At 53.0% G+C, this 60,948-nt stretch overlaps 1 protein-coding gene across 1 annotated transcript; it reads right to left on the bottom strand.

Annotated features, from left to right (window-relative positions):
• Positions 1 to 712: 712 nt before the first annotated feature.
• Positions 713 to 45,969, bottom strand: CAPN13 (calpain 13). Its single transcript, XM_056125781.1, has 20 exons — positions 45,784 to 45,969; positions 36,650 to 36,722; positions 34,570 to 34,685; positions 27,233 to 27,369; positions 25,886 to 26,060; positions 24,095 to 24,169; positions 20,319 to 20,404; positions 17,424 to 17,498; positions 16,208 to 16,353; positions 14,163 to 14,317; positions 10,994 to 11,196; positions 10,123 to 10,174; positions 9,713 to 9,769; positions 6,658 to 6,715; positions 6,491 to 6,549; positions 5,772 to 5,840; positions 4,524 to 4,599; positions 3,243 to 3,371; positions 1,286 to 1,341; positions 713 to 739 (listed from the first exon to the last, which is right to left on the bottom strand). Exons 1-20 carry the CDS (start codon positions 45,967 to 45,969, stop codon positions 713 to 715), a joined length of 2,010 nt encoding a protein of 669 aa, XP_055981756.1.
• Between the last annotated feature and the right edge of the window lie 14,979 nt (positions 45,970 to 60,948).

Below are 60,948 nucleotides of genomic sequence, written 5' to 3'. Positions count from 1 at the left end.
GTGTGAACGCACTGACAGGGTTTATCTCAAGACCAACCAAAAGGATAAAACACCCGGACAAAATTTAGAATATCTCCGTGTAGAGTGACCTGATGATTGCCGAAGGGGAAGGAGTGGCAGGGTGGCCCCTAGATCCCATGCCCAGTTAACGGGACAGGAGTTCCGGGCCTGGACACCCAGCACGGTAGCCTTAGTTTCAGTCCTGAGCTGTTTCTCCACGAAAGCTCACAAAAGCATTGAAGCTCTGCAGGGCACTGGATGTCAGCTGAAATTATTATGGTAACAAGTTGGCATTTCCTGCCTATTATCAAACCATTATAGGATACCAACTTTCACTTGTATGTCTCTAAAGATTAATTTAAAAAAAAAAAAAACGACTCCTGTTTCCTCCTAACTTTGGTGAATGCTCTTGGGTCTGCATAGCTTTGCTGGGTGGCAAAGCCCAACTCTCAGGGCCCCCAGCTCCCACCCTGAGCACCCACGGATGAAGGCTTTGTGATCTCCAGGATGTCACCCGACTTAGGGAGAGCTTGGTGTTCAGTTCCTGGAGCTCGAGAACCAGCCCAGAGGAGGTGATGGTTCTAGAGCTGCCATGTGGACTTTGGGATCAGCTCCTGCCCTCGTTCAGTTTGGGGCTGTGACTCTCCCCTGGGCAGGGAGACTCCTCCCCTTCGTGTCTCACCTGGACTCTGGGATCAGCTTCTGTCCATGCTCAGCTGTACATGACCAGGTTCAACCACTGCAGAACAAGCATCCTTATCAAAACCAATCTTACAATATTTTGCTTCCTACAGAGCAGGACAAAGGGTACCCATTGCCCTTGGAAGAGCTCATCCACATTTTACAGCTAATTCTCTACCAAGTGGAGGTCTCAGCTTCCTGGCAACCTGGCTTCTGCTGTTCCCTGATGAGCCTGACTGGGAGAGGGGCAGCTGAGGTCGACCAGATGACCAGGCAGCTCTTTCAAGAACTCAAAGGGAGTGAGTTTCCTTAAGATGGCAGGCATAGCAGGGTGTGCTCCAGTCCCCACTTGGATTTATGACTCCCATAGAATCCTCTGCTTTATTATCAAGCCATTGGGAAAAAAAAGAATAAAATCTGCTTTCTAAGATCCTGAGGCTGCCTTGGACACCGGCCCTGAAGGCAATCAATGGGCTCACGGAGGCAGCAGTGTGGCTGGCCTCTGACGGGACCTTCTTTTCAATGTCCTTAGGGAGAAAGAGGCTCCCGGCATCAGGAGAGGACAGATGGTTTGGTGTTTCTCTGGGAAGGGGGCCCATCTCACCAGCATCTCTGTCAGGTACACTCCTTTCCCATCCTTGGAGAGCTTCTGGAAAGCCTCTAGGGTAAGGAAGAGGAGAGAAGTCAGAGGAGGCAGGCTGGGTCTGGGGAGCAAAAACCCATGGGTACAAGGCTCTCACCCTCCGGAGTTGGTCCTACCTCCCACTTCCCCAACCATCAACTGGGGGTGCAGCTCTTCAAACCCACTCTGCCTGTAGCAACACTCCTAAGAGCCCAGACACAGACTCAACCTCACCGGGGGCAGAGGACTGGGGATGGAGGCTGGGATGAGTTGACTCTAGGGGGCGGAAGATGACATCGCGCCTCTGGGACTCACAGGGCTGACCCTGGAGGTGACTGTGTTCAGTGGAGAAAATCAGGAAGTGAGAGATAGTTACCGCTGGTTTCACTTGGAAGTGGAAACAAGACAAACAAAAGAGGGAACTCCAGTGAAATAGACTCTGGAAACTAGGATGGTTTTGTGGGGGCAGGAAGGGTTGTAGGAGGGGGGTCACTGTGCTGAAGTCTGGTCCTGGAACTCTGCTGGGGTGTGGTGAAGTCTGAGCACAGATGTAGTGAAGCCATGGCTGGAAATCCTAAGATTGTCAACGATCGGAAATCAACTAAACAAGTGGGTGTCCAGCTCCTTATCCTGTCCCGACCCTCAGCTTTCAGGAGCTTCCATCCCTTTGCACTTGACTGTGGTCATGGCCACACATGTCCCTGCAGTGTCTGACATTGCAGAGTTGCAAAGTTAGGGAACCCCTCTTTTCCAGCTGAGGATGTGGTGCGTGCCTCAGTTTCCCCTTCTCCTCAAGACTCCGTGCTCTCTGCTGTGATTCGTTGCTGGGCTTGGCGCTAAAGGGCTTACAGAGGATGCCTCATGGTAGAGTAGAGCAGAGATGAGACGGGTATGACCCCCCATGTCTCCCTCCATCGTGACATGTCCATTTTGAGCTATGTGAGACTGCGGGTTCCCCTATGATTTCTCTGTGGGGGGGTGTTGCTGCTGAAAGGTGACTAGACCTCTAATCCTCAGAGTCATTTTTTGCAGCCTTGGGTGAGACCCCTCCTCCCCACCTGCCCTATCTACTGTCACTAGGGCACAGTTCTTTCTGCAGAGACCCAAATCATTATTATTCCTTGCATGACTAATGAGTAGGTCCTGCCAGAACCAGGCCCGAAGGGGGCCCATTTGTGGAGCAGGCAAGATAAGATCTGTCCCTGCATAGCAAATAAGACCTGTCCCTGCATGGTGACCCAGTAGGGAGTGTCTGGGTGCATTTTACAAGCACCAGGTATCTGGCCTTGAGTCTCAACCAACCCCCCAAGAATTGTCACCTATGTTTAGCGAGTCATTCCTAACTGCAGCATCTAGCCCTGATTGGAATTGGGCCAGGGCAAACCAGAGGTGGAAAGGTGATAGGCCAGTAATGCTAAACTTCATGTGATTGGACCATCCCCTACAGCCAAGACCCCCTATAAAATCCTTGTGTATTTGGCAAGAAAGTGAGCGGCCATCAGCTACTCCCAGAGTGGTTTCTCCGCGTGCCCGTCATCCTTCTCCCCGCATCTGCCTGGACCTGGTGTGCAACGTGTCCAGGCATGTTGGGGAGAAACTGTTCCCCAACACCCAGGGGTTTAAATTTGTCTAGTGCCGGGGAGTTAGCTCAAGGGTCTGGAGCGAAGGCAGAGTGACCCGCCTGCACAAGCCAGGAGCGGGTCTGGGTCCAAGCAGATAAACAAAATCAGCCTCCACCAGGGCGTGCAGGTGGGAACGTGCGGGGAGAAGGCAGAGAGGGAGGGCTGGGTCCCCTCCCAAAGCGCAACCGCCACTCACAGCCTCTCGGGGACCTCAGGGGACCCCGATGCTGAGACCCTGAACCCCACTGACATTGCAGAGTCCTCTGCGGTGCCTCAATGATTGTGATGGCTTCCAGAACATCCCAGAGGTCACTTACTTGCCATGGCCTCAAGTCGCATCAGGAAGCAGACCAGGCTGGGGAAGGTGACCGTGCCGGAGCTGTCCCCATAGCGCAGTGTCATGAGCTCCAGCAGGTCACTGTGCATTGAGACGCCTGCGAGGAATTCTGGGCCCCGGACCCGCGTGTGAGCGTCAGGTCTGGAGGGGCCCATGCCCGAGGGGCCGTGTCCAGGGGGCTCGTCGCCCTTCCTCTTGCTGATGGGAGCGCCCCAGACAGCGTTTGCCCACCCTGGGGAGCCCCTGAACCTTCCCAGTTGCCAGAACTCCGTGTGGGCTGGGGGAGTGTCCTGGCCTCCCTGCCGGGTCCTGACTCGTCTCTGGGGGTCTCTTGGCAACCTGCCACGTGGGAGTCTCTGGGTGGGGGCTGCCCTCAGGAGAAAGCTGGGTCCAAAGTCGGGCAGGGTGGGGCGCGCAGCCCGCTTTGTGTTTATCCTCCCCACGTCCAGTGATGAGCCCAGAGGCACCAACGCAGGGGAGGGGCCAGGGCACAGCCCACAGCAGAGACACTCTGGCTTCCCTCCCAGTAAGCTTCACGGATGGTGGCCAGCAGGCCCGCCAGGGTCACCCCCAGGCCACACTCCTCCTGACTTAGATCCTCTCCACCCCCCGCTCCCCAGAACAGTGCCACCTGGTCCCCGCTGCATTGAGTTCCGATTTTTCTCTTCCTGTTTCTAGGGGCTTTAATGTTTGCCCTTCTGACAGGTTCTCTGACCAGGAGCAATGGCCCCCAGGGAAACCAGGAAGAACTGAATGTTCTCCAGCCCTACCCCGGCTATCCTGAGCCAGAAATGTCTGGACTCGCTCCTGCACCCTGCACCTTCCCCCGGCACACACACCCCCACCAGCCTGACCCCCAGCACACACCCCTGCACCAACCTCCAGCACACACACACACACACACAAACACACACACACACACACACCAGCCTGACCCCCAGCACACACTCCTGCACCAGCCTAACCCTCAGCATACACCCCTGCACCCCTGTGACCTCCAGCACACACACACCCCTGCACCAGCCTGACCCTCAGCACACATCCCTGCCCCAGCCTGACCCCAGCACACACCCCTGAACCACCATGACCCCCAGCACACACCCCTGCACCAACCTCCAGCACACACACCCCTGCACCAGCCTGACCTCCAGCTCGCACCGCTGTACCGGCCTAACCCCTGGCATGCACCCTGGAGCCCTCATTCTTGGGGCATCACCCCCCACTGCTGCCCCAACCCTCTGGGCCCCAGACCCCGCCTTACCTGTGCTCTTTATGGCCCTCCCCAAGTCTGAGCTCAGGAAGACGCCAGAGTTCCTCTGAAAGTTCTGGAAGACGCTCTGATACGTGAAAGGAAGCAAAGAGCCCTTGAGTCCCGGAGGAGGGTGGGGGAGGCCCAGGAAGCCCCTCTCCAGCTGGCGGTGGTCCCACTGACACTCCGGGGGCGGGGGGCTCTGTGAGGGGCTTCTCCTGCCTCTGCGCAGGGGGCCTCTCTCTGACCTGCTCTCCCCCACAGCCCCTCTCTGAGCCCTGATGGAGCCCCGTGATGGTCACCTGCCCGGATCCCCACCCTGCTGGCCTTCACCCCTTTGGACTCTCCCCTCTGGGTAGCTCTGGGCATATCTTGTGCCTCCCCCACCCCTTCTCCCGGCCTCAGTTTGCTTATCTGCGGAGCAGGGCTGAGTACAGCCCTGTACCTCGTAGCTTGTTTGCAAGCAGCCAATAAGTTAATGCTGTGAAGTGCTCCGTCAGGGAGCACCTAGTGTCAACAGTGCTCTGGTGTGGCCACAGGGAGACCCACCTTTCACCTTGCCCCCCCGCCCCCGGCCCACAGAGCTGGGATCTGAACGTGGGACGTGTGGAATGGGGTGGGAAGGACCAGCCTGATATGGTTTGGGGGAGAAGCATGGTCTGGGGTGCCCTCGGGTTCACCCTCATGCCTCCCCCCTACAAGTCCCCAGCCCTGGCATGTGTGTGCCTCAGTTTGGCGCCTACTGGGGCTGGGTCGCCCTGGAAGGCCAGAGGAATGGATTCTCTCCCCGAGGAGGAGGAGGAGAGCACTTCCCAGAGTGGCCCCCAGTCTAAGGGAGGGGTGGGTGTGAGTCTCACGGGTCCTGCAAGACCCCTGATTCCCGGCAGCCCGGCAGGAACGCTCTCTGCTTTCCAGGAGGCCCTGGCAAGACCCCCCTCTCAACCCCCCCAAGCGGAGCGCCCCCTGCTGGCCTCAGGCTGAGTGGGTACCTGCAAGCCCAACCCGCAGGAAGTGGGGAGCCTTGCAGGGGAGGGAGGGAGAGGGTGCGGGAAGCGCTCAGCGCCCGCCCAGCTAAGAGTCCCTGGGGCGTCTGTCCCTGACCACCGCTTCCTGCTGGTGGACAGGGAGGGCGTGAGGATGAGGGTGAGGGAGAGGGCCGCAGAGAGATGAGAGAGCAGGGGGGAGGCAGGAGAGGCTCCTCCAACACCCTCTGACTGGCCTGGCGGGAGGCCAGAGAGGCCAGGGGCCATGTCCGTATACCTGGCAGTGGACCAACCGGCTCCACAGTCTGGAAAATTCCTCGGGGTCGAGCCGGCCGTTGACTTTCACCTGGTGGGCAGTTAAGAGTGACCGAGGCAGTGTTGCGTGGGGTCCCCTGGCTGCTGGCTGCATTGGGGGGGGGTGGGCTCCATGCCAGCTAGTGGGGCGATGCTTGGGGTCCCTGCGGTTTGCTCACAGGGCAGTGGACAGCCGGAGATGGGCATGGTGTGACCTGTCCCCGGGGGAGGGAGAGAGTGCAATGGGAGGGGCGGGAGGGGCAGGTGGCCCTTGGGTCAGTGCCTGTGAGTGGGCCAGGTATGGGGACAGCCCCAGAGGCCGGCAGGTGGCCTTTCTTCTGGGCCTAGGGCAGCGAGGGCCCCCGGAGAACCAGAAAGGAGGAGCTGGTCTCTGAGGAAGGGGGAGGCTGGGGGAGGCTGGGGAGGGGACCGGCAGGGGGGCCTCCCCTTCCTGAGCTGGGCAGCCCTGCCCCTCCGGGATTCTGGCACCATAGGTGGCCTCCAGGGGGCGCTACTGTGCTCACTACTGGGAGTTAGTGCCCAACCCCTAGCACCTGGCTGTTGGGGGGTGGGGGGTGGGGCACAGGATCAGGGAGAGGAAATACTGTGGGTGACAAAAGCCCGAGACCTCCGAGATCCCGGGGGCTGCCTGCGTCAGGGTGTCAGAGCAGTGACAGAGATGGGGGCCACTGGAAAGGATACGTCCATCAGGGCCACAATGCCCCGGCACTGGTCCAGAGAGAACAGGTCCCCTGAGATCCCTGGGGGAGACACGGGGTGCTGAGGTGCTGGGGGCAGTCAGCAGTGGGGGGATCGAGGGGAGGGGGTGCAGGGCTAAGGTGCGGGGCTGGCCCTGGGTCCGAGCTCACCTCTCAGGAGCTCGTGGTTCAGAAGTTTCTGCAGCTCTGTGGGCTCCATGTCTAGTCCCTGCCCAGAAAGAAGCGAGAGGAGTGGCCTCAGGGTCCGGTGCCCGGGCACCCTGGACTCCGAGCCCCGAGCAGCTGCCACCACGCATGTCATCTTGTCTGGGCTGAATGTCGGGCCCCGGGGACTGCGTGTGCCCTCCTCGGGGGGCTACAGTGCCAGAGGAGGTGGGAAGTCATAGGGGGCCACATGGAGGGGCCAGAGGGGACCCGGTGGTGCTGGGAGATGCTTCTCTGACTGGGCTTCAGGTCCTGCTCCCAGGACGGGGACAGCCTGTCAGGGACACGGGGCGGCTGGGGTCACGCCCTCATGAGAGGTCCTGGATACAAGCTTGTGTGCGTCAGTGGCTCCTCTGGTCGGTCTGGGAGGCTGGGGTCTCACGAGAGCCCCCCAGCCGGAAGGGACAGTGGGGGACCAGGGAGAAGGCATTTCTTGGGGGTCCATTTGGTGACTGGCGGGGAGCCTGGGGACCCCCCCACAGTGCCCCCGTGGTATCGGGGTCCTGCAGAAGGGCGATACTCCCCCTCCCCCCATGAGGCCCCCTCCAGGGAATCCCAGAGTTTGCAGCGTCCCAGCTAGCCTGGGGCATGAATCCTGTGCCCGGCCTGAGAGAGCCCGGACAGGACCAACACACATGGGGTCAAGGAGCTCATGCGCCCAGAGGAAGAGCAGATGCCGGGTTGCAGGTTTGAACCCTCGACGCCTCGCATGCCCTGAGCTCTGCTGTCTGGGGCCCAGCAGCTGGGCGCCACCTGGCCAGCCCCACCCAGAGCCCACGTGCCCGAGTCAGAGGGTGGATCCCAGCGAGTGAGGAGCAAGCGCCAGAGCACAAAGCTCAGCCGGTGACCAAGAGTGAGTGTGAGCACTCCCATATGACGGGAGCACTAGGGAGCACCCCGTTCAATGGGCGCGTCAGGGAGCACCCAATCTGACGGGAGTGACAGGGGAGCAACCCACCTGATGGGAGCACCCCACCTGAGGGAACACCAAGGAGCACCCCATCTGACGGGAGCACCAGGGGAGCAACCCATCTGACGGGAGCACAAGGGAGTACCCCATTTGATGGGAGCACCCCATCTGATAGGAGCACCCCATCTGACGGGAGCACCAGGGAGCACCCCGTCCAATGGGAGTGTCACGGAGCACCCCATCTGACGGGAGTGACAAGGGAGCAACCCACCTGATGGGAGCACCCCATCTGAGGGAGCACCCCACCTGAGGGAGCACCAGGGGAGAACCCCATCTGACGGGAACGCCAGGGAGCACTCTATCTAATGGGAATATCAGGGGAGCATCCCATCTGATGGGAACACCAGAGGAGCACCCCATCTGACAGGAGCATCAGGGCAGCACCCCATCTGATAGGAGCACTGGGGAGCACCGCATTCTATGGGAGCACGGGGGAGCACCCCATCTGATGGGAATACCAGGGGAGCAACCCACCTGATGGGAGCACCCCACTCGAGGGAGCACCCCACCTGAGGGAGCATCAGGGGAGCACCCCATCTGACGGGAGCACTACGGAGCATCCCCAACCAGGCACATGCAGCCATCGCCACCTCAGCAGTGACAAGGGCAGAGAAAGGTTACCCAGACCCACAGTGCCAGAAACCAAGAAGCTGAGCGGCACCAAGCAGGCACTGTCCATGTCTGTGAGGTGGGAGGAAGGAGAGCGGGTCGGCCCTTCCTCCAGGCTCCCTCCTGGGAGTGCTCCCTGCGGCCTATGTGGGGCCACGAGTCCCCAGAGGTGGCAGGAGTAAACACTGTTCACAGGGCTCAGGAAAGGGCCCCCGAGGAAAGGCAGGACCCTCTTATGATTATGGTTGGACAGGCTGTGGAAAGGTGTTGGCCACTAGGGCGTCAGCCGAGGGACGTGAGGCAGGATCTGACTGAGTGCTTCGTCCCAACCACTCTCCGTGGCGTCAGGCAGTGCCTGGGTCTTCCTCTGGTCCCTCCAAGGCTGCCCATGTTAGTGGCCACCTCTGGGGCACGTTTGGTTGTGGTTTGGGGACGTCCTAATTAGGGACCATGTGACTCCCACTTCAGGCGGCCGGGGCCTTCACGTCACAGGGACACGTGCCACCCGCCTGGGAGGAAGCCCGATCTCAGTCCTCCTTCCGGCCCGCTGACCCCTCTCAGCAGCGGCAGCCCTGCCTGGGGACCCTAATCGTCTGATCCCTTAAAAGTTGATGCATGACTGTTTCTCTGCCACAGGGCTGGGGACAAGACAGGTCTCAGATGTCCCCTCATTTTCACAGACCAGGGATCATCATCTCAGCGGCAAGCGCCAGCTGGGGGTGTGCGTGGGGCTGGCATGGATTTAAGGGGGTCCCTGCAGAGTGCTCCATGCTGGTCCCCTCCCGACACCCTCCCTTCACTCCTCATTTGTTTATTTGTTTTCATTCTTGCACGGGCTGCCTGAGTCATCCGCCACTGGGCTGCGTGCTGGCAGCCTGGTGCTCTGGGCGTCTGGCTTCCTTCCTTCCTTCCTGTCCTTGGCCAGCCGAGCGTGACCATCTCTAGCCCCCTCTGGTCCCCACTCCGCAGCTATTAGCAGTGAAAGGCGCGTCGTGCGTGGCCCTTGGCAGCCGTCTGCACCTTGACAAGTCAAGGAGTTCTTTCGAACGGTTTATCAAGCCATTAAGAAGATCCCTCGCGCGCCCACGGTGCGCTCGGAAGGCGGCCAGCTCTCGGGGCATGCCGCCAAGGCTCGGGGGGGGGGGGGGCGGGGGCGGGGGGAATGGCAGGAGCGGGAGAAGAAGGAAGGATTACAAGGAGCACTGACTAATTGCTCATCTCCCACCCGGAGCGCATGAAGCGCCCTGCCCACCCCACCCCAACCCGCCATCCGCGGCTCCCTCTACGTTTGGCACGCCACCCCAAATTGTCACCCGCAACTCGCCGCTGTTTGATAAGCAGATCTGTAGAGAGGCTGATGCGGGAGCCCTGGAGGACACCCACTGCAGCCCCCCAGGTTGGGGGGCACCACTCGGGACACACCTGCGGGGAGTATTTGTAGAACATGACGAGCCGGGGGTCTTCTCCTGGGAGACTGGCCTGGTCAGAGAGAAAAGAGGCAGCGTCACAACTCTGGGGTGGTCCCGCGGCCATGGGACATCCTTTAGCATGGGGGGCGGGGGACCATTGACACCATCGTGGTGTCAGCCCTGGTTTCCGATGGGCAGATTCAGACGCTTCTCATGGGCTGCCCATGGCCTGTTGGCCTGGAAGATATGGCCCATGAGTGACATTGAAGTATCCAAATGGCGCCAGCCAAAGGTTCCCCGGCCCTGCTTAAAGGGAACGAGAGGGCCAGGGAAGGATTATGGTTGGGGACAGCCTGGCCTCCCCTGGGAACCGTCCTGACGCTTCCCAGAATCTTGGTTGTCTAAAGGACATATGTCACCAACGCTTGTCACACTTACCTTCATGGTTTTGAGGTTGAAGTTGGTGTCCAAGCTCCTAGAACATTAGGGACACAGTGTGATGGGGACGGCCGGGTCACTGGGCAAAGGAAATGAGCTTACAAATATCTGGGTGGATGCGCCCTCAGCAGAGCTTCTGGGAAGGGATGGGTCAGCCACGTGGTCTAGGATGCCCTTTAGCTGAGGGTCCCACTCACAGCCTGAGCCAACCGCTCTGCCAGGCAGCCGCCAAGCCTCATCACACATTCCTGCTCTGCTCTGGGCATGGGGGCCGCTGTGGGCAGCTCTGAGCTAGTCGGACCCATGCCCACATAGAGACAGACCACCATGACCATGAGACTTGCCCAGGAGGGGGCGAGGTCCCAGCAGGCTGTGTACGCCACCCCAACCTGGCCCCCGGTGGCACTGACGGTCCTGCACCATTGACTCTGTTCTCTGTGTCTCCCTGATGTCCCCCCCACCTGGCCACAGAGTGGGTGATGCCACATGCCATGAACCACCCCCTTGCAATTGTGGCTCCCATCCCTTCCTCCTTCCTGCTGCTGCACAGGTGTTTCCTTCCACCTGCATTGCCCGCCCCTTCAAACCGTTACCGTTTTCCATCATCAGGGAAAGGGCACTACCCCAAATAACCCTCTCCTACCCGCCCCTGCCCTCCTGCAGGCCTTGGGTTTGCACCTCGCCATGCCAGCTCCCAGGAGAGGCTTGGCTACTGGCCCGCGGGCCTCTGTTCCTCTTGTGGCGAGTTTCTCCAAAGCAGGGTCTGGACCGTGCCCCCTACTGGCCCAGAACCACGCCACGGATTCCACGGAAAATGTTAACAGACCAGAACCTTCCAGATGCCAGGAGTCTGTACCTGTTGCTCACTGGCATCTTCAGGAAGATTCGGGCCAGGAACTCTACCGGTTCCCTGCGTGCCGAGGCAGCCACCACGTACGTGCCGGGGCTGAGGTGGAAGCTCTTGGTGAGGTTGCACTTGGTTTTGGAGACGATGCCCTTGATGATGTTTCGGTACTGGGAGAAGAACGTCCGTGGCAGCTTCTCCTGGAAGTGCTGGAACTGGGGGGAGATCATCACGGTGAGAAAACTCCCCGCCCCGCCCTCAGCACCAGGAGGGATTCAGCCTCCTGTCTCTGCACACCCAGAGTGAATAGCAGCCCCTCCAGGGGAGACAGTGCTCCCCAAACTCTCAGAAAAGCGGCTGCATTTGGATGATCACGGGTCAAAGATGCCAAAGGGTCCAGGAACACGAAGATCGTGCTGAGCAGGGCTCCTGCACCCCTCCTGCACCCCCCCTCTTCTATTTCATCTTTCCAGCAGTGCCCTGAATTGCATCCTCATTGGAGAATAATAGGTCCTGATCATTTTCCTTTTATTTCAATATTTTCCTAGAGATAAAACAATAAATATAATGCAGTTCCTATTACCAGATGTCACATACATATTACATAACACCAAGCCCTGACTAAATAAATTTCCCCCAATACCGCCAAGCCTGGGGGTTCCATTTAGAATGGTTACACAGTGTGAAATGATTATTTGTGCTCTCGGGCCCTGGGGGGAACAGGGAGAAGGGAGAGTTTCTTTCTTTCCTTTTTTTTTTTTTCCGAGAGAAAGAGAGAATGGGGACAGGGCGGAGCTGAGGCTTTCCTGTTCCAAGTGTAGGACGGAGGCTGGGTGGAATCCGGAATGCAAGACCACTGGGACGGACATAGCATAACCCTCCTCCCTCTGGGGGCTGGGAGCCTGCCTTGCTGGGGTCCTTCTGGCCAAAGCAAGGATCAGATCAGTTTTGCTGCAGAGCGAACACCACGCTGGGTCACTCTGGGAGTGAGTGTGTGTGTGTACATATGTGTGCACGTGTGTGCATGTGTGTGCGTGTGTGCTCGCGTGATGCAGAGAGCCGGCTGTGCACACAGTCTCTGGGCCGAGGTCACCTCCATTTGGAAGACAAGGCTTCCTCCACTCTCCCGCCCTTACCTCTTCCTCCGTCGTTCAGTCTCAGCCCTGTCTGGGCTTCTGAGCAGACCCATTCCCTGGCGGCTGTCAGGGGCATGTGAGGGGAGGGATGGCGGGTCCTGGTCCTGAGCTTGGAGAATGAACTGCGAAACCCCTTGTCCTCCAGACCTGGGGCTCCCTTCCTGCCTCTGTCCTCACCTTCTCCAGCCCTGTGCGTGCGCCTTGAGTGTTTCCCTTGAAGCCCTTCTAGAAGCTTTGCTTCCTTGACAGGGCCCTGAGGACCAGGGAGAAGTGAGGTCCTCCGCCCAGGGCTGCAGGAGGCCAGGGCTGCAGGACGGGGTCAGCTTGCAGTCCGCCACCTGCCCGGCCACTGGAGAGGCTCTGCCTTCAGAAGGTCCCTCTGCCCTGGGTCTGGCTCTCGGGGCTCCCCTGCGTGGCCTGCAGGAGCTGGCGGGGACCTGCCAGCCCACAGTGTACCCCAGAAGCCATGGGCACAGCTGCGCCCCTTGCTGCCCCATCCTGCCAGCCCAGACACAGCACCCACTGGGCAGGTGGGTGCTGTGAGGCCCATAACCATGGATGGGTGAGGGCGCCCATGGTCACGGTTCCCAGCTCCCCTCCTGCCCTGGGCGTTAGGCCCCCCCGGCCAGCCGAGCCCCTCGCTCTCTTAGGGAGACCCGCGGTCTGGCCCACGACGAGAGGCTGCGGTGGCCCAGTGCGCCTTCTGCTCTGGGGGACTGACTCGGGCCTGGCGGTGAGGAAGGGAGGCTGGAGGTGCCCCCCGGAAGTACCCTGCCTGCCCTGGCCCTCTTCTCAAGCCAGAGGAAGCGACGCTGGCACCCCACCGGGACCCGGGCCTGAGGATGCCTGAAGGTCAGAGCCGAGAGCAGGCTGGGTCCGGCCTCTGTGGCAGACAGTGAAGCTGGGCCCGCGTGGCTGCCAGTTCGAGGCACCTGGCCTGACCGCACGGGCCGCTCTGAAGTGCAGCCACGGGAGAATGAGAGCCAGGGACCACGCAAGCCTGGGCAGAGCCTGGCACGAAGTAGCCCCACGGCCAGAGGGATCCGGAAGGACGCACCTGGGGGTCCACCTGCAGGGAGAGTGGAAAGGGCGGGGTCAGAAACTCAGGCGGCCCCTGGAGGGTCAGCACCCCGACTTCCTTCCCGCGGGACCTTCTGCTGCATCTGCACATAGAATGTATACAAGACCATTTCAGAGCTGGAGAGAGAGCACAGCAAGCCCCCCCCCCCCCAGACACACACACCAACACACACACACACACACACACACACACACACACCCCACAGGCACACATGAACATGCACGCACACACACACTTGCACACACACGCACAGACGTACACAATGCACACACATGCACACACATGCACCCACCCCCACACACACATGCACACACATGCACACACACACGTGCACACACGCATGAGCACGCACACACACTCGCACACACACACATGCACACAAAATACGCGCACACACAGATCCGCACGCACGCCAGGCCCTGGATTACGTGTACATCCTCTACACGTTAATTATAGGTAAATTCCAGTATTGACAGCTGATGCACATATAACGCATGTCAACAGTGGGGGTTGACATGCTACCTCTGGTCAAAGCACAAGGGCCAAGTGGCCTGGCTTTATTCCCGGGATGGTTTTAGCTTTAAAGGCTTCCCATAAATTAGCCCAGGACAGCCCACATCTCCTGCCTGGGCAGCGCTCAGGGTCCTGGAGACCCTGAAGCTGTTCCGACTGCCCCCGGATATGTGGGTTCGGCAGGTCTGGGTCAGGCTCCTTGACCCGGCTGCTTCCGGAGCAGGCACAGGCTGCAGTCTCGCGGGAAACGCTGACCGATGACGGCGGCACAGAGGGCGTCTGCGTGAAGCTGGATCCCGTCCCCATCGCACTGTGTCAGGGGCCCCCAACTGACAGCGTTGGACTCTGCCGCTCCTTGGCATTTGCTCCCCGAGGCTGTGCTCCCCTGATCCGCTCTCACTCTGGGGTCCGCGGTCCCCCCCCCAGGCAGGTACCGACGGGCAGAGAGCACCGGGGCTCTTACCTTGAAGACATCGAAGCTGAGCGGGAACTTATCATCTTCCTTGCTTATGTCCTGGGGCATGATAGTGAAGGACACGACAGTGTTTTCCCCCCGGATGCTGTCCGACACAGAGAAAAGGAACTGGGTGTCCCTCCAGAAGCCATCTGCAAGGGAGAGAACTGTCACTGTGCTCGGCCAGGCGCCCCGGGCTGGGTACCCCCGGGGCTACGTGAGGAATCACCTTCACACACCAAGGCCTGCATCCCAGTTCCCACTGCAGTGGGCAGCGGGGCACCAGTGACTCTTGGGCTAGAGCAATGACAGCAGGCAGGGCACATGCCACACTTATGGCTGACCCAGGTTTAATCCGCAGTGCCCGGATGCCCCCCTGAGCCCACCAGGACTGATCTCTGAGAGCAGAGCCAAGAGTAAGCCCTTGGCACAGCAGGTGAAGGCCCCCGAAGAAACAAGAAAGAAACAACAGCTTTTAGGGTTGTTCTTCCATCTCCTTCCTGCTTGGCAAAACTGTTTCTTAGATGCAAAGCTGACGGTTCTCTTCTTACCACCTGGAGAATGAAGGAGCCCCGAATGCAAGAGCTTATGCAAGAGGCACTGAGCCCGGAGCCTGGCTGAGGGGCTGTCACCAGCGGCCCTGCAGCTGAGGGGAAAGATGCAGAGACGGAGCTCAGAGTTCCTTCCCCGGGGTATCATCAGGCTGCAGCTGGGGAATCCCGGGATAGTGTTTTGGGGATGAAGATGAATCAAAGAATGGCAGGTGGGGGCCCACATAGCACAGACGGGCGGTCACGGTCTCGGGCTTTCCACGGATGAACGTGACGGTGGGGCCAAAGCAGAGCTGCACCTCCCAAGGAATTCCTGAAAATGGCCCCAAGGGGCCATTGAGGGAAGAGGGTCTGGGCACCCAGGCAGGCAGGAGAATCGGTCACTTTGGGGCTCCTCAGGATGGCCACAGCCCGCTGCAATGAGATCTTCTGACAAGCAGAGACGCTTGAAGGAGAAAAGGGAATCCTGGGGCCTGGGGTCATCCATGCCGACCACTGTCCACAGGATGTGTCCAGGAAAGGGAAGGCACACATACGAATACATATGTGCAGGCACACACACTCGTACAGACTCATGCACACTTACTAAGACCCTCTCCATACACTTTATATGCACACACATTTACACACACATGCAAACTCATGCACACGCATGCTCACATACCCATTTACATGCATGTATTTACATACAAGTGGGCTGGAGCGATAGCATAGTGGTAGGCCTTGTAAGTGGCCAACATGGTTAACCCGAGTTCAATTCCCCCACCCCTCTCGGCAAGCTACTGAGAGTGTCTTGCCTGCACGGCTTAGCCTGGAAAGCTCCCGTGATGTTTTCGATATGCCAAACACAGTAACAACTGTCACAATGGAGAGGTTACTGGGCCCGCTCACCTTACTGGGTCCGCTCGAGCAAGTTGATGAACAACGGGAGGACAGTGACAGTGATACGCACAAGCACACACTCACACACATATGCTCATAGGCCAACACTCATGGACATTATTCATTCACACACACTCACCCACATGCACAGACTCTCACAGACACACACCACATACCCACTTCCGTGCAACGGGACATAGGTCCATATTTTCACCCACACGCATGCCTCTACATGCACCTACGAAACTCAGCCATGTGTATACACACTGACTCACGCACAGGCATCACATGCCCTCACATCCTCCCACAGCTAGACGCCTACATACATGTAGACACCCACATGCACGCACGAGTTCAAGTGCGTATGAAGTTTCAGGGCCTCTGTCCCCAGTAGGGCTGTGCTCAGCTTGGGGTCCCATTCACCCAGGCTGTTGGGGCAAAGTGCTCTCTCTGCTGCTGGTCAGGAGCAGAGCCGTGGTCTCGGAGCTGAGGCTTCCCTTGGAGAGGCAACAGTGTGCCTTTCGGCTGACAAATCCCTCTCCCTCCTGCCTCTGGCTGATGGTCGTGAGTGGAGCGGCCCAAGCTGAGCCAGCTTTCACCAACGCCTACCTGCTGGGCTTCCTGGTATCACACGGCCCTTGAACATCTTCTGGGACCATCTCGCACAGACCATGTTGCCGTCTTCCACGCTGATGGGGACTTTGTTGCACATGTACAGGCAGGAGAAGTTGTCCTGGAAATCTTGAATCGACATCCTGGTGGGAAAAGAGATGTGTCGCCAGTGGCCCCTGGCCTTGTCCCCAGGCCGGAGCTGTCCCCACCTCCACCGGCATCCAACTACCATGTCCACCAAGGTCGCATTGTGCCACCTCACGGCCAGAGCCTCCTTGGCTCCTTCTCCCTGGGGATCTGGAGCTGGGAGGACAAGGGCGGCGTGAACGTCCAGTTCAGCCGGTCACCTAGCTGGGCCAGGCTCTGTGCTCCGGACCCTCCCCTTTCCCAGCCGCTGGGTCTAATTCCTGGCTGGGGTCTGCATCAGAACACAGTGGCTTCAACCCTGAACCCCCACCTCATCCTGGGATGAAGCTACATATACTAGAAATGTTTTCTTTCTTACACTCCTCCTTGGATCCTTGATCGCTTCTGCACAGCCTCCCTGGTACCCAGACCGCATTTTATTTAAAGGCGTCACAAAGGACACAGAGAGGCCCCAAGAGCTGTCTGCCTGCCTTGTCCTTTCCAACAGCGCCTAAGACCAACGATGGCATTTGGGACACCTAGTTCCAGCGGCTCCGTTATCCCCAGAACTCGTGAGTTGGCACCAAGCCTGGAATTGAGACCTGAGGTGGCTCTCCTCAGTGGGTCGCACAGAAGGCCCGGTGCCCCCGCCCCAGAGTCTTCAGAAAGCCGTTGCTGTCAGAGTTTCCACCTGTCACCCCTGTTTTCCAGCAACTTGGCTCTTCAGAGCTGAAACCCTTTTCCCACCCTCAGGGCACCCTCAAGCTTAGGTGCTCGGTGAAGAAAATAGACCCAGGTACATGGGGGTCTGCAGAGCACAGATGCCCCCATGGGTCTGTCTGAGAAGGGCGAGGGCCGGGGCGGTGCCCATCGGATTTAAATACCAAAATTCAGGACTGGAGAGATAGCACAGCAGGGAGGGCGTTTTTGCCTTGCACGTGGCCAACTCGGGTTCGATTCCCAGCATCCCATATGGCCCCCTGAGCACCGCCAGGAGTAACTCCTGAGTGCAGAGCCAGGAGGAACCCCTGTGCATCGCCGGGTGTGACCTCCCCCCAAATAAAATAAAATAAAATAAAATAAATACCAAAACTCGCCATCCTCTTTGTCCTGGTACAGCTGGTCTTTCCGCGGGTCGCGACTCTCCTGCCACTCCACAGACCTGAGCAGAGTCAGGGACGGGGAAAGAGCTTAGGGCTTTGCTTCCCTTCCCTCCCCCTTTATCTCTCAGTCCCGAGGTACAGTGGGGAGCCCCGGTCCAGCTTGGGGGGGTTGTGACCCATGATGCTCTAAGCTGATGGCTCCCACACTCTCCCTACCCACTTTATGTGGACGCTCCTTCACCCACCCCCGCCAGCCCCTACCGAAGCCCCAGCACAGGGCTAGCCCACCCCAGCCTGCCCCTCCTCCCACGTGGCTGTCAGAGGTCCTCTCCTGGTGCCCCTCTCCGAGCTCAGCCCTGATCTCTGCACCCCTCACCCCACCCGCCCATCTTCCATCCCTCCTGCATGCAGTTAAATGAAGAACTGCAGTGGACTGAAGGCGGTGCTGCGCTTCAGGGAAGTAGGGGGTCTCTGTGCGCTCTCCCGGGAAAACTCCAGAAACAGCTCTCGGACCTCTGCCTGGTCTCCAAGCCCAAGTCTGCTTCCCCAATAAGCAAACGAGACTCGTTTTCTTGGCGATGCCTCGCTCGGGGCTTTCACTGAGTTCTCTCATGGCTGTTGCAACACCTTTTCCTCATGGGACTCCGAAACTTGAGCTCTCATGTCTCCAAGAAGTCACCTTCTCCGGGAAGCCCGGCTGGTACCCTGCAGACTCTGGACCCCACAAATCTGGGTCCAGGGACCCTTGTGGGAACAACGCAGCTGCCCCCCACCCCGCCCTCAGCTCAGTCTTTGCGTCACCAGCTTCTTCACTGGCCACTGGCCTTCCTGAGCCCCATGTTCCGGCAGCAGGATCTAGCCCCAGGACCCCAAGAGTAGATCTTGGCCTCTTGGTGACCACTCCACAGATTTCTGCTTGGCTCTTGAACCATCCATGTTCTAGAACTTTCTCTAGCAGGATCTGGGGGGAAGCAAAGACTCTCCCTAGCGGAAACAGCTGCTGGCCTTCTCTCCACCCTCCTCCACCTGAAAGCCCGCTCCCAGGCCCACCATTGGGGGTCCCCACGGCAGCCCGGAAGCCTTGGGAGCTTGTTCTCGGGGAGCGAGGGGCAGGAAGGACCCCCTCTGAGTCTCCTGCGCCAGGAGGGACCACCCTTCCGACTGCCGGCTGCAGGCCCAGCCAGTCCGATGTGTTCGTGTAAAATGGCAATTTTATAATTAAGCGATAATTACATTTTCTGCAGCGGGTAAGGGAAAATAAATGTAGTGTGAATCAATATGCTATCGATTCGTGCCCGTTTGCCTGTAAGTGTGTGCGACAGAAATTTCAATTAGGCTTGAGCTGGGCCCGGCCGGATCCTGCTGGAGGAGAGCAGCCCTGCGGGATGCGGGGTCACGGGCTCCTGCTGGCACGGGGTGGCCTCCCTCACCTCCCAGGATGAGCGTCCATGGGGGACCAGCAGGTGCACCCGTCCCCTGCACCCGCCCCCCCCCGCTCGCTTCGGGAAAGCCCCAGAGCTTGGGGACCGCCTGTCTGCCAGCAACCTGCCTCGCTCTCTCCTGAGCCCGAGTCTGTCCTCCCTGCAGCCCTCCTCCTCCTCCTCCTCCCCTCTCCCATACCAGCTCTTCCTCCTCCTCCTCCTCCTCCCCCACCTCCTCCTCTTCCTCCTCCTCCTTCTCCTCCTTGTTCCTCCTCCTCCTCCTCTTCCTCGTCCTCCTCCCCTGCTCCTGTCTCAGTCCTCCTCCTCCCCTTTCCCATACCAGCTCCTCCTCCTCCTCCTCCCCTCCTCCTCTTCCTTCTTCTTCTCCTCCTCCTCCTCCTCCTTTTACTCCTTCTCCTCCTCCTCCTCCTTCACCTCCTCCCCCACCTCCTCCTCCTCTTCCTCCTCCTCTTCCTCATCGTCCTCCTCCTCCTCTTCCTCGTACTCCTCCCCTCCTCCTGTCCCAGCCCTCCTCCTCCCTCTCCCATACCAGCTCCTCCTCCTCCTCCTTCTCCTCCTCCTCCTCCTTCTCCTCCTCCTCCTTCTCCTTCTCCTCCTCCTTCTCCTTTTTCTCCTCTTCCTCCTTCCCCTCCTCCTCTGCCTTCTCCTATTCCTCCTCCTCCTCCTTCTCCTCCGCCTCCTTCTCCTCCGCCTCCTCCTTCTCCTCCTCCTCCTCCTCCTCCTCCTCCTCCTCCTCCTCCTCCTCTCTCCTGAACCAGTTCCTTCACCCCCTGCTCCTGTCTCAGCTCCTCCCGCTGCTCCCCTGCTCCCAAACTAGTTCCTCCTTCCCACGCCCTCTCCTGCACCAGCTGCCTACAAAGTCCCTGTCCCCCTGGTGTCCCAGGCAGGGCTCTGCTCCGATGTCCTTCCTGTCAGGCAGCCTTCCCATCCTGCCCCGCCTGCTGCCACACGGTCCTCTGCAGGTCCCAGAGGGGGTGCCGGGAGGGTTGGGGACCAGGGACCCATCCTGGCTGCAGGATGCAGGGAGCCAGCTCAGCCCTCACCCGCAGGGAGCCCCGAGTCCCCATGCAGCTGCTGTGAGGCGGTCACAGGTCTCGGAGCCCCCTTGGCCCCTCACTCCTCCCCGGAGCGAGAGGCTCATGCAGTGACCCCTGCGGGGCAGATCAGAGGGGCAGAAAGGATGGCTCTGGGGCACCTTGTTGCCCCCCACTGGATGAGTTTCTCCCGTTCTCTGCGACCCGGCGCCTGCCCGGTCTCCCCAACCAGGAATTCTGGGTCCGAGAACCCTGTCTTCGGCGGGAGGGTCCCCCTGGAAGAGCCAGGGGGCCCATCAGGCCCCACCCAAAGAAGAGCTCAGGGTGGGCACTGTCGGCTTGGGGACTGTGTCCCTTGACTGGGACAGGAGCTGGGCAGCGGGGACCCCACCCCCGGCCGTACCCGTCCTTCCAGGGCCCTTTCCACTCCGTGTTTCCCCAGGGGTTCCAAAGGCGGATCAGGTCCTCCCAGCCCCTCCGGTACTGGACCTAGGGGGAGAGAGCAGGCGGGGTCAGTCGGTCAGTCGTGGGCGATGGGGCAGGGGAGTTCGGGAGCTTGGGCCTCATTTGGCTGCCCGGAGCACTGAACGAGGAGCTGGAGGAGACGGAGGGGACTCTCCCGGAAGGAAGCTGACGGGGAGGGGAGTGTGGCCTGGCTCTGCCCGGCGTGGAGGGACAGGCCCGGCCCCTGGTTCTGTGACCTGGAGCCCAGTGGACAGAGGTTCCAGGCCGGCAAACAGCGCGGGACAAGGGGCAGCAGCCACAGACCAAAGCGTGTGGTCAGGTCTGGTCGCTCGCCATGGCTGCGTCCCTGCACGGGCCCTGGGAGCCGGGCTGGGGTGTCCACGCTGCCGTCCTGGGCAGGGGGCAGGAGAACAGCCCAGGGGCTCAAGACAACAGCATTTCCCAGCCTGCAGCCCCACTCATCCAGCCTCCACCTGTGACACAAACACACTTCCCTCCCTCCCTCCCTCCCTCCCTCCCTCCCTCCCTCCCTCCCTCCCTCCCTTCCTCCCTCCCTTCCTCCCTCCCTCCCTCCCTCCCTCCCTCCCTCCCTCCTTTCCTCCTTCCCTCCCTCCATCCTTCCCTCTCTCCCTCCCTTCCCTTCTCCCTCCCTCCCTCCTTCCTTTCTTCCTCCTCCCTCCCTCTCCCTCCCTTCCTCCCTTTCTCCCTCTCTCCCTCCCTCCCTTCCTTTCTCCCTCCCTCCCTCCCTCCCTCCCTTCCTTCCTTCCTTCCTTCCTTCCTCCCTTCCTTTCTCCCTCCCTCCCTTTCTCCCTCCCTCCTCCCTCCCCCCTCCCTCCCTCCCTCCCTCCCTCCCTCCTTCCTTTCTTCCTCCTCCCTCACTCTCCCTCCCTTCCTTCCTCCCTTTCTCCCTCTCTCCCTCCCTCCCTTCCTTTCTCCCTCCCTCCCTCCCTCCCTCCCTCCCTCCCTCCCTCCCTCCCTCCCTTCCTTCCTTCCTTCCTCCCTTCCTTCTTCCCTCCCTCCCTCCCTCCCTCCTCCCTCCCTTCCTTCCTTCCTTCCTCCCTTCCTTCTTCCCTCCCTCCCTCCCTCCCTCCCTCCCTCCCTCCCTCCCTCCTTTAGTCCTCCCTCCCTTTTTCCTTCCTCCCTCCCTTTCTCCCTCCCTCCCTTCTTCCTTTCTTCCCTCCCTCCCTCCCTCCCTCCCTCACTACCTCCTCCCTCCCCCCTCCCTCCCTCCCTCCTTCCTTTCTTCCTCCTCCCTCACTCTCCCTCCCTTCCTTCCTCCCTTTCTCCCTCTCTCCCTCCCTCCCTTCCTTTCTCCCTCCCTCCCTCCCTCCCTCCCTCCCCCCTCCCTCCCTCCCTCCTTCCTTTCTTCCTCCTCCCTCACTCTCCCTCCCTTCCTTCCTCCCTTTCTCCCTCTCTCCCTCCCTCCCTCCCTCCCTCCCTCCCTCCCTCCCTCCCTCCCTCCCTCCTTCCCTCCTTCCGTTAGTCCTCCCTCCCTTTTTCCTTCCTCCCTCCCTTTCTCCCTCCCTCCCTTCTTCCTTTCTTCCCTCCCTCCCTCCCCCCTCCCTCCCTCCCTCCCTCCCCCTGGCATCTCCTCACTCATGCCCAGGGACCCAAGGAGGCCCATTTGCTCCTTCCTGCCGCTGAGTCCCGAGGGCAAGCCTGTGGCACAGTCATGCCAGACCCCTGCCGTGGTGGCTGCCTGACCTTGGACATCCACAGAGGGAGGCGAGACTCGCAAAGGGAACAGAGTTAGAGCTGTCGCTGGTGCAGAACCAGAGGCGTAGGGAGCACAGGAAGGGCCCGTGTGGCGAGGCCTCCAGTGAAGGGGACTGGGAGGGCCGCTGTCCAGGGAAATCACCTAGCGCCGAGACAGGCTCCGAACCACGTGGCTCTAACCTCAGCCTCTGTGTCTGCAGCCCTGTCCCGGGAGAGGCACTCCCGTGGCCTCCAGGGCACAGGACCAGGGCAAAGGCTCTGACTCCAGACCCGGTAAAGGACACAGTTGCTCCAGGCCCAGCTCAGTCTGCCCGTGGCCATCACCTGGACCCTGTGGTCCCCTACAGGCCTTTGCCACAAAGGCAGGGCGTGGCTTCTCAGACGCTGCCCCGGTCTCTCGGGCACTGCAGGAAAAGGTGCGCTGACTTCTCATGTCCCTGGTTTCTGGAGCCCAGACACACAGGGCATGTCTGCAGTCATCCACCCGCCTCTGCCACAGCCCCTGGGCCAGGGGCATGAGGACAGGCCCCCGAGGGGCCCCGAGAACTCACTGAGCAGCCCCGGGGCCTCGGTGCAGCTCAGCACAGGGGAGAAAGTGGCCGCAGTGGAGCAGGCTAAATGAGGCATGCAGACCAGCTCTGGGAGGCGTTGGCCCCGCTAGGTGCAGAATAAAAGATGCCAATTCCATTTATCTTCCTGTCTGCCTTCCGCCCCGAGGGAGGAGGAGCAGATTAAAAAGCACATTTCAGTTAGGGGCTGGCTCAATCTTAGCCCTGCTCCTCGGAGTTCTGACCTCTTCTCTCAAGAGGACAAATCTGTCGCCAAGCCAAGCTCTGACGCGTTGTCCGGCGGTCACCCTTTCTTGTTTTCCTTTATTATCGGAGGCTGGTGATGCTTGGGACTTTGGTGACCCCGAACGTGCTCCTGGACCCTAGTACCACCACTTGGCAGTGCTTGTGGGGGTCACGCAGTGCCAGGGGTCAGGCCAGACCTCGCTCATGCAAGGCGTGTGCTGTGTGGACTACACTCCCGGCCCCACCCGGAGCCCACTCTCCCGTAGACAGCTGGTCACAGTCAAGGGTCCATCTGAGAATGGGCTGAGCCTCAGGATCTCTGCCCTGTTTTCCCTCCAGCTCCTTGTTAGGTCATACCCAGGGATGCTTCCTTATTCTCTCACTCTCATTCTCTCTCTCCTTCTCTCTCTCTCTCTCTCCCTCTCTCACTCACTCACACTCTTGGTCTCCCTTCTCTCGTTCCTTTTCCCTCTTACTCTCCTTTGTGCTCTCTCTCTTTCTCTCTCTCTCCTCTGCCCTTCCTCTCTCTCTTTCTCTCGTTCTCTCCTTTGCCGTCTCTGTGGATCCGAGAGTAACCACACACCTTCTCCCCTTCGGGCCTCCTCTCGGCACATGTCATGATGTCTTTCTGTCTGTCTGGGAGCTGAGGGGCCCGGGGCATGTCCCAGGGCTGAGAGGCAGAGGCCCCTTGTGTGACTGGCACACCTCACTAGAACCTCCCCGAGGGAGAAAGGAACCTGGTCCCGCCAGAGCTTCTCTGTGAGAGTGGTTCAGTGGGCCCTTCTGCCATGCCCCCAGGGCCAGCCCCCAGCTCTGCAAAGTCCCCACTCGACTTCCGTCATCCCGGGAGCACTAGCACAGAGATGGGCTCCAAACCAATCATGGCTCCGTCCACGATTAGCCTTTAGCGTCTCTCAGGAAATGTTTTCTTTGGGCCATGAGGAGACATAGCATGGCCGTCCCTGGCAGGCTCCACCTCAGGGCTCCCCATTGGCCCTGACCCTTCGCCAGAGTTGACAGAGTGGCCCTGAACACACACTTTGTTGACTCCCCAGGGCAGGAAGCACCTGGGGTGGGGCATTCTGGGCCTGAGGGCAGAGTCAGACCTTCTGGGTGGATGGACACAGCACCGAGGCCAGTAGGGCAGGAACCTTTGCTCTGTGGCCGGGCTAGGGTTGGGCCGCTGGTGACAGCGGGGACTCACCTGCTCAGCACCGGTCACAGTGTAGGCATGCTGGCTCACCAGGCCATTCTGCAGCTTTGTGGCCACTCCTGTGGGCTGGGGGGAGGGGGAGGGGACAGCATCAGTGGGGCAGCTGTGACGCCCACCCACCCACCCACAGTGGGGTGGTGCCTGGCACCCCCATACTCCCCCTGACTAGGAGCCCCACCCTCTTGACTCAACCTCCCCCTCTAGCTCCCTCCTCTTGTGAGTTGGGCGCCAGCCAACCCCTCACAAGAGGACCCGGGGCTTGGGGCGAGGGTTCCCCTGAGGGATGCAGGCCCCAGCGCCCGCAGATCTGCAGGATGGAGGAAGGGTTGTCTGAGAACAGGCGCAAATCTCAGAGGGTCAGAGGGGCAGCAAGGCCTTCCCAAGAGGGACCTGCTGGCCCCGGGACTGTTGCCCTGCGGGTGGGAAGTACCAGAGGGCAGCAGAGAAAGCCGGCCAGGATGGTGCCCAGCTCTGAGGGCTCAGCCAGCACCCAGCTGCGAGGCCTTCGGTTAGAGCCCAGCTGTGAGGGCCCTGGTCAGTGCCCGGCTGTGAGGGTTTTGGCCAGAACAGACTCTTTGTTTGGATCTCTCCAATTTTAAGGTTGCAAATATTTTATATATATTATATATAATATATATCAAGTGATATTATTTGGGCTGGAGCGATAGCACAGCGGGTAGGGCGTTCGCCTTACAAGCGGCCAACATGGCCGACCCGAGTTCGATTCCTCCGCCCCTCTCGGAGAGCCCGGCAAGCTACCGAGAGTATTCGATATGCCAGACACAGTAACAACAAAGTCTCCACTGGAGACGTTACTGGGCCCGCTCGAGCAAATCGACGATCAACGGGAGGGCCTTTACCTTTTATATATAATATATATCAAGTGATATTATTTGGGCTGGAACGATAGCACAGCAGTAGGATGTTTGCTTTGCACGCAGCCAGCCCGGCTGAGCCAGGTTCGATTCCTCTGCCCCTCTCGGAGAGCCTGGCAAGCTACTGAGAGTATCTCACCCTCACGGCAAAGTCTGGCAAGCTCCCCATGACATATTCGATATGCCAAACACAGTAACAGCAAGTCTCACAATGGAGACGTTACTGGACCTGCTCAAGCAAATTGATGAACAACGGGAGGACAGTGATAATATATAATACATTATATATATTGGGCTGGAGCGATAGCACAGAGGGTAGGGCATTTGCCTTGCACGCGGCCCACCTGGCTGACCCAGGTTCGATTCCTCTGCCCCTCTCGGAGAGCCCGGCAAGCTACCGAGAGTATCTTGCCTGCACGGCAGAGCCTAGCAAGCTCCCCATGATGTATTCGATATGCCAAACACAAGTAACAACAAATGTCACGATGGAGACGTTACTGGGCCCACTCGAGCAAATCAATGAACAATGGGAGTTGACAGTGACAGGCTATGTGACGATTAGCCTTTAGAGTCTCTCAGGACATGTTTTCTTTGGGCCGTGAGGAGACACAGTGTGGCCGTCCCTGGCAGGCACCACCTCAGGGCTCCCCATTGGCTCTGAGCCTTCACCAGAGTTGATAGAGTGGCCCTGACCACATACTTCGCTGACTCCCCTGCTCTGCCCCTGACTGCCCCTCCGACCTGTACACCCTGGCTGAGTCCTCCAGCAAGCCCCCCTTGACTAGCCTTCCAACCAGGCTCCCTGACTGGGTGCCCCCTGCCTAAGCCCTCTGACCGGTCCCTGACTGGCCCTCCCTGACTGTTCCCCACTGCCAACCACTCCCCCAGCTCAGGGGACCCCACTCACCCCCGCGGGCGTGGCGCACGTGATGAGGGAGCCGGCCTGGGCGGCTGCTTGCACCATGACCAGCATGTCGGCCGGGGAGGAGGTCACGTCGATGCTGGTGACCACGCCCCCTGTCAGGTCCACCAGCGCATCGGGGAGGTAGCCGTAGTGCAGGTTGAGGTAGGACCCGCGCAGCCTGGGAGGGGGACAGGCCGGGAGGGAGGGAGAGAGGGAAAGAGGGAGGCTGCCTATGGAGCCCTGCAGGAAGCCCTGATGGGTGCCCTCAGCCACCAGCTCCCGCTTCAGGCCCGTGCACCCCTGCTCTCTCTCTGCCATCGTTTCCTCACCAGGGGCAGGTGGGTGGAGGGGGCGCATGCAGGGTGGGAACCGCACAGGCCAGGCCACACCCCACACTCGGGGGTGGGGGGGCTTGATCTTGAGAGAGGCCAAGCTGCCCTTGGGGGGTTTCTGTCCGGCCCCTCCTGCACTCCAACTCCTTTCCCTGAAGAGGGCCAGGCTCTCAAGTCGCTTCGTTGCTGGAAAGAGTTCTCGGAGCTAGATTTCTTGGCATCATCTGTGGTGCTGGTGACTGACCTGGGGCCAGCCACGTGCATGGCAAGGACTTTCAGCCCTGTCCTGTCCCTGTGGTCCTCTAGCCCACGTTTAAATGCCTGGTCACCGTCACTTCCCGAAGCTCCCAGTCATGCCACTCTCCCAGCATGCTTCAGCCTCCCTGGACTTTGCTTGACTCATTCCCCCAGTTGGGGAAGCTCCGTCCTGCCCATCCTCCAAGGCCTCACTGGGGTCCCTTCCTGGTGACATCCTGCTGACCTCCCTGCGATTGCGTCCTCCACTCTGCCTGCCTCATCCCCGCACTCCCTGGGCTTGAGCTGGGAATTCTATTTTTATTTATTTATTTATTTATTTATTTATTTATTTTGTCTTTTGGGTCACACCTGGTGATGCTCAGGGGTCACTCCTGGCTCTGCACTCAGGAATTACTTCTGGTGATGCTTGGGGGACCATATGGCATGCCGGGGGTTGAACCTGGGTTGGTCGCATGCAAGGCAAATGCCCTACCTGCTGTGCTATCTCTCTGGCCCCAGAATTCTGTTTTTTATCAGTGCTCTTTGTCCTTGCTATGACCTTCAGGCCCACATGCTCCCATCATCCCTCCGAGAACCTGGGTGCCTCTCCCCATCCTCAGCCTGGCACACAGCCACCGAGGGGGCCTTGGCTGGGGGGTGCTGAGGCTCTGGCTCTGACCTTCAGCAGAGCTGAAGGGGGCCAGCTGGTAGGGCGCACTCTGACAGAGCAGATGGAACCGGCAGTTCTGGGGCGCAGGACACAGGGGGAACCCCTCCTTACTTGGCGTAGGCTTTCTCCAGCAGGCAGGGCCAAAACTCCTGGTTGTCGCAGCGGGTGTTCACAAAGAGGTACCTCCTGTCCAGGATGGGCAGGCGATCGTCCACCACCACCTCCACCCACTGGCCACACTGCCAGAACTGGAGAAAGACGAGACAAGGTCTGACCATCTGATGCCAAGTCCTCTGCTAGCAAGGCAAGGTCTGAGGGTGGACGGACCCCTGACACAGCTGAGTCATGCAAACTCCATCCAGAAGGAAATACCAGCCTGCTCAAGGGATGAGGACAGGTCTGTCACGGCCCCTGGCAGATGGAGGACCCAGTCACAGATCGAGTGAGTCGAGGAGAATCCAGGCGGGAGGAAGAAGGAGTGAGTTCTAACGGGGTCCAGTTAACTCTGATCATCTGATGCCAAGTCCTCTGCTAGCATAATCCAAATGTGACAGAGGCACCCAGGATGGCAGAGGCAGCAGAGACCGGAGGACAGAAAGGTCAGAGGGGACAAGGGGGTCCCTAGGGAGAGGAAGGCCTGAGGGAGGAGGCAGGATTCTGCAGCTGGAAGGAACCGAGGGATATCACTGGGTTATAGGCAAAGTGTGGCCAAAGGCTCAGAGACTGGACGGGGCAGGTGGCCCCAGCGAGCAGAGCGGGGCTGGCTCTCAGCCCTCCTGCCGAGCTCGCCTGCCATCAGAGCGGCTGAGGGAAGCAGCGCACATGAACCGGCTGTTCCTCCCCAGAACACACCTCGTCATCATCCACATTCAACTCTTAATGGCTCACCGGGAAACTCGCCAAGTGAAGAAACTTCCTAACGGCACCAGCTTAATGGGGCTTCTTTGCGAGTGTCCCCCAGGCTGGAGGCGAGCAGACCCGAGCTTTGAGGAAAGTGGGTCTCTGACAGGTGGGTTGGGGGCCGGTGGGCCTGAGGCCTTCCATCATCAACTTGGCAGTGACAGGGAGCCGTGAGGGGGCTGTTCTCACAGCTGGTGCCCCAGATGTTGGCTGCGGCATCCAACGAAGGACACCCTTGCCCAGCAAAGCCGTGACTGAGACAGCAATGACAGAGGGGACGGAGCAGACAGTGCCCTCCGACCTGGCCGTTTCTGGGCCTGTGCCCTGCAGCTGGAGGGACGCCCTGTGGCAGAGAGACGCAGAGGCCAGACAGCCTGGGAGACCACAGAGGACACCATCAGCAGAAAACACAGGGCTCATTGGAGGCTCCAGGAGAGCCAATCCGAGCTCATCTGCGGGGTCCTGTAGGGACCGGCACATCTGGAGCTGGGGTTTAATTGGCTGGTGGTGTGTAACAGATGGGGTCTCGTCAGTGGAGCTAGCTGGAAGCCTGGCTCTGCCTTCAGCTCCCCAAGCAACATGCAACTGGAAAGGAAATGTAATTCTGCGGGACTCACTTTCCTCTTCTGGTCAGTAGGAAGGGCCTGGCGAGGCTGTGAGAGGAATCACGTGAGATGATGAGCAAGAGCTCAGGCTCCAAGCGCCATCTTGTTCAGCACCTAGGATAGTGCCTATCAAATAGGCAACTGTCCCGAATGTCAAACTCTGGTTGGCTCCCCTTAGAATAAACTCACCCCTTTCCCCACACACCAGGAATGCTGGCTACACTTGTTCTCCCTATACAAAGGGAATATCCAGAGGGAATCAGCATTCCCAGAGAGGATGCAAATGGCTTGCCTGGTTGTCAGGAATGAGGCCGCTGGCCATAGACACTGCTCAGGAGTTAAAGTGGTTCCCTTATATGGAAGAGACTCTGGCTCAATCCCCCCAAACACCTCCAGTAGTGAGCCCTGATCACAGAGCCAATTGTAGCCCCTGACATTGCCGGGTGTGGCCCAAACCCTCTCCCTCTTCAGAAAACAGAGACCTATGTGCTCTGACTTTCCTCATTGTAAGAAAGAGCAAGGAATATCTGGGCAGTATCAGTTTCCCCAGGAACTAGGCTGGGGCCCTTAACTAAACTCATGTGTCTGAGTAAGACCCGAGATATTGTGGGCAAAACACTGATTTGCCTGGGCACTGGGACCTTTCTGAAAAACTGTATCTGAACTCCAAGATGTGCAAATGTTAATTCTGCAGCAGCTTCTAAAGAACGGTGAGGTCTCCTTGCCATGTAGAAGGCAGAGAAGGTACTACCTGGGCCTCAGGGAGTCCCGACCACCTGCCATTCTTGAGGGAAACCCAGACACAGTAGAAGCTCATGCTTTGCTGACTTCTCAGAGCATCCATGACACCTAGGCACTTGTTAGAAGACCTAGGATGCAAATATTGGATCTCAGGAGGAAAGAACAGGAGAGAAGAGGTACTCAGCTATAACAAAGGAAAAGATCTAAGCAGAAAAAGGAAATAGGTCTTCAGAACACAGAGTTGGTTGAATTTCAGACTAGGTCAAATTCTGAAAGGCACACATCTGGACCAATTTCAGAGAAATTTCTGGACACTCAGGAGAGAGCATCCTGTACACTTAAGAGTTTGAAAGGCCCTGTTGCTTACAAAGTCAATTTTTTCCCTGAAAGTTGTGAAAGATAATGGAATGATGTTCACAGATTCTTGATGGGTGATTTTTGATCTTTGAACTCGGTCTTTGATCCGAGAATCCCACACCCCACACAAATATATTTTTTACATCAGAGCAAAACAAAGCACTCATGCAACCTGGGGAAACCATTCAACAAACTAGACCTACTTCCATAACGATGAATACAAAAGAGAAGACTTAAAAGAAGAAAAAATAAGGGTGAAAGAAGCAATGGTGAACAAAGTTTTATATATCCTTTTTTACAAGGAATCATGAAAATGAAATTGATCATGAAAGGATGAATCAGACGCTGGAGTGACACTATGCCTATCGCATAAAGTGGAATTCAAGATAAACATTAAGTATGACAAGGACATATATGATACAACAAATAGATCATAGTGCGCTTTATTCCCATAACCAGATGGCAAGAACTAATGCCTTGGGCACCAAAGACCACAGCAGAAGTGTAAAGTCAAAACATCTGAAAATGAAAATAGAATTTGGGGGAATAATTTCATTTACCTTTTCCAGAATTCAGTAAGTAAAGTAGACAAAACAAAGAATAAGCTACGTTAAAAAACATCACAGCAGGGGCTGGAGCGGTATCACAGTTGGTAGGGCATTTGCCTTGCACGTGACCAACCTGGGTTCGATTCCCAGCATCCCATATGGTCCCCTGAGCACCGTCAGGAGTAATTTCTGAGTGCAGAGCCAGGAGTAACCCCTGTGCATCGACGGGTATAACCCAAAAAGCAAAAAAAAAAAAATCACTGCAGATAATACAATCCGCAAGACAGATTTCATCTATAAAGGAAGTTTGATTCCATACAGAAAGCTCATTATTTCTTAACAACAAGTGTTAGTGAGGCTATGGCAGCAACGGAACTTCCTCTCACTATTGGTAGGAACGTATGGTGGTGCAGTCAGTTCGGAAAACAGCATCGTGGAATGAACCTCCAACCCCAAATTAAAAATGGAATTTCCATAAGATTCAGTAAACCTGCTCTGGGTATCCAAAGAATATGATGTCACTAATTTGAAAAAATGTATGCACTCCCAATGTTCATGGAAACACCTTTTGGCAATAGTCAAGACACAACTCAAGCGCCCTAGGATGGTGATGTGATGAAGACGTTGTGGCTTGTGTATATGAGGACACACTGGTCTGTATAGAGAAGAGAAAATCTTGTGATGACATTTGTGACAACACAGATGGACCCTCGGGGGGAAGCATGCAGAGCAAGCTGAGTCAGAGGCAATATAAACACCAGATGAGTTTTCTCATTTGTGGACAATAAAAAAAGCAAGGGAACAAATGAAATGAAACAAAAACAAACCTTTAGACTATGATAAAGACAGGGGAGGGTCCTTGGGGGGAGAGGAGTTGGGGTGAGACCCCTGGTATGGTGTGGGGTGACACAAAGTCCCCAAGAGGAGAAAATGGCACCAAGACTGTGTTTTCAACCAAGATCATGTCAGTCAAAAAGAAAACCAAGAAAATCGCGTGTGAAGTTTCAAAATGGCACAGAGTCAAGTTCCCCGGGAAAAGTAAATGGGGATGAAAATGAACTGAAAGTAACTTAGAGAAAACAAAATCCCAGGGCTGGAGCGATAGCACAGTGGGGAGGGCATTTGCCTTGCATGCAGCTGACCAGGGTTTGATTCCCAGCATCCCATGTGGTCCCCTGAGCACCGCCAGGAGTAATTCCTGAGTGCATGGGCCAGGAGGAACCCCTGTGCATGGCTGGGTATGACCTAAAAAGAAAAAAAAAGAAAAGAAAACAAAGTCCCCCAAAGAGAAAAGAATAGAAAGAATAATGACAATCAAAACACGACTTCTTTCTGAGCAAGAGAGAGACCGGAAGACAAGCTGGCCTGAGAAAACAAGAAAGAAAAGTATAGTGCGGGGACTGGGGCAACAGACTTAACCACAGAGCAAAAAACCAAGGCAAAATAAAATTCATTTTCCGGAAAATCATATAAGCAACATTCTAACAATAAATTTGAAACTATAAAAGAAGCAGCTGGGGCTTGGGGGCAAAATAAAAAAAAATTTAAGAGAACTCAAAAGTCCAAGCAGATCCAAAGCTATTGAAATCACTGGCGAACTATAAGAAATTACGTTTTAAAAGAAGGTAGGTCCAAAGGAGTTAACCATTGTCCGCTTCACTTTCACAGGGCAGATAATCAATGATCAACAATCATCATTCAAATGGTTTCAGATCAAGGGGGTATGGTGCCACCAGCAGGTCAACCTGTACCTGCGGGGCGAGTGCATTGGCAGCCTGATGGTGCCTTCAGGCTTCCTGATACCCTCCAAATTGCCTCTGATTCTTTGGCCGGACCCCAACATCTTGGGGCCAAGTTTACCAAGAAATTGAACAGCTAAAAGTTAGGTATGTGGGAGCCACACCCACAAACCACCTTCTGCTCAGCTATACAAGCTCATTGATTGGCCTAATTTCAGAGACCCGTAAATCTTGAAAGAGATTAAAAGCCGCAGTCTGGGCTAGCAGGCGTGCCCTGCCAGGCATATGCCAATAGTTTATTTCTCTGGAAAAGATGGAAACTAGGGCCATGATCCAGAGACACACAAAAGAATCTCCAAACCAAGCAGCTCGCTGCAGAGATGCCTTCAGACTTTAAGCCAGGCCGACTTCACTGGGTGCCTCAAACAGGGGCAGGCATAGTGCCCCCATCTGCCCCCTAAAAGCCCTGGAGGCTGCCAACTTCCAGAACCCAATGAGAAGTTCAGGTACACAAGTTAAGTGACAGCAAACTTCAGGCCTCAAGGGATAGGGGATGGGCCTGTCCCCATGGGACCTTGGAGGTCACGCCCACAAACTGCCTTCAGCTGCTACTTAAACTCCTTAACAGCCATAATCCAGAGACACACCAAAAAATCTCCAAATCGAGCAGCTCGCTGGAGAGATATCTCCAGACCCTAACTATCTAAAATTTTAGAATTCTAGGAGCACGCAGCGGCTCTCACGGCTGCACGACATCTTCTGCTATTCATAACAAACGATCCAAAAGAGAATATGGGGACAGCACACAGCCGCAGAGAAGAAAGGCCGCGGGGGGGGGGGGGGCGCTCTACAAGCATAGCTCAAGTATGCGGGAACTAGGACTTTTCCTCCAAACCATGTGGCCGCTTATGCGGCCGCGTGACATCTCCGTTTATACAAAGTGATCAATGGAAAGTAAATCATCCAACGTTTCTCCCTGAAAATCAGGCTTAACTCTTATACAAACCACAACACCCAATAGGAGAGAGAGAACAAAAGGGAATGCCCTGCCACAGAGGGAGGGTGGGTTGGGGGGTGGAGTGGGGGGTGGGAGGGATACTGGGATCCGCGGTGGTGGGAAATGGTCACTGGTGGAGGGAATGGGTATTCAAAATATATAAATACGTGATAAAAAAACAAAACAAAAGAGAATATGGGGGAGATTGTCTGCCATAGAGGCAGGGGGAGGAGTGGGATGGGTAAATACTGGGGACATTGGTGGTGGAAGATGTGCACTGGTGGAGGGTTGGGTGTTTGATCATTGCATGACTGAAACTCAAACAGGAAAGCTTTGTAACTATCTCATGGCGATTCAATAAAAAAAATAAAATTTAAAAAATGATTTCAGGTCAAATTGTCAAAAGCTCATTGGGTTTAGCTTTAAAAGCTGGCATAACTCAAACAGGATAAAAATAGTATAAACAACTAGAACCAATTCCACATAGGGTAGAGATGCAAAAATGATAATGAAATTTTTAGCAAATTGAATTCAACAGTGCATTAAAAGCACGGCATACCATAAGGTGCTTTTTAAAAAATCAGAAGAGCAGGATTTTGCTCTTGTGACTCTAATGCAGAATTATGAGGTGCTAAGTACTGTGACAAGGTAAAATAATGGAAAAAATATTTTAAAAATAATGAAAAAATGTATGGTTATTTTTAAAATTTACCAATATTTCGATAACTATGAAAACACCCAGAGTCTAATACAGAAAAAAAATAGAATTTATTGAGTTTAGTATGGTGGCTAGATACAGTCAAGTAAACAATAAGACTTGGCCTTCTTTTTGGCACCAGCTTGTTAAAATTAAGGGGGGAAACCTTGCTCATTTTAGCAGCGCAATCATAAAATATTATAGAATTCCTACACCAAGCAGGGTGCAAAGTCAACAAGAAAATAGAGCTATAACATTTTATCAAAGGGGATAAAGCTAGTTCTGAGTAAGTGAGAATACACACCACATTTCTTAAAAGGAATAATCATAATAAAAATAATAAAATCATAATTTGTTTCCAATTTCAAGAGAAATTTAATTCGGTTCCACTTCACAGCACTGAGGCTTTTCTTTTTAATTAGACATATGATTTTTAAATTCTGATAATAAGAAAAGTACCCAAGGATTAGCAAGATATTTTTGAAAAAAAAAAAAAACAGCAATCAATTGGAAAGAGGACCTACGCTATCAGATGCTGAAACACCTCCTACAGATCCTACATGGAAATAATCAGAAATGCCTAATAAAAACTCAATGAGAGACTTGGTACCTGATCGATAAGTCTTTCCCTCTGCTAATTGTTTCTGTCTTTTCTTGTATTTACACATTAAAAAAAAGCATTTTAACTCTCACTTTCCACCATGTTGTCAGAACACCAGCTCAACAAATTCCTTTTTGAAAAAAACGTAAGAGTAAGTTAACATTTAATTAGCTCTCCCATCTCAGGCTTCCAGAGGGAGAGAATGTTCCAGACCTTCCCCTTCCTGTGAACACAGAAAAGCCAGTGTCCCAGAGTACACGTACCCGGAAACGGAAAATCCCTGCGTAGTTATAGGAAAAGCTTTGCTCCATCAGGATCTTCTGCAGATACTCTGGGTTCTGTGTCAAGGAGCCCAGCGCAGCCAGGAACCAGCAGTCTCCTGTGAGGGGGAGGGCCACAAACCAGGAGAAGTCAATGTGACAGAGCTGGGAGTTTCATGACATGCATCCCACAGGCATTGACCACTCAAATTGAATAATGCATTTTCCTTGTCTTTGGAGAACTAGGGGACTAGTCACTGAAGCCGGGTTCGAGCATGAGAGAGAAGGGGTGGTTAGAATGATGGCGGTGAGGGCAGTGGTAAATGGTGGGTGGGGTCAGGATGCCGTGTAGTGGTAATGATGGTGGTGAGTAGCTTTGGTGGAGAAATCATGGTTGTGACGTGCAGGTGATAGGACCGGTGGAGGTGCTGGTGGATGTGGTGATGGTAGTAAGGATGACAGTGGTGGTGATGCTATGTGGTGGAGATAGGAGTGATGGAGGTGGCGGTGGTTCGTGTTGTGGGGTACTGAGAAAGAGCAGAGATTCCCCAGTTTCAACAGAACTGATGAACCCACTTGATTTCTGATTCCTGTTTTTGCCAGAGAAATTTAACGCTACTGTCAGTGAATTTCACTGCCAGCATTGGTGCAAAGGTTTTCATTGCAAAGGGGAAAACAGATTTGTGGGTCTCTTGGCTAATGTTTACCCGATCACTAAGCACACAGGGGTCTCTCCTCTTCCTTCTCCTTGGTGACCAGGTGCCTTGACTTCTCGCAGGTGCCCTGTTCTGAGCATGCTTAACCCCCTTCCTCATCTCCCGCCCTTCACCTTCAATCAATCAATTACTGAAATGCCATTTTTGGCCATATTCAATGTAGAGTACAAAAGCCACAGAGAGGCCCTTTCTCTAGGTAGGGGAGAGCCCACTTGGAAGGTTATTTTTGGCTGGTCGGTACATTTTCTGAGACTGAAAACAAGTTATCTAGGCTTCTGTCGACTTGGCCCAAGAGACCAAGTTGATTCTACCAGATGAAGGCCAAGTGTGGGTCTGATTTGTGAACCCAAAATTTACATCTGCTCTCAGAGGAGGTGCTATTCATCTTGTATTGAATTGTTCTATTTTATCATATTACTATTCCTCCTTATCTCAGTTTTCTGTCTGTCTCCTTTCCCTGTCCACCTAGTCCTGCCCTGCCAGGCTTCTGGCCAGCAGTTTTACTTGGCTATAGGTGTTCCCAGGCTGACTTATCTTATCCAGTCCGCATTCCTCAGTCTTGAGCAACAAATCAGCACTTGGCTGTCCAGTGGATGGGAGATAACCTCTAGCCCTGGTTCTATCACAACTCATCACTTTCTAAACGAAAAGCTTTTATCGTTCGGACTCTCCCATTGAACATATCTGGAACTGGGATCTTTTAAGGCATAGAAGAAGTAGCAATTTCAGTGTCTGCATAGACATTATAGCAGCTCCAAAGGCACTTGCTTATCTCTCTGATCTCTCTCCTTCCTCTCCTCTAGCCACTGGTATTCCTCTCTGCTCCGCACTGTACCCTGAGTCCATTTCCTCCATTTTGCTCACCATTCCTCATCCCCAGTGACTCTGTACACCCACCATGGGCTGGCTTGAAACTGATTGGGCATCTGCAACTACCCACAGTGGTACCCAGGGTGCCACCTCGCCAGCTCTGGAGCTGGGAGAGAAACTATGCAGGTGGGGTGGTAACAATGGTGTTAGTGATGGTGGTTATGGTGATGGCAGTGATGGTGCCGGCAGGGTGGAAGTGATGGTGAGAGTGATGGTTGTGTTGGTGATGCTGTAGTGATGGTGGTACTGGCAGGGGTGGTGATGATGGTTATATATAGTGATGGTGGTATTTATATTGGTGTTGCTGATTGGGAGGTGACCTTGAGGCTTACGGTAATGTGGTGGTGATAGTGGGAGAGGCGATGATGGTTGTACTGGTGGTAATGGTGGCAATGGTGAAGGTGAGTAGATAGCATCCTCCAATATCCCTCCTCAGAGGCAGATTTCAGGCAGCCTGGCCTGACCCATAGCCAAGAGGGAAGAGGTAGGGTTCTTACCTGCCATTCCTTGTTGGATGTCAAATCTGCTCACACCTTTCAGGATGAAGTAGGGTGCCCCTTTTGATAAGTCCTGGGAGGGGGAGAGAGAGAGAGAGACAGAGAGACAGACAGACAGAGAGAATTATGGCTGGTACCTAAGACATGACTCATCTTGTCTTTGAGGAGTACCAGTTCACTTGTAAATTGGCAACTACTTTTTAGAAGTTATATAACTATTTTTTAGAAGTTATATGGATGAACGTCATTTTTTTCCTGGGCTCCCTGAACATTACTTAGAAGCCCCCTCCCTCCCCAATCTTATTTTGTTAAGCACCATGAACCACGAAGTAATTCATAGTTGGGTTTTTTTTTTTAATGCACTGTCCCATGACCAATCCCACTACCAGTTTCGACTTCCCTCCACCGTGTTCCCAGGTCCCCTCTCCTGTGCTCCTGCCCCTAGCTCCAGTCTGCCGCGTTGACAGGCACCTTTTAAGTTTGGTTGTTAAAGCGTGGGTCTTGCAATTTCAGCATTGCTGACTCTGGTGTGGATATTTAGCTCTGTCATTCCTTGACACACCGATGTACCTGAGTCCCCTTGACCCCTGCTGCCATTGCTTCGCACCTGTCTCTTCTCCCTTTCCCCTTCCCTCTGTAAATAGATAATTTAAATGCCTGAATTAGCCTTGTTCAACTCACTCTTCAGGTTTCATGCTATTGTGAAGAGGGTGTATGTGACAGACTAGACGATCTGCCTGGGTAGGCAAACTATGTGAAGAGAGAGAACCCAGAGAAGAACTCGGGCCTGACTTCACACACTCAGCTGGCAGTGCTTTAAGAGGAGAATATCCATAAGGATCACACAAAGTCTGGGAGCACTGTGTGAAAACCCTCTGGGAAGCATCTAGCTAGAGGGCAGCTGAAGCATTCTCCCTGCTCCAGTCCAGCTCTGGTGCTGGGTAGGAGCCCTGGCTGGCTCCCAGGACCCTTGTCTGGGTTCTAAAACCTGCACACCTTACACACACACACACACACACACACACACACACACATCCACCACACCTGCAGCCCCAAAGAGGAGCAACTGCAAGATTCTGCAGTGTCTGTGGAGAGTTTGGGGCTCTCCCAGCAGACTTGAGAATGGTAAGAGCTACTTCAGGGGATCCCTACGCACTTGGCAGGAACACATGGTCCAGAGTCTGGCTCTTTCCCTGGCCTCCCACCATTCAGGGTCAGCACCTCACACCGTCAATCCATAAGGGAAACCTGCTGGATTGCCACCATCCCTGCTGGTGCTCTTGGGCCCAGACTCACACCCTTTTGCTGACAAAGCAGCCCCAGGGAGCAGGGTAGCCAGGTGAAAACAAAGCCTCCGCTCCTCAGTTCTGAGTGTCTGGGAAACCCTGAAACCTGCCAACGCTTCCCAAAGGGCAGTTTCCTGGGGTGATTCAGCAGGACAAACAGGTGTGCCTCTTTACCAACATATGTGCCCGGCTCCCCGGTGAAGGGTCATCCCCTCCTTCTGCTCCTCTGAAACTGACCTCAGATGGCCAGGAGGTGCCTGCCAGCCCCGAGTGTCCCGGGAGAGGGGCTGAGTCCTGGAGGCCCCATGCTACTCTCTGCTCTACCCATTGTGCGGGACTTGGCAGGGTCTCTCAAAACAAACTAGCCAGACAGAATTTTCTCTGTGGGTAGCAGGTCAGGGGAAAGTACCTCTCTGGGATGATCATTTGGGGATGCTGAACAGCTCTCAGGATTGGGCTGGAGCGATAGCACAGCGGGTAGGGTGTTTGTCTTGCACAAGGTTGACTCGGGTTCGATTCTTCCATCCCACTAGGAGAGGCCGACAAGCTACCAAGAGTATCCCGCCCGCACAACAGAGCCTGGCAAGCTACCGTGGCATATTTGATATGCCAAAAACAGTAACAACAACATCTCACAATGGAGATGTTACTGGTGCCTGCTCGAGCAAATTGATGAGCAACAGGATGACAAGGGACAAGTGATCAGTGAGCAGCTCTCAGAGACTCACCTGTCTCCTGGGGAAAGGAGGCATCCAGCTAATGAGGTGAAGGGCCATTGCAGACTCCACATGGAGAAGCAGAGGGGAGGGAGTAGCCTGGGCGCTGGGCTAAAGCAGGAACTATGAACCCGTTTCCCCAGGCTGGTAACTATGACCTTGTTACCCCTGGCTCTTCCCCTGCTGGGGGGTTAGCCAGACAGAATCCTACCCGGCATTCATCTCCCTGATTCTGACCAACTTTCTCTTCCAGTCAGGCCTGTGTTTCCCTGTGTGTCCAGGGCACAGTTCTTATCTAAGGGGTAGCTGCGAAGGCTGGGAAGCCGTTCTGCCAGGCATCTGCTCCTGACGGGCAGAGCCTGGATCCCTCCCTCGCAAACGGGAGGTAGAAGAGGAAGAGCAGTGCAGAGTTGGGCAGGGCGCATGCTCCGTGAGCACTGCTCCCCTTCTCTGCGGTACTTGTAAAATTCAGAAGACCTACCCGCAGTCAAAGCAAGAGCCTCAAAGGCTTTCATTATTAAACCAGAGAGAGCAAAAACATTAATTAGCCACTCAAGTCATGGATGCAAAGAGAGACAACAAGAGCCTTTACCAATATACGAGGAAGGAAGTGATAAAGAAAACAATTAGCACCGTCTGAAATAGAAGAATGCCAATATCAACAAGCTAATGCATCATTCTGTTTGGGAAAGGAAGCTTACACCGATCGAAACTTTGAAAAATATGGTAGAGAAAGCACATGGGCTTTGGCAATATAAAACATGGAGTAAAAGTCTATGCTAATCAATTTAAAAATACTGATATTTTCTGAGAAAGAAAAAACACGAACCCAGACAAAGATGATTCACAATAGTAATAACCTAAAAGATCAATAACCTTGCAATATCATTTTAAATCATCAAATATAGTCCCTCTAACATCTCAGCCAAAGCTTCTAAGGACACAAACTCTTCCTACCGAATTCTCTCGAAGTTTAAAGAATGAATTAGGTCTTTGTTGCTACAGCTTTCGTGTTTAAAACAAAGAAGAAGAATCTGCATCATTTATTTTAGGAAGCCAATATAGCCTGGACATCCAACCAGAGAAAGAGAATACACACACAAGCACATGCACACACGCACACACATTCACACACAAACACGCATGCACATACACACATGCATGCATGAGCATATATGTACACACACATACACATGCACACACACCAGATTTTACTTGTGGAAATATTCTGAAATAAAAATACCCAGGAAAGGAACTGACAGTAAATAAAAAACACTAACCCACTGTCAAGTAAGTCTCATCTTAGAAATGTGGTACATCAGGGTGGATACCATCTCAGGATAGTTAATAATATAGAATCTCTGACAGAAGAGCCCCAGGAATGATTTACAGTCTTCCAATGAATGCTCTGAAGGCATTTGATTTATCAGCTTGCTCTGATTCACCCAAATAACAAGCATTAAAATAAAAAAGAAAACAAATTTAGCCAGCGAAGGACAAACCCCATATTTTAATGGCATTAAACTTGCATGGCAATTACTTTGAGACTTCCATCAATTGTATGGACAAGACCTGCGTTGTTAGAATCATTTATGTCTCTTATTCTCTAGGCCTGTTCCTTCCCTACTCCAGGCTTTTGAGATGCCCCAACTAATCCTGAAAACAGCAAGGAAGGACAAGACAAAAAGGACACATAGAAGAACTGTATTTCGAAGCTGTGGGACACCCACAGAGGATATTGGGAAGACCCTGGGCAGAAGGACAAGCTCTGGTACCCTGTTGCCATGGACTCAGCTCCCCAGGGCAAGGAAGGCATCATGATGAGGGTGGCTGTGGGCAGTTTTCACTCACCAAGAGAGACCCGGAGGCCTCCCAATGAGAGTTGCGGGGCCCAACTCCCCCCTGTAACGTGCTGAAGTTCAGGGTTTACCTGCCCCAGCCAAGTGAGGGAGCAGACTCAGAGGAGCTGAACTACTTGTTCCAGGCTCCCAGCAGACCGAAAGGCGGGCAGCCCGGCCATGTGGGCATTCCTCTTGCCGCATCCACTCAGTGGAGAGGAGCATGTGGCCTCAGCACCCCTAGGCTTCCGGACACAGGCTTGCCCAGGTAGAGCACAAGGACAGCCAGCTGGAGAGAGAAGTGGGGGTGCTCTAGTTGATGTCAAGTTGACTAGATCCTGGGTGCCCAAATATTAAATTTTATTTAGTTTTTGCTTTTTGGGTCACACCCGGCAATGCACAGGGGTGACTCCTGGCTCATGCACTCAGGAATTACTCCTGGCGGTGCTCGGGGGACCATATGGGATGCTGGTGATTGACCCGGGTCAGCCGTGTGCAAGGCAAACGCCCTACCCGCTGTGCTATCGCTCCAGGCCCAGTGCCCAAATATTAAACCAAGGTGATCTTGCTGCGTGCAAGGGAGGTTCCCATGTGCCTCTCCAGTAAGGAGGTGCTTGGGCCCATGTGCTCCCTTGAGGGTCTTTATCCCACAAACAGCAGAGGGAGGAGGAATTCTGCTTCCCTGCCTGGCTGCTGAGCTGAGACATTCGTGTGCCCCGTCCTCAGGCTGGGAATCACACCCCCGACTGCCCTGGCTCTGGGTGCTTTCAGCTCTCAGGGTCTCCAGCTTACACACAGCAGTTGGGGGGCTTCTCAGCCTCTGTAATCACCAGAACCAGCTCCTCATCACAAAACAGCCAGAGATGCCTCCACAGATATGTTGCTTTATAGAGGGAGATCCTTTGCCTGCGTGGAGGCCGCTAGCAGGGGCGAAATGAAGTCATCTTGGCAACTTTACTCTGGAGGGTGGAACCTTCTCTAAAGACCAAGCTTGGGGCGAGCACTGTGATATTAGACATAATTGCTCTTTGATTAGGTCTGCCAGGGTTCATGTCACGCAGAGCGCCTGGAATCTTCTCCTCTGGAGCTATTGGACGGCAAATCCTGCGTTCTCCTCCTCCTCGACGGCCTACATACGTGCTTTCCCAGAACACTTGCTGCTCTCGGTTGCAGACCCAGAGAAGTTACTTGGCCTCTGGCACAGGAGTCTCAGCTGGCTGGACTCCAGGCGGGGCCGGGCCAGGGTCATGCCCTGCTTTGTACTACTAGAGAGTCTTGCTTTATTGGCATCAAAGGTCTTTGACTTGGTGGCAATGAGTTGTCGGCCTGTGTTACCTGGTGTGACCCGCTGCCGTTGCTGCCCACACTCCAGGCACCCTTCATTAACTCAGCGCTTTTCTGAAAGCTCATTTCAGTCCCGAGGTTGCATGATTTCCAGAGCTCAGTCTTTTCCTAGGCTTTGCTCTGGCGACCTGGAAGAAGGAAGTCGTTGACTGGACTGGTCAGGCTTCCTTGTGGGCTGAGCAGGAGCTGGAGTCTGCGGTGGGGCCGGGTTACTCTGCTCCGGGTGCTCATAGCCTATTTGGGCTTGCAGCCCATTCTTCCCTGGGAAGAAATGTTTTTCTCTTGGAGAGTAGGAGCGGAGATGACAATACAGTTCCTCCGTCTGACAAACATTGGTGACGGCTGAGAAGAGCAGCGCCTACAATTCCGTTGACCTATATGGCTGTGGCATTTCAATGAAAATGAACTTAAATAAAGCGTCAGCATCTATTCCTCACTCAGACTTGCAACCATGGAAGAGCCCAACAGCCACGGCTTTTCAATGACACTCTATTATGATAAAGGTTGAACCGAGCTGTCTGGGCAGAATATTCTACTGGGTGGTGAAAATGTACTGCATGAAGGAGTAATATCAGCTAGCTCCCAGTCTCAGAGAGTGTTTTGGCTAGCTTTGGGGGTAGGTCCTCTGGGAGGTATGTGTGAAATCCATGCTTAGAATCCCAGATGATTTGGGGACTCACAGTCCTTTCTTTATCTTAAAGTATAAGCAGGTATGTTCTTGTCTCAGGTCCCACCGTGCTCTTTGGCCCGTGTCCCATGATGTTCCCATCCCACGGTGTCAAGGGATCTAGGTCCAGTGTTTGAGATTCGCTGCTCTACCGCTGGGGTCTTGTGGTCTGTCTCATGCTATTGGGCTTCCCAGGTGACTAGAGATACCCACGATGGAGAGGAGACTGGGGCCAGCCAGTTGCTGCAGGGTTGCATGGATGATGTGTCAGGCAGATTTACTTTCTCAAGTCAGAGCTAGGCAGAAGGGATCTCCAGCATCCCATGTGGTCCCCTGGGCCCTGGCATGAGTAATCCCTGAGCACAGAGCCAGGAGTAAGCACTGAGCATGGCTGCATGTGACCCCCCCCCCCCCAAATAAAAAAGATGGGAAGAAGAGGAAGAAGATAGATGACTTTTGAACTCTTTGTCAGACTCCCGTGTACCCCCAGATGATTTTTTGTTCCCCACACTGCCCTAAGTGCATCTGCAGAAATGATCCGAGGATCAAAGATGAGAGAATTGGTCTGTGAAAGCTAGAGAAGGGGTAGGTCCTGGGTGAGCTACGCTGGGCCATCCCTCCCCCAAGTGGTCAGGAAGAAAAGGGGCTTCAGTAGGTGTCTCAGTGTCCAGACACTATTCTGGAAATTAGCCTCATTGGTCCCTTCAAATAGTCCTGCAAGGCATAGGGGACAATAGTCAGCCTTACAAAGGCAGGACCTAGGCACACAAGAAAATGGATAGAAAGACAAAGACTGGAGAGAGAGAGAGAGAGAGAGAGAGAGAGAGAGAGAGAGAAGAAGAAGAGAGGAGAGAGGAGAGAGAAGAGAGGAGGAGATATAGAGAAAGAGGAGAGAGGAGAGAGAGAGGGAAGAGAGAGAGAAAGTTGGGTGTCATGGTTCCAGCTGCAGAAGAAGGTTGAAGAGGCCCATTGAGTACTTGTAACAACAGAAGCCCTGAAATAGGTGACAGAGAGGTACAACGGCAGGTTGTCACTTGAGGCAAGACCTCCAAGATGGCTCCAATTCTCATCCGCAAAGTGAGGCTGATGCTGGTCTTACCCGGAGAGTTACTGGTCACCGTGAGGCTCATGGAATGAGGGTACTTAAGCCAGGCCCACGGGTCAGCCACTCCAACCAGTGCCAGAGGGCACCTGATGCCCCTTCCAAGGTGCGTGTGGGACCCATTGCTGCTCACCCTTCCTCCTCCTCCATGAAGATCCTCTACTGCATGCGTGGGATTCCATGCCTGGCAGTGGTGGAGAGTCATTCATTCCTCCATCCAACTGCTCACATGTGTGGTCACCCTATTTCTGATAGAGTCCTGTGGGCAGGGCACTCCACAAGGAGGCAAAGTGAGGCATAGGGGGTCAGGATTCAAATCCAGTTCTCTGTCTCTATCTCTGTCTCTCTCTCTCTTTCTTTATCTCTCTCTCTCTTTCTCTCTCTCCTCTCTCTCTCTCTCTCTCACACACACACACACACACACACACACACACACACACACACACACGGTCTCCTCCGATCCAGTCAGTCACATGGCCTGACTGCATTGGCAAAGAACAAAGGAGACAAAAGAAGAGAAGACACAACACAGAATGTTCTAGAAAATTCTCTGTACAAAGTTTCCAGCTGTGATGAGGGACATGAAGACATAAGTGGGACACAGCTACAGGCCATGTAACAGAGGTGCAGGAAGGAGACTACAGTTCCCTGAAAGATTTGGAGTGAGGTTTCACAGGAGAGAAGAGAAAGGAATGAACACAACCCACCCTGGCTGCCTCTATTTTAGGTTTCTGGCATGGTTCGGTGAAGATATTACACTTCTGTTCAAATCTGTTTCTTCTTGCCCCCGAAAGACATCACAAGTTGAGATGTTGCTGGATTTAGATAATAAGAAACTCTCAACCCGTTCTAAATAGAAACGTTATAAATTCTTCCACACTATTAATATGGTTTCACATTTATTGCTCAGCACCTTGGAGGGGAACACCGCCCCCCCCCCCCCCCAAACACCACCACCACCACATTCTAAAAGAGTCTTAGCTTCTGAAAATAACGGAGGGAAGAAATAGACCCGTTCACGCTTCAGAGTGCAGATCTCATGCTCTGCCCTGCTCTCCTTACGAGGCAGAGGTCAAGTGTCATTGCTGAGGAATTATTGTCTTTGGCTGGTAAGATAGAAATTAGCTAAAGTAGCTCCAGTTTTTAAAGCAACATCCCCAGCCCCCCACCCCTTCCTGATGCCCCACTAACGCTTGACTTCCCCAAAGCTCCAAATCTATCCCAAATTGGGGTCAGAGCTGATGCTTCCAGGGTTCTATATCCTCATCGTTATCAGAAAACTACTTTTTCTGTACCCTCACCTGACTCCATGGGCGGTACCCGGGGGTCCTAGGCATTGCTCTGCATCAGTGACCATCTGCCTTTTTGGCTTTATATTGTCTTCTCTGGTTCAAGGCTCTTCTGACCTTTCCAGGAGCACTGACAGGAGGGACCAGGCACTGGGGTTCAAGTGCTTCCGTCCAGATTAGGGCAGGGAAACCCCACGGGTTGATGGAGACTTCCAGTGGGCTGAAACATTCACTAGGGACTTTGTGCCCTGAGAGTGAGACCTTTCTAGGAAGCCCACAGAACTTAGCTCACTGCAAGGCTGAGTTTCTGGCGACCCGAGGGGGCCCAGAGAATCAGGGGGTTTTAGTGCCGTTCTGCATCTCCTTAATTTGACAGCTGATGTCTGAAATTCTGCTCTAGGCGGTCATGCGTTTATATGGGTAAAAATGCGAAGGTATGTGAGGCCATTGTTTGTATTTGTCCTAAGGTCTCCGTGGTTAAACACCTTCCCATGGAGTTAATTCTAATAGGAAAGAGAAAGCTGTCAAGATGGTGAGACTGGAGCAGAATAAAGAGCATTAACAGACTCAGTGGTGGACAGAACCCCGGGGCATCCACGCTGAGCTGATTCATTTCTCTGTGCCCCATTTGTAGATGAGAATACTGAGGCATGTTAGCTACTCATGTGGTCTGTGCGAGGACTGACTAAGAATATGGGATCCTGTTTTCCTCTTGAGCAATTTGTTCCACTGAGGACACAGTCCTGTGAGCAGAAGGCCCAGATGGATCCCCTTCTCCTTCTATTCTGCCTGTGCCTGGAAGCCAGTTATCAGGTTCCTGTCATGGGAGGCCCCGAGACAAGAGCAACCAGGGCATGGAGGGCCCCGGGGAGTATGTCCCGGGCTCACTTACATGTGGCCGCTTCCACTCCAGGCGGGAGAGATTCTCTCCCTTCAGCAGCAGTGGGCCTATGGAGGCCAGCGTGGGGGGGAAGGTGTCATCCTCGAAGAGCTGGCCTCTGCTAAGGCACTGATCCCGCAAGGAGTGGAAGTCCTGGCCGTTGTACTTGATGATGGGGGTGCTCTGGTTGTACGCCATGACTCTCTTCAAAGAGGTGGGGGAAAGTCAGCTCCTGGGGAGAAGAAGAGATCCTCTTAGGGGCGAGCTGTCACCTTCTTTGCACCACTGGGGTGAGTCCCAGAAGAACACGCCGATGTGTCCCCTACCCTATCCCCATGCACTTTATATAAGCAAGGGGACTGAAACCAGATCAGTGTACACCCTGCTGATACAGCCACTCGGCCGTTGAACGAGAAAAGAACGGGATTAGAACGAAAGCATCTTATTCCCATAGTCCTTTGTAACTGCATGAATGTCTCAGAAACGCTGGTGGGATCAGAGACCACGTGGGATCTGTACTATTAGGAAAAAACGTGCAGGCTCTATCCTTGAGCTCACCACTTTCCTATATGCTGGCCAGACAGAGACAAACCCAAGCTGATCTTTATCCCCTGCGACTCATTATCAGGAGAAGAAAGAGAGACCATCTCAACAGCTAGCTCTCATTCAACCAAGCCGGCGGGCAAAGTCCTGTGAATCTAAAGAGGAAGAGCTGAGGATTGCCAAGGAGAGATTGCAGAGCTTGTCTCTGACTACTGATAGCGTACAGTAGGTTAGAAACGGGAGCAGAGAACCTTGGGTATCCCGCAAGCTTCCTCCGCAGACATATCCATATTTTGTAGGAACCAGTGTGGTGACTGGACCAGCCAGCCTTGTTCTCACTCTGGTTATAGAACCCGCTCAGCCCTCACTACCAGAAGTTTATCACTCTCAGCATCCAGAGTAGATACGGCCACATCATTTACATCCATTGTCTGTGTCCACTCCCTCTCGGAGAGCCCGGGGAGCTACCGAGAGTATCTCGCCCGCATGGCAAAGCCTGGCAAGCTACCCATGACGTATTCGATATGCCAAATCACAGTAACAATAAGTCTCACGATGGAGATGTTACTGGGCCCGCTCGAGCAAATCAATGAACAACGGGAGGACAGTGACAGTGATCCGTGTCCACTATCAAAGCTCAACAGACATCTCTGAAACAAAGGGGGTTTTCCCTAGAGGATACCCTGACTTTTTCCCTAGTACTGGAACCCAGGCTGCGTGTTCAGGCTTATTAGTCGTTATTGGTGAGAAAGCTGTTTTGTTCAAAGCCAGAGACAGGGCACTTTGTAATGGGAAGGGAAGCTCCTCATCCAAACATCCCTCTTGGTTTGTTTGTTGGGTTTTGCACCACACCCGGCTATGTTCAGGGCCACACTCCAGACTCTGCACTCAGGGATCACTCCTGGAGGTGCTCGCCTTCGAGCATATGGGGAGCTGGGCATCAAACCTGACCAGCATCATGCAAGGACAACGCCGTCCCCACTAAACAGGCCTCTTTGAAGGTCAGGCCTTCACAATCAAAAGCTTGAATCAGACACTTGCATTACAATGAAAGGGAAAGGAAAGCTAAAGCAAATTGCTTATAGATCTGAAGAGATGGCAACACCACTCCCGGGAACAGAGCCTGGTACTGGGCTTGGGAGACAGACGACTTGTTTTTGGAGAACTAATTGGTGGATGGACCCTATTTTCAAAAGTCCCTCTAGATTCCCTGAGCAGCATGGGCATAAGCCCCAGGAGTCGGGCTGCTAGGCCTTGGGTGCTTGGAGCAATAGAAAGGCTGGGAGGAAGGTGGGGGTGTAGATAGGAGCTGGGGACAAGGGTTGTAGGTAATGATGACTGGGAAGCAGCTTCGAAAACTGGGTTATGACATGGTTTACTGCCAGGAAACCATGTGATTGGTTTACTGCCAATCACAGTCAATCAGGATGTACTACTGGGAACAAATTGGAGGCACATGGCATGGCTAGGGAGAGACTGGGGGGAGGGGGGGAGAGGGCACAGGCGTGACCCTGGGCTCACGTTAGAGCGCCAGCACTGAGCATGGTAGAGGATTTCAGAGTCCCGTGGGACAGGATCTGATGATGGTGACATGATCGAATGGGAGAGGGTGGGGGAGGACAGGGAAGAGGCAGCCCCCCCGCCCCCAAGCAAGCACAAGGGTCTCAAGTTTGCCTTCTTCTCTCTCCATCTGCTGCCAATTCTGCCGTGCTGAGTGAGTCACTGAGCCCGGAACCTGACTGGTTCGTCTTTCTGGTGAATGATGCCAACCTCACCATACTTGCTGTGGGCTTAGACGGATCTGACCTAACACACTCTACTGTGTTAGGTCACTGGCCCTAATTATCCCAGAGAGATAACAGGAAAAGCCAGGGGTGCATGTCCAGACAGTGCTAGCTTCTCTAAAACACGCCTCACCTCCTCCATCTGTGGGGCAAGGGACCTGGAACTGAGCCTGAATCCAGGCTAATGAGTCACCAGACCTGAAATCTCTGCCTGTCTGAAGCGTTTCACGACCTTCTCTGGGCAAGGTCTGTGGGGTCACTCCAAGGACCTCAAGGCCTCGGGGCCCCTTTGCTCCTACTCCACAGTAGGAATGGAATTAGGAGAGAGACAGACAGGCAGAGAGAAACAGAGAGCAAGTCATGAGCATAAATAAAGAATCTGAGTCTGCTTCCAATCCAAATTTGGGTTCTCAAAAAAGCATGCAAACTCAACAGTGCTCTTACAGTTAACTTATGATAATGGTATTTTTAAATTATTTAGATGGTAGAAATCCATTGGTGGAATATCACCGAGGGAGCGGCATTATACAAGCACATTTGGAAGGAATCAACCCTATGGTTGTCTCACAAACGAGGCTTGATTCAGTTATATTTGAATTCTTAGCGTGAGTCCTGTGAAAAGAGCCATTTTTGTAGGCCCGAAGGGACCCAGCAGTTTGGTTGCATATGATTTTATGTAAGGCGAAAATGGCTGAATAGAAGTGACTTCATTCCTTTGAGCCTGATGTGCTGTGGTTTGCCTCAATCTAACTCTTGGAAGGTGGCAGGTGAAATATTCACCTCACCACTCACTACTGGATAGGAGGAGACCAGAGAGATAGTGAAAGGGTTAAGACATTTGCTTTGAACACAGCCAACTCTGATTTGACCCCCAGTGCCACCTATGTTATCCCATGTACCACCCGAAGTGATCCTTGAGCACGGGCGTAGGAGGGAGTCTATACCGATCATCGAGTATTAGAAAAACTAAAATCCCAGTAAAGTACCATTCAAGAGCAAGGAAATGGCCCTGCGGTCAGGAGATCATGCCTGGTAGGCACAGAGATCTGAGCTTGATCCCTGACTCCACATGGACCCTCAACCATCACCCTAGGTGCCTCCACCCAGGAGGGACCTAAAGCAATGTTGGGTGTGGCGCTACCGAGTTCGAGCACTGAACTGTGATTGGTCAAGCATCACTGGGAGTAGCTCTGGGGCTTCCCGAACACTTCTTGGGAATCTCATTCTTTCACCATCCTCAAAAATGTGTGTGTGAGAGAGAGAGAGAGAGAGAGAGAGAGAGAGAGAGAGAGAGAGAGAGAGAGAGAGAGAGAGGATTGAGCTAGAAAACAGTAATGGAGATTGATTGCTAATCCAAGAGCAAGGCAATGGTCCTTGATGGGGGAGAGTTCAGAAAAATGTGTAGCTTCTGCCTCTGCGCATGCTCAGAGGCGCCTATACTGCCTTGCCAAACCCCCACCTCTTAGCAAAGCATAGAATTAGTGTGTGCGATCACCTCCTGCCGTGAGCTCATCTTGGCTTAGAAGAACCAAAATGATAGTTTCCCTTCATGCCTCAGAGACCAGGCTGAGAGGAGGTGCCCTTGGTTGTCAGAGACGCGGAGTCTAAGGCAGTTGGCTTGGTTTCTCCATCCGAAACTTCCCACTGAGGAGAGGGCCCAGGCCATCTGCAGGGCTGCGCGGACTGGCCAGCTTCAGGATGTCCGGATCCCTCGTCTCCTTTCTGAACTGGGGGGTGACCAAGTATGCCTGGAGCAGGAGAGCTCCCACCACTGAGACGAGGACTGTTTCCAGGCAAGGCTCAGAGGGGCCTACGGGCGTGAAAACCAGTCCCGCCTGGCGCTCAGCTCTGTTCCTGCTCTGTCCCTGCTATCTGAAAAGTCTGGAGTGAAGGGAAGGCTCTGGGGACAGGTAGCAGGCCTGGGTGTCCGCTGCCGGAGGAGGGCCGATCTGGGAAAGAGTGCTCCATCTCTGAGCAAACCACCTCCCAGGCTCACCTACTTTCACCCTGGGCGGCTCTGGTTTTGCCGGGGAACAGCCGAAGACTCCCGTCTGAGGACGGAGGGACGGCAGGACTTGACATGTCTCACTTTCAGGAGCAGTAGAAAAAAAGCACGATGTCTCCTTGGGGAGGAATCTGTAACTTTTTTCTTTTCTTCTCTATCCTCCCTGCCTCACTTTGAGAGATAAAGGCAGAAGACTCAGCTGCCTTAATAATAATAATAAAAAAAGAGCGATAAAAGGTCTACCTGACATTCAGGATAAAGATCTGGCTGGCGGCCGGCGCTCCTTTTGGGTCTAGCTAGAAACATGCACAAAAGAAGCGAGGAAAATGGTGTTGCTGGGAAGCTCTTAATGTGGGGAATTGTCTGCGTCCCTGAAGGAGCCTCAGGATCTGATCAGCAGCAGGGGCAGTTGGCGGTTCTGAAGATGCTTCCTGGGCTCTCTCAGTGTTTGCAAATCCCTTTAATGGCCCTGCATCTTTGCCTGACTTGAGATGCCATCTCAGTGGCTTGGGCTGTAACAAACCATCACAAATGGGGGTGTCAGCAGACGGAGGAGGCGTTTCCTCCCGCTCTGGGATGTGTAAGAGGGGAGGTTCCCTCCCTGCTTTCTCTCTGGGTTCTCAACGGCACACGCAGTCTCTTGCCTTGTACAGTCCTGTGGGATTAGAGCTTCGCTCTGCCCCTACAACCCCATTTTCCCTCCTTCAAGGCCTGTCTCCAGATGCAGTCACGTGTGAGTTCAGGCTTCCGCATAGGAAGTTGGAGAGACACCGTTCAGTAGAGAACAGTGACTAAACCCAGGCTAGCTGCTCTCCAGGGCCTGGTTGCATATTTCAGGGGCTGTAGAGGTCACAGAGTAATTAGGGGAGGGGTTCAATAAGGGTCTAGGGACTAGGCAGGGATGTCAGTGAACACAACAGAAAAGAGAAGGGTACCTGGTAATGGCAAATCGGCAACCATGTTTGAATTATGACCAAGGCAGAAATGTCTCACACTCTTAGATGTCAAATCTTTGTTCTGCAAGTGCTAAGTGTCAGTCCCAGTGCATATGCTGTAAAAAACTCTTGTGAGTATCAGTGGAATAAGGGACACACAGTAGTTAGCTTCTGGGGTATTCTGTGGAGCAGAAGTCTCACAAAGGCTGCATTATTGGCAGGTTCTGGGGTCCACATGCTGGGAAAGTTTTTTTCCTGTGGAATATTCTTTATGAAGATCCATAAAAGGGCCCAAGACTCCAATAAAGACGCTTAGCTAGTTTGCTTTTAGGGCTTCCTGTAGATTTATATAATCAGCGAGTTTTGTTGTTGTTTTTGGACCACACCCAGAATTGCCTAGGGCTTGTTCCTGGCTCTGAACTCAGCACTCCTGGCAGTGCTCAGGGGACCATAGGGATACAGGAAATAGGTAAAGGTAAAGGTAAAGGCCCTCCCGTTCGTTCCTCGATTTGCTCGAGCGGGCCAGTAACATCTCCATCGGAGACTTTGTTGTTACTGTGTCTGGCATATCGAATTCGTCACAGGGAGCTTGCCAGGCTCTGCCGTGTGGGCGAGATACTCTCGGTAGCTTGCCGGGCTCTCCGAGAGGGGCGGAGGAATCGAACTTGGGTTGGCCATGTTGGCTGCGTGCAAGGCAAATGCCCTACCGCTGTGCTATCGCTCCAGCCCCCGCTGTGCTACAGGAAATAGAATCAAGGTAATAATTCTAGCGCCCACTGTACCGTCTCTCCAGCCCTAACAAGTTTTTAACTATAACTTTTTTTTTTTTTACTAATATACAGATAAGAGGCACAAAGCTAAGTGACTTTAAAGGATTCAACCCCCTGGCCTCATCCTGCCCTTTATTAGCCAAAAGACAGTGAAGACATTTTCTAAGGACTCAGCACTACAGGTTTCTCTTGAAATGGGTGCAGTGACATTTTGTTGAAAACAAGATGAGGAAATATCTGGGTAGAGAGCTAAGTCATGAAGCATTATCTAAAGACACTAATTATTATTTATTTCCCAGATGCTGATCATTGCTCTGCATTGTTCCCTCTCAGAAAAGGAGAGTTGGAAGGTACGAGGTGGATTATCTAAGGAGCCAGGACATGGGGTACGGATGTCTCTTCCATGAATAAGGCCTCCCCGTGTCAGGCTCCTGTACATGGGAGCTCTCGGGCCTGGTTATTTTTGGAAATAGACAAAACAAATGTGTTTATACTGATGCTCTTTGGAAATAACTCTCTATAGATGAAGATATTTCCTGTGACTTTTCCAATGATTTTTTTCCTCTTGGTAATAAATCACTTTTTATAGATGAAGATGTTTCCCGCGAAAGTCATCATTAGAATCACAGGAAATGTCTTCATCTATAGGGAGTAATTTCTAAGAGCAACAGTGTACACATTTGTAAGCTTTGAATATAGCTAAGAGATTTCTTTTTGCTCTCTCCCCTGGGTTTCTCAGTCCATAGAGACCAACTAGAGTCAAATGAAATGGTAGGTAGCCTACGTCTTTAGACAAACCAATGAACTTCTCTTAGTGGGTTTCCTGGACACATCGAAGAGAATCTATCCCTCTGTAGTTTCTGAAGTATTCTGACCACGTGAACACCATGAACTTGGCCACCCTCTGCTTCCCTTCCTGGTACCTCACCCTCAGATCCCTTGTGGAGCCATCACCTGAATGTGATGCTAACCATTCTCTTGCTTGTATTGAAATCATTTTATCACGTATTTATGTCTTTCCACCATGCTGTTTTAATTTGCTTGTTTTTCAGCTTTGAAAAATGATAGAGACACTCCAGCTTCTTTATAGCAATATAAGGAGCTCCCTGGATACCCCATTATTCCATTATTCATAACTTAAACCTCTGGCAAAGAGAAAATGATTGTGCAAGAACTCTAGAATGATCCCAAAGCAGTCCAAGTGTTTTGTGTGTGTGGGCGAGACTGAGTAGAAACAAACAAGAGGGTGAACCCACAGGGTTTTTGTTCTGCCTTCCGTCGGCACTGAAGTTGAGCCCAAGCCATGCAAAGTCTGAGGGCAGAGGGAAGTTCGGATGGAAACCATGCCCTCAAAATTTCTGGCAAAGGACTTCCTGCAGACTTGGGAGAAAGTGCCTGAGAAGAAAGATCCTTAAGTTCTGTGGGGAAGCTTGGACAAGTGTTAGTCTAACCCACCAGTACTGTGGATAGTGGTACTAGGGGGAGCTGAGGGTTGTGGGACAAAGGATAGACCCAAATCAAACTACATGATCTGAGATTTGAATCATTTTCCACAGAAGAGGAGGTTGGCTTTTTTTTTTTTTAATTTTTAATAGTGAGATGAGAGCGATAGCACAGCGGGTAGGGCGTTCGCCTTACACGCAGCCAACATGGCCGACCCGAGTTCAATTCCTCCGCCCCTCTCGGAGAGCCCGGCAAGCTACCGAGAGTATTCGATATGCCAGACACAGTAACAACAAAGTCTCCAATGGAGACGTTACTGGGCCCGCTCGAGCAAATCGACGATCAACGGGAGGGCCTTTACCTTTACCTTACCTTAATAGTGAGACATCATGAGGTACAGTTGCAGACTTACACATTTTTGTGCTTGGGTTTCAATTATACAATGATCAGATACCCATCCCTCCACCAGTGCCCATTTCCTACCACCACGGATCCCAGTATCCCTCCCCACCACCCATCCCCCCCATCCCACCCTGCCTCTGTGGCAGGGCATTCCCTTTTGTTCTCTCTCTCTTATTGGGTGCTGTGGTTTGCAAAAGAGGCAATGGGTAACAATCATGTTTGGTTTATAGTCTACTTTCAGCATGTTTCTCCCATCCTGGGAGAATCCTCCCAACACCTTTATTTGGTGTTCCCTTCTCTATCTGAGCTCCCTTTTCCCCTAGCATGTGTGGTTGGCCTCCAAGCCATGGAGTAAAATTCCTGGTACTAATCTCAGCCATTCTTGGGTGTTAGTCTCCTATTTTGTTACTTTATGTTCCCCAGATGAATGCAATCTTTCTATGTCTATCCCTTTCTTTCTGAGTCATTTCACTTAACATGATACTTTCCATGTAGTACCACTTGTATTTTTAAAAAATTTTTAAAAATTGAATCAATGTGAGAGAGACCCTAAAAGATGTTCATGATTAAGTTTCAGTCATACCGTGTTCCAACACCAATCTCCACCAGTTCCCAGTTTCCCTCCCATAAACCCTCTCCCCCAGCCCCCTTCCCCCACCCCCCAGACTGCCTCTATGGAAGATACTCTCTCTCTCTCTCTGTCTCTCTCTGTCTTTCTGTCTCTCTCTGTCTTTCTGTCTCTCTCTGTCTTTCTGTCTCTCTCTGTCTCTCTCAGAGGTTGATTTTCTTAACTTAGTTGGTTTTCTACATTAAACAAATTAGCACATGGTAAAATTCATTTTTTTTCAAGTTAAAATCTTAAGCGACTTTAAGTAAGTGAACTAAGAAAACACAATTGAGGCAAATTAACTAAACAACAATCTAGAAGCAGCTATTATCACAGATCTTAAAGCAGCTATTTTAACCTTAGCCATAAAATAATAAAATAAACGACCTTGAAATGAGTGAGAAGGTAAACAATCTCTTCAGAGGACTAGAAGTCATAAAAATGACATACACGCTATCTGAGAGGCTCTCAGATGGCCGAGCAGAGGTGCCACATGCAGAAGGCTCAGGTTCAATTCCTAACACCTCACAGCCCCCTGAGCACAACCAAGAAGGACCTCTGGCCATCAGTCCCGGAGTAACCCCTGAGCGTTGCCAAGGCAGCCTAAACCCTGCCTTTCCCCAAACAAAAAAAAATGGCACATGGAAACTTTGGAGTTAAAAGATATTGAATCTGTAATTAAACACTATAGAATGGAATTGGGAGCAAAATGGCCCTAACAGAGGAAAGAGACAATGAACTAGGGAATAGAATAAACGAGACTAATCCAAAATATTCAGTTCAAGAACAGATTGATTAAAACAAAAACAGTGAAAGGCAAAAGACTAAGTTAGGGGCATCTGCGATGCACTATGGAAGATCTATCTTGGGTAACTGAAGACCAGAAGAAGAGAATAAAGATATTAGGGCAGGAAAAAAAATGGTCCAAATTTGGTAACACATGTATGACTACAAGAAGCTTGAGAAGTTAAGAAAACTATGACTAGACACAAGCGTTTCAAAACTAAAGAAAGGTCTTAAGGGGCTGGAGCAATAGCACAGCGGGTAGGGCATTTGCCTTGCACGCAGCCGACCCGGGTTCCATTCCCAGCATCCCACATGGTCCCCCGAGCACCACCAGGAGTAATTCCTGACTGCATGAGCCAGGAGTAACCCCTGTGCATAGCTGGGTGTGACCCAAAAAGAAAAAAAAAAAGGTCTTAAAAGAAACTTGAGGGAAATGGGAACATAGGCTAGGAGGAAACCGGACAAATGAGCACAACTCTGCCATCAACAGCCAGGAGGCCGCATACAAGAGACCAGATTCGAGGAGGCTGGCGGCTGAGTCCCAGATATAGAGAAAAGTTCTTCTCAGCTAAGGCCAATCACAGGCACTGCAGGGAGGGACTGTGAGACCTTATCCAAAGCTGGGACTGGTGTTGCTGGCACATCACAGTCCTGAAGTTCGCCTATAAATATCTCCGTAAATCATGGTGTCTGAATTTAGATGAATCAGGAAAAAAAAATCAACAAGAACACACTTCTGAAGAAACCTGTGAAGAGAGATCTTCGATTTCAGAGAAAACAGTAAGAAACATTGTTTTTTGGGGAACAGTATATGGTAAGTCTCTGAATCAATGCGTGATGTTCTCTCCTCTTAAATTCTTCTTAAATTTTTTTATATGTGTTAGGTGTGCATGGATGTGCTTGGGGTCTCCCAGCAGTGCTCAGAATCCTGGAGTCACTCCTGGCAATACTTGGCTCAGTTGCTCAGGCCAGACAATTGTGTGCTCAGTCTTGGGGGTCTTGGGGCCCATGAGGGTCTCACCTGGTGGTGCTCAGGAGCCTCCAGGAGGTAAGGAAGTTTCCCAGGTACCTGTTTCGAGGAGGGGAGGGCCTACATGTGTAATTATGGGAGCCTCTCAGATAGCGTGTATGTCATTTTTATGACTTCTAGTCCTCTGAAGAGATTGTTTTCTTTTCACTCATTTCAAGGTCTTTTATTTTATTATTTTATGGCTAAGGTTAAAATAGCTGCTTTAAGATCTGTGCTTCTAAGATTGTTGTTTAGTTAGTTTGTCTCAATTGTGTTCACTTACTTAAAGTCGCTTAAGATTTTAACTTGAAAAAAAGTGAATGTTACCATCTTTGAGGGGAGATCAAAGCCAGGACCTCTAAGGACGTAGTCCAGCCCTTTAAGCTATCTCTTAGCCTCCTAGATGTGTTTAAAGCAGAAATTATAACATTGTGGGAAAGATTTCCACTTTAACTCCAAAGACTGAAGCAAATTGAAAGTAATGAGTGAAAAGTTACATACCATACAGATAGTATATAAAGGGGACTGGGTGATTTTAATGGCTTCATCAATAAGGCCTCAGATCAAAGAGTATTATCAGGAATAGAACGGGACTTTAATATTGGCAAATATACAACAGGAAGAAATAAAAAAGGGTAATTATAGAATCTGTAACTACAACTAAAGCTTAACCAAAGCAAATGGAGAAAAAAGGAATTACACCCACATAGTCGGGGACTTTAATGTTCACGTTAGTAAACCAAATGGACACCTAAATCAGTAAAACACAAAGGATCTGAAACCACTCCCACTAATTGAGAGGTGCCAAACAGCATTTAGCAACTGAGAAATACTCAGGCTCCTTCCAAATGGAAGAGATAAGATTCAGTAAAATAAACAAGGACTTGTTCACACAGGATTCTTTTACCACCAGATAAGAAAAACTGGAAATCAATAATAATAATATGTAGTGAAAACCCAACTATCCAGAGCCAAATATTCTTCTAAATAATTTGTGAGTCAAATATGGTATCATAAGGGAAATAAGAGACCCCCCCAAATATGCAGAAGGAAGTAAATAAAAATGACAAGAACAGAAATCAACAAAAGGTAAGACAGTAGAAAGGAGGAGGAAAACAAAACTGCTTCTTTGAAAAGATAGACCATGAAATGGACAAATTGAGAGTCACAGAAGTGACAGAGGTCCAGGACACCGTTGATGTGAAGTATTCTGACTCCAAGAGCTCCAAGAAGATGAGATGGACATTTGAAGGTGTTGTGTTGGCCGGGACCTCTCTCCCTGTCCTCATCAAATTGGTCATTGTATATCTTGTATGCCTCCAGTGAAATTCTAGTTGTCTTGCTGTATGCAATAGCTCTGAGTTCTGAGGGTGGAGCCTTCTGGGCCACCCCTCTCAAATACAAAACACTTTTGGGAGGCCAGGCTCATTTGAAATAAATGGTATTAAAAACAATTTTGGGGGTGGGGGTGGGCCACACCCAGTGGTACTAAGGGACCATGAGGTTCCAGAGATCAAACCAAGGTTGACCTCATGCTCGGCATATGTCTTTAAGTCCTGCACGACATCTCTTTGGTCAGATACAAGGTATTTTAACAAGTCTAGGATTTGGCAGCTCTGAGCCTCCTGGGACTTCCGTATAATCTGATTAATAGCTCCTAAGTGTTGCATAAAACAAGTCTCTGTTTCCCCCCTAGTTCCTGGCCTTTGCAGCCTCTGGGGACTGGCTAGGCCAATAAGCAATTACAGGCTTTTATCTTCCCTACTCTTGGTGCTTTGAAGTTTTCTTCCCCTTTGACCACTGTAGCTAGGTTACTTGCTAGCGCAATGAGCATCCAGTTCACTTTGGAGCAATTTCTCCAAGGATACCTACATTGGTTTTGGGGGAAACGGGACCTTAACTTTGTTCCAACAAAGCCGGGGGCCCATGAGATAGCTAAGTGTGTAGGCGTGACTGAAGGGTGTGGTCCCCAAAGCAAAACAAATCTCCAGGTGTTTCCTGGAGGCGACTGGACCGGGACTGTAGGTGCTGTCCACGCTGCAGCACTGGCTCATGGGACTTCCACAGGCCGTGGTCTGGGTCAGTCTGTTGGTCACCTCTCAGCACCTGCTTTTCCTGACCTTGTTCCCTGCACTGCCCTAGTGCTATGCACTTCACAGGGGGGCCCAGCACAGCCCAGGGGTTAGCTGTTTGCCTGGCAAATCATTAATTAACTGCAGCTTGGGCCCCAGCCTAGCAGGGAGCAATCTCCGAGCAGAGCCAGAGGTAGAGCAAGACCCCTGGGTATGAACTATCCCCCACCCCCCAGGAAAAACAGAAAGAGCATTTCCGGGGCATGTCTGAAGCTGCCCTTTTGTACTCCCATCACTCTACCTTCCTGGAGTGTCCCAACTGAGCTCGGCCATGCAGGGGTAACAGCTGGGCCCTACTGGGAGGGTCAAACCGAATGGGTCCCTCTGAGTCCTCCCTAATGCCCTCACACCTAATCCACCAGGGTCGGTAAAGGTCCGGAAAGGCCCTGCAATACTGTTGTAACCCTCACAAGCACACGGCCACAAATGGGCAGGTGAAGTGGGTGCTGGCCTGGCAGACCCTGCAGCCACTGTACTTCCAGGGCCGAGTTCCATGCCAAGAATCTCAAAGCACGTTTCCTTTTTTTTTTTTTTAATTTTTATTTTTGGCACAATTGGCGGTGCTTAGGGACCACTCTTGGTTGGCTTGGGGTACCATATGGAGTGCCACATGCAAGGGAAGTGCTTCAGGTGCTGTTCTATGGCTCCAGCCCCTCTTTTCCTCTCTATTAATGATCAAATTGAGCTGCAAGATGATGTAACCTAAGAGCCCACATCCGGACCACTGTTCACCTGATGCCAGCACATCTCAGGGCCAGATCATACTACAAAGGGCATTTCCCTTTCCGTGGCCTTAACACCAGCCAGTTCTGCAGGATGTGCCCCAAAGGGTTAACTGTACCACCCAGTTCCCATCTTCCCAAGTGGCTACCCAGTAATGGCACTTTTTTGAGGAAGGGGTTGTGACTGGCAAGGGGACAGCCAGTGCTCAGTTCAGGGGGTACTACTGGCTTTGTTCTTGGGACAGTGTGGTGCCAGGTACCAAAGCTGGGCCTCCAGCACACAAAGCATGTACCCTAGCCTCAGGGCCCAGCTGCCCACCGTCCCTTCTTGAAGTTAGGGTCTAAAAGAAATAGGTCGGGGCCAGAGTGGTAGTACAACAGCTAGGGCATTTGCCTTGCATGGGTTTGACCTCCAGCATCCCATATGCTCCCCCAAGCACTGCCAGGAGTAATACTTGAGTGCAGAGCCAGCAGTAACCCCTGAGCATCGCCAGGTGTGACCCAAAAAGCAAAAGAAAAAAGAAAGAAAGACTAAAAGAAATAGGTCTTGGACAAAAAGTATTGTTCCTCTTCTACTTCCAACTACTGTCTCCCCAGCAAGGCCTGGGCACTGATGTCAATTTTTGTCCAAGATCTCCAGCCTGGTCACAGATGGCCCTGCAGGTTGCCCAGGCTTTGGCTGCCAGTGGAACAGGGTCAAAACACGCATGCTATGCTGAGGACCAGAGAGAGGTCAAGCTGGATAGTAGCCTGGCTGGTCTTTGGGGCTAGGTGACCCCCTCTGAGGCCCATGTCCAACTCAATGTTCTTTAACAGCAGTGCACACACTCACACAGCATACACCCCAGCAAGAGCCTGGAAAATTTCCATGTGGTTTTACTGGTGAATTTGATCCCCCCTCAAGGGTAAAACCCTACTCATCTTACATAAACTTCTCCAGAAAATAGCAGAAGGGAAACTCGGAGAAACTCACCTTGTCAGGCAAAGAAACAGTGACTTAAAAAAAAAAAAGCCTCGTGAAGAAATTTGTACACCTGTTGTCCAACCCTGCCCAGGAAATGTGCAGATCAAGCTCCCGCATGACCTAGGCTGGCAAAGATTCTTAACTAAGCACCGACAGTAAACCCAGCCACTTAAAAAAGAAAAGGAAAAGGATCATACATCAAGATCAAGCTCGGTTTATTTCAGGATTTCAGATTGGTTTGATAACCCCCCAAATCAATCATGTAATTAACTGCAGTAAGGCTGAGTAAAACCAATCATTGGAATGAAATTATTTGACAACTTTCAAATATATTTAAGACGAGAACCTTCAGGAAACTTGAAAAAGTGGTTGCTGAAAGGCTTCTGTAGCTAGCACCAGGCCCAGTGCGAGAAGAGTGTGCTTACTCCCTGGCAATCATAATTAAGGCAAGGATGTGAAGAATCACCACTCTTATTAACATTGCCCTAGCGGTCCTAAACCAGTTCAATAAGAAAATTCAAGGCAAAAAGAGAAAGAAGAAGAAGAAAAAAAAGAGTTCTCGTTTGGATTTCCCAAGGTCACAAGATACACAGTTACTATAAAAAAATTAACTGCATTATTATGTACGTTGGCAACAAACAACAGGAGGATAATAGCAACCAAACCGAAGCACACCTAAACACTTTGGGGGAAAATCTAACCAGAGACATATATGATACCTGCAACAAATTTTTAAGAGAAATTTAAGAATAACTAAATAAATTGATAGATTGATAAGTTCATTGCTTGAAAGTTTCAGTAATGGCAAGATGGCGAGTCTTTCTATGTTTATCAATAGGTTCAATACAATCCCAACAAGAGACTCAGCAATGTTCTTTTAAAACAAGTAAATAAGTTAATTATAAAGTTTAGATCTAAATCCAAAGAGCTAAGAAACCCCAAATATATAAAGCAATAGAAAAGTGAGGGGACTTAACCACTTCACATTCAATACTTGCTAAAATCTTTAGTATTGCCAAAAATATAGACAGATCTATGGAACACTTTAGATCACACACAGAAATCAAGCCAAATG

This window comes from Sorex fumeus, unplaced genomic scaffold (assembly GCF_029834395.1).
Source record: "Sorex fumeus unplaced genomic scaffold, SorFum_2.1 ptg000006l, whole genome shotgun sequence".
NCBI lineage: Eukaryota > Metazoa > Chordata > Mammalia > Eulipotyphla > Soricidae > Sorex > Sorex fumeus.
Note: the sequence above shows the minus strand (reverse complement) of the source record. Positions and strands in the feature narration are given on the sequence as shown.

Excerpts from the sequence above, each read along its gene's own strand:
- CAPN13 (XM_056125781.1), bottom strand. The coding sequence starts at position 45,969 with ATGGCGTACAACCAGAGCACCCCCATCATCAAGTACAACGGCCAGGAC. Across the intron at positions 26,061-27,232 it reads CTGGAGAAAGCCTACGCCAA|GCTGCGCGGGTCCTACCTCA; the intron begins GTAAGGAGGGGT and ends TCCCCCTCCCAG. Across the intron at positions 14,318-16,207 it reads GATACCAGGAAGCCCAGCAG|ATGGCTTCTGGAGGGACACC; the intron begins GTAGGCGTTGGT and ends TCTCCCTTGCAG.